General features: G+C 43.5%; 2 protein-coding genes and 2 long non-coding RNA genes across 7 annotated transcripts in view; 3 read left to right on the forward strand and 1 right to left on the reverse strand.

Annotated features, from left to right (window-relative positions):
• The window catches only part of LOC111979614 (aquaporin-4-like), a 13435-nt gene extending 5451 nt beyond the window's left edge, over positions 1-7984 (forward strand). Inside the window, exons 2-5 of the mRNA XM_070449028.1 lie at positions 3556-3933; positions 4175-4339; positions 4977-5057; positions 6636-7984. Of these exons, the coding sequence (XP_070305129.1) occupies positions 3556-3933; positions 4175-4339; positions 4977-5057; positions 6636-7034 (1023 nt within the window). The 3' untranslated portion in view covers positions 7035-7984. The remainder of the gene's footprint in view (positions 1-3555; positions 3934-4174; positions 4340-4976; positions 5058-6635) is intronic.
• A 3358-nt stretch (positions 7985-11342) lies between these two features.
• On the reverse strand, positions 11343-19943 carry LOC139029280 (uncharacterized). Its single transcript, XR_011481581.1, has 3 exons — positions 19726-19943; positions 19369-19455; positions 11343-11910 (listed from the first exon to the last, which is right to left on the reverse strand). It is a non-coding gene; the product is annotated as an uncharacterized lncRNA (long non-coding RNA).
• On the forward strand, positions 16771-33413 carry LOC111979713 (BTB/POZ domain-containing protein KCTD1). Of its 4 annotated transcripts, none has more exons than XM_024010391.2 (6): positions 16771-17212; positions 17817-17968; positions 22906-23084; positions 25612-25756; positions 26707-27012; positions 31451-33413. In XM_024010391.2, exons 2-6 carry the CDS (start codon positions 17939-17941, stop codon positions 31613-31615), a joined length of 825 nt encoding a protein of 274 aa, XP_023866159.1. In that variant the 5' UTR covers positions 16771-17212; positions 17817-17938; the 3' UTR covers positions 31616-33413. The 4 variants fall into 4 exon arrangements, with proteins under 4 accessions (XP_023866159.1, XP_023866162.1, XP_023866161.1 ...); XM_024010393.2 differs by lacking the exon at positions 16771-17212 and adding an exon at positions 17267-17681; XM_024010394.2 differs by lacking the exon at positions 17817-17968 and having other exon boundaries at positions 16772-17212.
• A 6775-nt stretch (positions 33414-40188) lies between these two features.
• LOC111979123 (uncharacterized) lies at positions 40189-51804 on the forward strand. Its single transcript, XR_002879263.2, has 5 exons — positions 40189-40328; positions 40519-40628; positions 41580-41759; positions 44244-44369; positions 51398-51804. It is a non-coding gene; the product is annotated as an uncharacterized lncRNA (long non-coding RNA).
• The last annotated feature ends 4278 nt before the right edge of the window (positions 51805-56082 follow it).

Here is a 56082-nt window from a genome sequence, read left to right on the forward strand (position 1 = left end):
CTTTATTATGTGCAGTCAGAGACATTTCTCTCATTCAATCAGATGTTGCAGAATGAGAGAAGAGAAAGCACAATCAATAGAGGAGAGTGGGAGATCTTGTATTTGTTTATGGTAAGTTCTAAATGGAATTAGGAAAATTATTAAGAAATAAACCTCCATAGATACAATGCAAACCTGCCTTGTTAATGCATGTTGTTTAAATAACACTCAAAGAAATGAAATACTGAATACAAAGATGCTTTTTAACGAATTGATAGATCTTCAGACCATTCATATTTCTGAACCATAAAAACATATCCATAAATACATTTGTTATTTATGAAGTACTGTATGCAACTTGTTCAAATGTTTAATAATGTGAAAAAATGATAACTAAATAAGTAATGAGTTCTGATTAGCATGGGTCACTGGGTTTAGATTGTCTAGGTGTCAGGATGTTGACATATGCATCTTTCAACAGTCAGTCAGTCAGACACACTCTCTGCAGTCAGCAGCACTCTCTCCCCAGTCAGTCAGTCAGTCAGTCAGACTCTCTCCCCAGTCAGTCAGTCAGACACCTCTCGCAGTCAGTCAGACACTCTCTCTGCAGTCAGTCAGTCAGTCAGTCAGTCAGACACTCTCTCCCCAGACAGTCAGACGCTCTCTCTCCAGTCAGTCAGACGCCTCTCTCTTCCAGCAGTCAGACGCTCTCTCTCCAGTCAGTCAGACGCTCTCTCTCCAGTCAGTCAGACGCTCTCTCTCCAGCAGTAGACGCTCTCTCTCCAGTCAGTCAGACGCTCTGTCTCAGTCGTCAGACGCTCTCTCCGTCAGTCAGACGCTCTCTCTTCAGTCAGTCAGACACACTCTCTCTCCAGTCAGTCCAGTCAGAACACTCTCTCTCCATCAGTCGTCAGACACTCGCTCTCTCCAGTCAGTCAGTCAGACACTCGCTCTCTCCAGTCAGTCAGTCAGACACTCGCTCTCTCCAGTCAGTCAGTCAGACACTCGCTCTCTCCATCAGTCATGTCAGACACTCGCTCTCTCCAGTCAGTCAGTCAGACACTCGCTCTCTCCATCAGTCAGTCAGACACTCGCTCTCTCCAGTCAGTCAGTCAGACACCGCTCTCTCAGTCAGTCAGTCAGACACTCGCTCTCTCCAGTCAGTCAGTTCAGACACTCGCTCTCTCCAGTCAGTCAGTCAGACACTCCGCTCCTCCAGTCAGTCAGTCAGACACCTCTCTCTCTCCAGTCAGTCAGTCAGACACTCGCCTCTCCAGTCAGTCAGTCAGACACTCGCTCTCTTCCAGTCAGTCAGTCAGACACTCCTCTCCTCCAGTCAGTCAGTCAGACACTCTCTCTCTCTCCAGTCAGTCGTCAACACTCTCTCTCTCTCCAGTCAGTCAGTCAGACACTCTCTCTCTTCCAGTCAGTCAGTCAGACACTCTCTTCCTCTCCAGTCAGTCAGTCAGACACTCTCTCTCTCTCCTCAGTCAGTCAGTCAGACACTCTCTCTCCAGTCAGTCAGTCGACACTCTCTCTCCAGTCAGTCAGTAAGACATCTCTCTCCAGTCAGTCTAGACATCTCTCTCCAGTCAGACACTCTCTCTCCAGTCAGTCAGTCAGTCAGTCCAGACACTCTCTCTCCAGTCAGTCAGACAATCTCTTTCCAGTCAGTCAGTCAAGACAATCCTCTCCAGTCAGTCAGTCAGTCAGTCATCAGTCAGACACTCTCTCCCAGACAGTCAGACGCCTCTCTCCAGTCAGTCAGACGCTCCTCTCCAGTCAGTCAGACGCTCTCTCTCCAGTCAGTCAGACGCTCTCTCTCAGTCAGTCAGACGCTCTTCTCCAGTCAGTCAGACGCTCTCTCTCCAGTCAGTCAGACGCTCTCTCTCCAGTCAGTCAGAGGCTCTCTCTCCAGTCAGTCAGACGCTCTGTCTCCAGTCAGTCAGACGCTCTCTCCCGTCAGTCAGACGCTCTCTCTTCAGTCAGTCAGACACTCGCTCTCTCCAGTCAGTCAGTCAGACACTCGCTCTCTCCAGTCAGTCAGTCAGACACTCGCTCTCTCCAGTCAGTCAGTCAGACACTTGCTCTCTCCAGTCAGTCAGTCAGACACTCGCTCTCTCCAGTCAGTCAGTCAGACACTCGCTCTCTCCAGTCAGTCAGTCGACACTCGCTCTCCAGTCAGTCAGTCAGACACTCTCTCTCCAGTCAGTCAGTAGCACTCTCTCTCCAGTCAGTCAGTAGACACTCTCTCTCCAGTCAGTCAGTAAGACACTCTCTCTCCAGTCAGTCAGTAAGACACTCTTCTCTCCAGTCAGTCAGACGCTCTCTCTCCAGTCAATCAGACGCTCTCTCTCCAGTCAGTCAGACGCTCTCCAGTCAGTCACCTCTCTCTCCAGTCAGTCAGTCAGACTCTCTCTCTCCTCCAGTCAGTCAGTCAGACACTCGCTGCTTCTCCAGTCAGTCAGTTAGACACTCGCTCTCTCCAGTCAGTCAGACACTCGCTCTCTCCAGTTAGTCAGTCGACACTCGCTCTCTCAGTAGTCAGTCAGACACTCGCTCTCTCCAGTTAGTCAGTCAGACACCGCTCTCTCCAGTCAGTCAGTCAGCACTCTCTCTCCAGTCAGTCAGTAAACACTCTCTCTCCAGTCAGTCAGTAAGACACTCTCTCTCCAGTCAGTCAGTAAGACACTCTCTCTCAGTCAGTCAGTAAGACACTCTCTCTCCGTCAGTCATAAGACACTCTCTCTCCAGTCAGTCAGTCAGTCAGTCAGCAGACACTCTCTCTCCAGTCAGTCAGTCAGTCACACACTCTCTCTCCAGTCAGTTAGTCAGACATCTCTCTCAGTCAGTTAGTCAGACAATCTCTCTCCAGTCAGTCAGACACTCTCTCTCCCAGTCAGTCAGACACTCTTCTCTCCCCAGTCATCAGTAAGACACTCTCTCTCTCCCCAGTCAGTCAGTAAGACACTCTCTCTCCTCAGTCATCAGTCAGACACTCTCTCTCCAGTCATCAGTCAGACACTCTTCTCCAGTCAGTAGTCAGACACTCTCTCTCCAGTCAGTTAGTCAGACAATCTCTCTCCAGTCAGTCAGACACTCTCTCTCTCCCCAGTCAGTCAGGACACTCTCTCTCTCCCAGTCAGTCAGACAGACGCTCTCTTCAGTCAGTCAGACGCTCTCTCTCCAGTCAGTCAGACGCTCTCTCTCAGTCAGTCAACGCTCTCTCTCCAGTCAGTCAGACGCTCTCTTCTCCAGTCATCAGACGCTCTCTCTCAGTCAGTCAGACGCTCTCCAGTCAGTCACACTCTCTCTCCAGTCAGTCAGTCAGACACTCTCTCTCTCTCCAGTCAGTCAGACACTCGCTCTCTCCAGTTCAGTCAGACACTCGCTCTCTCCAGTCAGTCAGGCAGACACTCGCTCTCTCCAGTTAGTCAGTCAGACACTCGCTCCTCCAGTTAGTCAGTCAGACACTCGCTCTCTCCAGTCAGTCAGTCAACACTCTCTCTCCAGTCATTCAGTCAGTCAGTCAGTAGACATCTCTCTCCGTCAGTCAGTCAGACACTCTCTCTCCAGTCAGTCAGGTCAGTCAACACCCTGGGCTCCACCATCAACTGGTCAGCCGAGTACCTAGCCTCCCTGATCTTCATCCTCCTCAGCCTGGGCTCCACCATCAACTGGGCAGCCGAGTCGGACAACCCTCCCCCCGCAGACCTGGTCCTCATCTCGCTGTGCTTTGGCCTGGCCATCGCCACCATGGTGCAATGCTTCGGACACATCAGTGGCAGTCACATCAACCCGGCGGTCACTGCGGCCATGGTGGTGACCAGGAAGCTGAGCCTGGCCAAGGGTGTCTTCTACCTGGCTGCCCAGTGCCTGGGGACGATCACTGGGGCAGGGCTCCTCTACCTGGTGACACCAGTGTCTGTCAGAGGGGGCCTTGGAGTGACTATGGTAAGACATATAGTTTAGCCTTAAAAATCTGAGAATCTAGCTAGCAACAGTCAGAGTTGACACCTATGGACAATTTTGGGACTATTCCATCAGGCAAGCTCAATCAAGCACAGCTAAAGTATTTGAAAATATTTTAAATACTATTTGAACCCAGGTCTGGTATGGATTGATGCCATAAAGTGTTGTTCATTCATAGACGAAGACATACTGACTGTTGCTGACTCTTACTCTTGTTTCCCAGGTGAACCCTAAGCTCAACGTGGGCCAAGCCCTGTTGGTGGAGCTCCTGATCACCTTCGAGCTGGTCTTCACCGTGTTCGCCACCTGCGACCCCAAACGCTCTGACCTTAACGGCTCGGCTGGCCTCGCCATTGGAGTCGCTGTAGCCATCGGCCATCTGTTCGCGGTGAGTGGGATTCTATCTCTAACTTGAGTTAGGTAAATTAGAGGACAGGCCACATGTTGTAGTGGTTAGAGCTCTGGGATTATAGCGAACCTGAAGGCCTCAAGAGTCAGACATTATATTTAATTCAATACCACCTATGGAAGAAAATGTAAACAGTACATTGATGTAGATTGGTGATGTAGTTTGTTCTTTAAATCATCATAATGGTAGAATAGTACAATATAGTACATTAGTTCAGTTAGTTCATATCTCACGTGTGCATCCTCATTGGGTACTGCTGTTCCTCCTCCATGCCAAACAATCATCAGGGACCTACCTAAACCCCACTGTGTAAATGAATTATCCTGCAAACGACATGCTACCTACCTCTAGTCATAGCAAAGCTTGACTTCAATATGCTGCCTACATGCCACTAGATGCCAATCAATGCTAACTAGTACCATGTACTGTATATCTATGGAATGCCAGCATACATTTCCCATGATGATATATACTTTCATTGTATCATTATCTACTTCATGTATTCAAGTGGAACAATACACTACTGTAGGTGTTGTGTCAGCTCTGGCTAGGTCTTGCTCCATCTCTCTCTCAGTGCCCTCATGTTAACATCTCTATTCCATGCTTTGTGTTCTAGATCCCATACACAGGAGCCAGTATGAACCCCGCTCGCTCCTTTGGGCCTGCAGTCGCCACCATGAATTTTGAAAACCACTGGGTAAGATAGAAACTGCTGCCGCCTTCTCACCCTCAAAGGGCTATACTCCTACACAGTTGTCGCTGAAGGGGGAATGTCTAAGCCATGTAGTCCATATCTAAGACATTGGTGGCTATTTGCCAATATAAGGGACACATCTGTTTTATGTGTTGAAACCATATCTCAAATGGTTAAAGCTGACCTGCCATGTTGTGAAGCATTGTTGATCATACACTGAGTGTACCAAACACTCGTTGACAGACTGACCAGGTGAATCCAGATGAAAGCTATGATCCCTTATTGATGTCACATGTTGAATCCACTTCAAATCAGTGTAGATGAAGGGGAGGAGACGGGTGAAAGAAGGATTTTTGTGTATGTGTGCCATTCAGAGGGGGAAGGGGCAAGACAAAATATTTAAGTGCCTTTGAAGGGGGTACGGTAGTAGGTGCCAGACGCACCAGTTTGAGTGTGTCAAGAACTGCAACGCTGCTGGTGTTCACATGCTCAACAGTTTCCCATGTGTATCAAGAATGGTCCACCAGCCAAAGGACATCCAGCCAACTTGACACAAGTGTGGGAAGTATTGGCGTCAACATGGGCCAGCGTCCCTGTGGAACGCTTCTGACACCTTGTAGTCCATGCCCCAGTGAATTGAGGCTCTTCTGAGGACAAAAGGGGGTGCAACTCAATATTAGGAAGATGTTCCTTATGTTTTGTACACTCAGTGTATATCATTCATTATACAGTTGAAAGGTAAACTCTTTGCTTAAAATATAGGGTCAGAATATGTGTTTAGATGTGATTTTGTGATACGTGTTCAGGTTGTCTCTGTTCTCCAGGAGCAAGGGGGGCTAAAGTAGTATGGGGGGGGGCACTGGGGGAAAGGGGGCTACAGCTACAGGACTATAGACATTTTGAAACCCAGTAAGGTCACAGTGCAATGATGGCATATCAACATGCCAGAGCAGCTGAAGGATGCTATCTAGTGCCGTTCAACGACGTCTTCACCCACAACAGTGGACGGGAGTTCTACAAAGGTTAAAATGGAAAGGAAATACTCACCTAAAGCATGCCTAATTAATAGTTTATATATAACCCCCGCTACTAGGTAGATGCATGCCTTGTAGCTTGCTAATGCAGAATAAAAGGAACAGCACAGACCAGTCATAGACAGGTGTTATGGACTATACAAAGCATGTGCTTCTTTAATTCTGTATCCAGGGCAATCATTCTCACGGAGCTGTTCATAGTCTTTACTGACTCAGCAAGGCACAGTGGTACTGCATGGTGTGTGTGTGTGTAGGGGAGGAGGGTCTGGGTCTTGGATATAATTAGGATAGGTCTTCTCACTGAGAGTGGTGTCATTATCTGACGGGTGTTTGCTGTCTTTTGATAACAACATGGTTGACTTGGCAGAACCCAAAAAAGGTACCCAAAAAAGGTACATGCCCATAAACAACGACTGTTGCACCTTTACAGACATGACAAGACAACAAGTCTAATAATGCATGGCAGCTCTGTCAGAATGGGGTAGCCTCTGCTGTGGTAATGGGTTCATAACTGTCTGAACTGGGTTTTACTTTACCTGTCTTGCAGGTGTACTGGGTTGGTCCAATCCTGGGTGGCATAATGGCGGCTGCCCTCTATGAATACCTGTTCTGCCCGGACCCCGAGCTGAAGAGGATGCTCCGGGACGTCTTCGAGAAGAATCCAGCATCGAGGAAGTACAGGGAGGTGGAGGGCAACGGCGTGTACCTGAGGGAACCAGATGACCTGATCACCAAGCCACCGTCCATCCACCACATCGACCTGGAGAAGGGGGGAAAAGAAGGATATTTTCCGGGACTTGACAGGCGAGGTGCTGTCATCCATATGACTACCACGGGCACTGAAGAGGGAGACCAATCTGTAGAGCAGGGGGAGATCCAGAGAGAGACACTTTCAGTCAGGGTCCTCCACCACTGCAGCCCCCTACTCCAAGCCCCCATGCCTTAACCCACACAACTCACTTCTCAGACAGAATATGATTTCTGCATGTCCTCGCAATGTAGGTGTGTTCATGTACATGGAGGGGAGCCTTCCTCAACATTTGTGAGGTAATTGGATAATATAAAACTTTGCACACTACTCCAACCAATTACCCATATCATATGAAATCTATTGATCTCTGCAATCTTGTCCCATCATCTTCTGGCCCAGATGTGTTTTCTTGTGGCACTCTACTACACTGCAGGATGATAACAATAGACTATACTTCAGGGATTTCTGTCAGGGCAAAGTGTCCAGGTCAACCATTCACAATGAGTCATCACACTGAATTTGGTAACTGGAGACAAAACGGCAGGCTTATTTTGGGGGGAGATTAGTGTCACAAATTGTATTTGTATATGAGGGCATAAGAGATATTATTTACATATGGTCGTTAAGCACATTATAAAACCAATGCTATGATGGACAAGTTCTATCGGACATCTTCAGCCCGCTCCTGTATTGTTTGTACTTATTTTACATTCTCAGTGCACATTGGTCAGGGAAGAAAACAATGAAGCTTTGCCTATAACATATCTATCTTAACACACAGAGTTTAAGTGTGTAGCAACAGATCATAAACAAACCATCAAATAGCAGTTATAGATCGTAAAGGCTGGTGGGAGGAGCTATAGGAGGACGAGCTCATTGTAATGGCTGGAACGTTTTATAAATGAAACAGAGTCAAACGTGGTTTCCATATGTTTGGCACAGTTCCAAACATTCCATTCCAGCCATTACAATGAGTCCGTACTCCTATAACCTATCATAAGCTTCTAAAGCCATGACATKATTTTCTGGAATTTTCCAAGCTGTTTAAAGGCACAGTCAATTTAGTGTATGTAAACATCTGACCCACTGGAATTGGGATACAGTGAATTATAAGTGAAATAATCTGTCTGTAAACAATTGTTGGTAAAATGACTTGTGTCATGCACAAAGTAGATGTCCTAACRGACTTGCCAAAACTATAGTTTGTTAACAAGAAATTTGTGGAGTGGTTGAAAAACAAGTTTTAATGACTCCAAACCTAAGTGTATGTAAACTTCCGACAACTGTATTTGAATGTTGGACTTTCATACTTGACAACTGCACCTTAATGCAGTTTCTGTGTTGATTTAGAATTTCATGAAATAAATTGTAATTTCCAAGTCTTCAGTGGGAACAATTTTGTGATTATAATGTACACATGCATGCCTTTGTTTGGCTTCTGTTGTTACCTCACAAAACACAAACCATAACCGTATTATATACCAAATAGATGCAACAGTGTTTTTCCGTCTGACAAAGCACTTCTCATAATACAGCTTTTAATAAATGTTGGAGTTTAAGGCCAGAACCTGAGCAGAGAATTGCTTCTGAAGAGATGTATCATTTCACTGTAGGGCAGAAGGAGTTTACAGCAGCAGTGTGACAGAAGCACAGTCCCCGCCATGATGGATAGCCTCATCTCCCTCTAGAAAGTGTCTCCTCATAGCCAGACGTATGGGGATGATGTGTGTTCTTTCTGAGACTATAGGTTCATATAATTCAATCAGTGGAACACCACTGGAAATGTTGGGGCACTTTGTCATATAGAATAGAGGTGATCTGTCACAATGTCACTTTATTTCCTTTGAAAAAACAGGGACAATTTCATGTGGAGAGAAGCCAAGCTGACTGCATATGCCGCTAGGTGATAAAAAACTAACTGGTTGACTTAGGATGACATTGTGCCACTGTTAATAAAAAAGGTGAAGCTAGGGAGTTAAACTCTCACATTTACAGTGCAATAGAACTCATATTACACTGAAGATTAAATCACATACCAGTTAGTCTTTTACTCCCCAGTTAGTTTTTTACCTCCCTCCCCAACTCAGTTTAAGGTACGTACACATGCCAACAGCGTCACCGTCTGGGCACCATAGTTTTGTGAGAAAAATAAGGTATGGTCTCATGAATATCTGCCATTAGACTGTTGACCAGAGGAGGGCAGTCACGAGCCTTACAATAAACTTTGAGGCCTGAGGAGGTGAGGGAGACAAGGCAGCTTGAGTCCTATTCCCTGATCATGAACTGATTCCTGTTGAAAACAACCAAAAATCCCAACCTAACATTTACACAACTACCATAAGTGGCCTCATGACATTACAGAAGGTAATTTACTCTAACTGATTTGCAAGGGATATGAAAGCTGTGCTCAGATCGATATTGGCCTGAGTCCCCAAGCAGGCTGGACAGTAGGTCATAGTACTATAAGCCCCATTCCCTATCTGCTCCTCGCTCCCCAGCCTATGGGCATCCCTCCAGGGCCTGAGTAAAGTCCACAGGTCAACAGTCTCTCAGCTCGCCCTATATCATCTTCATAGCCCAAATAGATTAGCACTTAAATCTGAGTGCGACCATCGACTATTTCCTCATGGAATAGGGTAGAAGGAGAACTCTGTCTGCCACAAGTACTAATTTACAGAGCTGGCTCATCATCGGACAAGGTTGAAGGAAGGGGAGGGAACAGCATAGGTAGATAGCCGCCAAAATTGTGAAGCGGATGTGTAGTGGCTTCCTTTCCTCTTGACCATAGCCACTGCCCTAGCCTGAAAGCGGGGTTGTTTCATACGCATACAGTCCACATTCAAGGTTTCCAAACGGCCAAAACATTCAATGAGATCCAGGGATATGGTGCAACAAAAAGGTTTATTCTTKTTATATCTAACAAAAAAAATATTCTCCAATCAACTTAAAGCATAGATTACTTGACGTGAAAAATACATAATATGGCCTGTCTGTATGGTCAAAAGACTATACCGCTCCCGCGTCTAGCTAGGACTCCCCCACCCCCGAAGGCCCAACTTCCTGCCTTTAGCCTAACACACATACCACAGTACAATGAATGGGCAAGAGGGGGGGCCAAAAACTAACTTACACTAATCACAAAGGAATATATCTCAAATCAGGTAAATATAAATCATTAAGGTACGTACCTAATATTTCATCATATACATTCATAATTAATATATTTACACAAATGTACATGGAGCTCTGTATGTTCTGTCTTTTATACAAATATGTCCAAATCGGCTCMAACAGGATGCTTGTGTAATTTATTGATTAGATTTTTTTTTGTGTTCAACCTTAACTGATATGAATAGATTCCATTGCAAGGTTTGTATTCTGTCACCTTTCCACATATGTGAATACCTAGAAATATCTTGAGTATTCCTTCTCCTTCCTCTGCTGCAGTATTACATACAGTACATTTGACGTTCCAGACGGACACCAACAGTTGCGACACATATCRTTCACATAGAGTTGATCAGGCTGTTGATTGTGGCCTGTGGAATGTTGTCCCACTCCTCTTCAATGGCTGTGCGAAGTTGCTGGATATTGGCGGGAACTGGAACACTGTCGTACACGTCAATCCAGAGTATCCCAAGCATGCTCAATGGGTGGTGACATGTCTGGTTAGTATGGGGGCCATGGAAGAACTGGGACATTTTCACTTCCAGGAATTGTGTACAGATCCTTGCAACATGGGGCTGTGCATTATCTTGCTGACCCATGAGGTGATGGCAGCAGATGGATGGCATGACATAAAATTGCACATTTTAGAGTGGCCTTTTATTGTCCCCAGCACAAGCTGCACTTGTGTAATAATCATGTTTAATCAGCTTCTTGATATGCCACACCTGTCAGGTGGATGGATTATCTTGGCAAAGGAGAAATGCTCACTAACCGGCATGTAAACAAATTTATGCACACATTTTGAGAGAAAGCTTTTTATGCGTACGGAACATTTCTGGGATCTTTTACTTCAGCTCATGAAACATGGGACCAACACTTTACATGTTGAGTTTATATTTTTGTTCAGTATAAATATAAAGTGACATTGAATAATGGGTTTGTGCAACTTCTACTCAGCTGCTCAGGTAATGAAATGCCTAATGAGCCACCAGCAAGATTTCATTTAAGATGATGGTTCTTCCAAAAAAACTGAAGTCTTATGTTAGGCAAAATGTATTTTAATTGATTTTATGTTGACGCCTATTTGAGGTGGCAAAGGTGGCCTGGATAAGGCTTTTATCAACGTTATTTGATTATAAGGCTGATGGGCATTGTATTTTAACAATCAACAACAATGTCCGAAAAATAGCGTAATAATTGAACAAAAGCACATTTGTGAAAATACACAAAAACATATTTGTCCTACAGTACACCAAACTGAAAGAGGTGTATTTGTGCTATACAGAACCAATAAAGCACATCATGCATATTATACAAAAAGGAAAGGCATTATCTCAGGCATTATCTTTAATTAATTTCCTAATCTAACATTCTTCACATTTACTGTATGTAGAATCTTCAAAACTTAAAGCTTCTGATGCAAAATGCCTCTCAGCAGCCGATACAACTTAGGGGGCCACAAAGATAAAACACACACCTTAAAGATCATTATCAATTCATATTTGGGGATTCATGAAGAAAAACAGCGTAAAACACTTGTTTCATAATTCATACTATAAACAAGAAAGTCTCCCACTTCCTTAATAATTTAGAAGTAAGCTAATGTTGATTTATTCAGGAAGGTCTCTGCCACCAGCGCTGCCTGGAGTTCCCAAATTTGAATTAAAGTAGGACAGTAGCAGGCGAGTCTGTAATAACATTTGTATAATTGTATTATTGCTCTGGGCTCAGTTCATTTCCTCCTCCAGTAGCTGCGTGAAATTGTTTGATTCTCGAAACCGCCTTGAGTCTGCGGCTCTGGGGTTGGAGGGTGGTACAGGAACAGGAAGGAATGCGACACACTCTTCTTCTCTCCATCTTTCTCTCCATCTCTTTCTTTCCCCCTCTCTGTCTGATTCTCTGTCTGACATATACACATATACACACACATGCACACAAACACACACAGCAACACAGATAAATAACCCTCTGTTATTCTGAGTTTCATAATACTGCTACACTGGCTCACTTAATAACTCAATCTGTCTGGAGAATATGATTGATATCCTCACTCACCTTGTCGCGTCAGATAAATATTTTGCTGCATTTGCATGATAATGCTGGGAGACTGAGTGCATTTGGCATTTATCACATTCATCAAATAATGCCAAAATTAGGTTTTGAACACACAATTTGCCATTTTTTGTTAACATTGGCTGCAGAATTGACCAAGTTCTACCAGTGTCAGCCATTCTAGGATACAGCTTTCTAGGACAAAGAGTACACCTCACATATCTAGGATAGAGAGTACACCTCATGTTTATCCTGTAGCTCATACAGCAAGTACAGAATGATCATAACGAGAGTTGCCATCTTCATCAATGGACTGTTATGCCTGCTGTTGCGCATTGCAATTTTGTTTGTCATTGATTTGGATTTACATTTTTTTCTAAGCGCTAATTTACAAAACCAAGACTACACCATAAGACAAACAATCAAGTTTAAGCGCTATTAGCCTGTGTAGTGCACACCTGAGACCCCAGTGGCTTAGCGACAGGAAGAGGGTGGAGAATCTTTGATTGGTTTCCTCAGGGCTCAGTTTCTCTCAGTTCCCAACCCCACATTCCCTCACTCCCTATCCCTCCCTCCTTCCTTCATCCCTCCCTCCTCCTATGCAGAACAACCCAAACTCTAGTTTGATGAAACACATTTGTTTGGCTTAACTCTTCCATTGCCATCACGACAGCCATATCTCGGAGGCCTCGGAGGTGTAACGTGGCCCATCAGCCATGTAGCTAATGAAAGGATATATGTAGGACTATGGGACTTCACCGGAGGACCTGTTTCCATTTGGGTCTGGCCTGCACTGCCATGTTATTAGGAAAACCTTTATTATTGTTGCCCTCTAGTGGGAACCATGTAATAGGATTACATTTTATTAGAGCCTCCCAGCATTACCCAACCAAACCCCCTCCTCCTCTTGTCTCTCCTCTCTTCCTCTTACTGCATTGTCATTACCTCTTCTGTCCACTGTGGGTGGGCTGGCTGTATGGCTGGGTTTGGGATGGGAAGAACTGTATGGATGTATGTCGCTGTGATCAGAGTATTAGTGAAGATAGGTGCTCAAACAGGATAGGACCACTCCTGTCTAACCATCTGAGAGCTACCTCATTGTGTGAGGGCATCCTGCTATGTGTAATCCTTTACTAGGATATTTCTGCTATATTCCACCATCGAAACCCTCATGGAGGGCTAAACAAAAGAGAACATTTTCATGCAGATGCAAGTCATGAAGTCGTATCAAAAAGGTTCTTCATTTTAGGTACAGTACCTTGATGGTACCAAACCCAACATACGACAACTCCACAGTACACTTTACCAAAACAAGCTAGTTGCAACAGAGCCTTCCTTAAAAAGTTATATGTCCCAGTGCCAAAAATACTATTTCATGATAAACTGCAGGCAGCCTCAAACTATACATGGCCGTAGGGCAGATTGAGTCAGATTCAGGAACAATTGCAACCCTCTCCCTATCTAACCCACTCCCTTACATAACCACGGGCCATTACAGGGGTGTGGTGTGCACAGCAAGAGTCATTAACGTGGTCCGYGGCTACATCACAGCAAGATCTCTCAGTATGTTCTGAATGAGGATAACTGTGGCCACTGTTTGATTYAGTTCATTAGAACTATGGGGAGAGCTGGCGAAATCAAATCAAAGTGTATTGTCATAGAAGAAAAGAGCCATGGGCATACTGACTGAGGGAAATGGAGATCAAGCCACCAGTACGCACTAGTCTGACCTAAGGATTCAAGAAGAACAAATGAACTTCTCACTGATGACACATTCAGAAACTATGAGTAATTCAGCAAGTGAAAACTCAAAGTTTAGACAGGAGGATAAARATATTTTGGAAAGAACAAGACTAATAAAAAGAGAGTGCCATCTGCCTCAAAAAGGGAACAAGTGATATAGTATTTGTGAGATAAAATGAATACAGACGAAGAAACCATGGCTTTGTATAACTGTGGCTCAGTTGACTGTTTTCCAGAGAGTTGGAAAGTAACTCAAGCCTCCATACAGTGTATGCATGTATAACCTTAGGCATGATGTCATCAGACACTGTTGCCAGGCTAGGTTTGTTTGGGGCGAAATAACATCTGCAAGCTATTTCACTAATTTGTCCACCAAAATATAGCTCTGACAGGGATCTCCCGCTGTTGCAGCAGCTACGTTCTTTTCCAAGTAAAACATACCCCACAACCAGAGTATTAGAACAATGGAATTGTTTTTGGCCCCCGAACACCAAGCAAGAGTATTCAAAAATCACCACTGGCTAGCTGGTTTTTGTTTCTACAACATCTAATGCATATCTTTAATACTGAATCGGGAGGGCCGCATTAAGACTTGGCTCCATTTGTGTGGAAAATGGGGAACGTATGAGATTGAGGCCTTGGGTGCTCTCAGTTTTGCTACAGTTTGTCAGCCTGATTGCAAAGATAAAAAATAATATATATTTTAAAAAGTGCAGGAGGATGGGGAAAATAGAAAATGCAATGCTTGGTGTTTGTGCGCCAGCCGGCAACCTCCGGGGCAAATAACTCCATTGTAACACTTTAATCCTATGTTTGTTTTCCCCTGGGACACATTGGTCAAACAGTGGAAAGCTTAAAAAGGCCCCTGTGCTCTGGATGTGTTAAGAATGGCTGGCCCTGGCCGTTCCTCGAAAGCAATCTCTGGTGATCATCTCTTTAGGATGCAATGGGCAGACGAACACTCTTTAGATCTTGGACTTTCAGAGTTGGTCAGTGGCCAATTTGCTACAGTTGGTCATTTGCCTGATACAGCCTCAGCCAGAGGGAATGGTTACGAGGGGCCAAACTATGAGTGACATGGAGTATATCAAATTATCTGCACAGGCCTACTCCATCCTGGATAATGTGGTTCTCTTGTTTCCTAAATTCTTTGTTTGTTCACACAGACCATGGTATGATGATTACATCTAGCATGTTTGAGTATATGGAAAACTGAAAAGGTAACTGCCTAAACCGCTATCTTCAAACAATCACTATTCATATGATTTGTATTCATGAGTCACTCACTTGTTACACAAATGCAACCATCTTCTCTGTAGTGTTAGTGTTTTGAATGGCTTAGTTCAGGAAGGACATACACAGCAGTTGACATTATGTATCAATTAATGCATATTATTTGAAACCTATGAAGGTAAATAGAGCCCCATAGTAAAGGTGTCATAATACCCATAAAACCTAGCGGTCAAACAGGGAAATGGTTCCAATAATTTTTCCACCATTCATTTTTCCCATAGTGGATTTTAGGAACACTTCAAATAAGGGCTGTGTTTCATGTAGGCTTACCCTGGCGTGATGTTTTGATAACCATGTAAATCTCTCTAGGACAAGGTGACTTATCAATATTCGCCTGTGCTAATTAGCTGCTAACGTGCCTATCATAATGAACTAAAAATGCCATGATGATCTGGACAAGACTGCCGAATCGAGGCAAAGGTAATAATCTCTGGATTAACTATCTGTTAGCTAAATGTAGTAATGAATAAATTGGCTTTTTTTTTTTAAATGGACAATTCTGTTACCTGTATTGTGCAGGTTTTACATTGGCACAATACCTGTCAGCAAAGTTGTCAGCTAGGAATGACATGCAGGGATTTGTAGTTTTGCATGATGTCTACTTTGCTGCTAATTAACATTTTCAAATCTGAAAGTAAATAGAGCCAAATATATTAATAAATGACATTGTCTGAGAGAGATTTACATGGTTATCAAAACGTCATGCCAGGATAAGCCTACACGAAACACAGGCCTTATTTGAAGTGTTTCTAAAATTCCCTGTGGGAAAAGGATTGGAACCATTTCCGTTTGACCGCTAGGTTTTATGGGTATTATGACTCATACTGTGGTACTCTATAGATTTGCATTGATGTAAGCGCTTTTTATTCCCCATTCAGAGCAACTAGTGCTTTTAACAGCAGGTGGCGGAAGAGAGGATGGAAGAATTTCTAAATGTTATTCTTGTGCTTATTTGTAACAGGAGGGTTTGTGTGTTCAACAGCAGTACATGGGAGACAAATGAACAGGTCCACTGTTGAACATATCAGGCATGTGGCTCTGTTAGAGTGAAAAGCCATGTAAAAGATATTGGCATAATTTAAATGACTGTACAACCAGGTAACAAAAATATGATGTATATTTTGCATTATGTATAAATCAATGAAAGGAAGAATTTAGAACTTAATCTCAGCTGTCAGTATGCCACAGTTTGAAATGAAAAGCTTAAATATTCCAGGGCCCGGTTTCTCAAAAGCATTTTAAGACCAAATTCATCAGGATATATGGTTCTAAGATTAACTTAGCCTTAAAATTATTTTTGGGAAACAGGGCCCTGAAATGATGCATGGTTGAACATTTGAAATGAGCTCGTGCATAAGCCCCAGGCGCTGATTCAGACTTGATTGGGGCAAGGCAGGCTGCAAGTGCTTATTTATATAACTATGTCAGTTGGGAAGTTGGCCAAAGGGAATTGGGGGGGGGGGTCGATTTACAATTAGAATTCATCCATTGATTAAAGTTGATTGTAAATCAAGTTGTTTGACGCTGTGACCATTTATGTTCGAACTACAGAACATTAAAAAAAATACACGTTAAAAAATAAAATTTTCAGAAGACAACCAACAATCTATATAATTATCACCATCTGCTGCTTTTCCTTCCTGGCAAAGAAACACTCCGTCCATTTGCAGAAATCGCCTGCGGGAACGTTACATCAAAACTAATCATAACGATTAAAATCAGCTTTGCTGTGCGAGAGGAAGCCAATAGGGAAGTTGGTGACAGGCGTGAGGATGTTGTATGCAAAAAAAATTGCATGATATTTTTTTGTTGTTGCGATTTTATGAAGAAATATAAAATAAATGTTCCATAAAGGCCGACGCACTGTTGTAGTGATGTTTTTTGCTATTCGTTTTATTCTGCAGATTGGTTTAGACTGGGGTAGAGACATGAGCTAATTGTATCCTGATCTTTGCCTTGAGGGGTTTGGAGCCCTGGAGCAAGTATTCTCTGTATTTTGTTCTGTCTACCTTAGCCAAGCTATTGCATTTCTCACTGGTGTAGGAAGGGAAGCAGATCGCAGGCGAAATCTGAGGGAAAGGGTTCTCAAATATACTTTATGCCCATCCATGTTTCAGGTAAGCGGATATTTATTTGGTTTCCTATTATTTCCGAGGCTGGTTTGACTGGGACTTTCAAGGCGCAGCCGCTTTTACGCATGTGCCAGGCGATGAGCGCCACAGTCTAACACATTTAACCACTTCCTGGATATTGTTAGGTGTAAAACAACTATTTTTCTATACGTGCCGACGAATGACTTAGTTTCTATTTGTATTTTCACCGAATTTTACGACCTTTGTTCAGAAAACACCATAGCTATCGGTCCGTGTGAATTCGCTCCTGGCGCATTGTTTCAGCCCGAACACATCGTCGCCGTTTTCCCCGTCGGACTTCGTCACACACAAACCGAGTTTAGGCATTTCGATAGAAAAAGCCTCTTCGTTTGTCCTAAACCAGTTTCATTTCCTGAGTGCCCCAGATCTGGCTAATGAAAGACGCCATTGTGGAGTAATTTTGCCGGAGGGTTTTTATTTTGTAAGACAGGAGGTATTTATTTTACACACGTCAATGCAAATTCTGTGAATAATGCATTTGTATTTGGCGTCGCTTTGTAACGAGAACCATATCTATGTAAACCAAGAGACAATGCAGGCTACAGTATCTTCCTTTTGCTTCCCATAGATCTCTTGCGGGGCTGACCTATACCCGTGCGCAGGGAATTCCACCGTACAGAGGTGCCACTGCAAATATTTAGATACTCCCTGGCGGAAGTCTGGATCTATGTTTGCATCTTTGTAGCTGTGATGTTATGGAGACAAAACATGATATATATGGTTAGTATGAGTTTACAAATTCGAATTTTAGTAATGATATTCATCCACAATGGTTAACACATTACTAGCGAGATCTATGGTTGCGCATCAGGATGTGACCACAATGGCTATGAACACTATGCAACTTTTAGAACTTATACTTGCCATTTCTCAATCAAAATCTAACTGTTTACAGGCCGGTGGTGGTATATTCCCACCATTTTAATGTCAAAAAGTAAAACGCGCACATGTTCTAACATTATTCCTTACTTTAGAGTGAAATGCGTGGCTCTAGGAGCATTCACTGGAGGGCGCTGTTATGACGAGCAACATTCGCATCTGTGCGTAAAAGGGCACCATTGCTCAATGTGCTTCTCATATATATATATATATATATGAGATTAGTCATTAGTCACACATTATAGGATCTCCAAATGTACAATGTGGGCACCTTTAACAATTTTTGCATGATTAAACAGTGGAAACAACAGCAGGATATGTCCAGATGAAAAGATTCCTAACATAATGCTTACTTGTGCATGCAACTTTATTTTTGTTCACACAGACAAACAATGTAAAATATTTGTTGAAAACTAAACACAAACTGAGTGCAGTCCGACAACTAATCTTTGATTCATTGTGCCATCTCAACATTTGTTTGAAAATGCTGCGGTGTGGATTCGGTCAACACAATTACACCAGACTAGGATAAACAAGAAAGTCACTTGAGACAGAACTATTTGTTTAGCGTGTTTTTGCATATTTAAGTCTAAACTTGAGTAGCAAGGGAACACAACCACTAACAAATGGTAGAGCATTTGGTTTGTATACACACAGCCATATGGTTGGCCTACATTATTCAAAATGGCAACAGGTGGGAAGACTGACTGCAGCAGTTCTGAAATGAAAAGCGATGAATGGGATGTAGTATATCAGTCCACACATACAGGTAACTGCCAAAATAATGGGAACACTTGAGTAAATGAGAGAGTATTGAATACAGGTGTGGTTCCTGAGTTAATTAACATCCCATCATGTTTAGGGTCATGTATAAAAATGCTGGGCAGGCCATTGTTTTGGCTACGCCCCCATCCACAGGGCATGAGTAGTCACTGAATGGTTTGATCAGCACTAAAACGATGTAAACCATATGCCATTGTCATCTGTCACCAGATCTCAACCCAATTGAACACTTATGGGAGATTCTGGAGAGGTGCCTGAGACAGCGTTTTCAATGAACAAAACACCAACTGATCAAATGTCCTGGAATAATGGTGTCGCATCCCTACAATAGAGTTGGACACATGTAGACTCAGTGCATTAAAGCTGTTGTGGTCCAACACCCTATTTTAAGACCCTTTATGTTGGCGTTCTTGCGATGTCTTGCAGTGTTACTTGTCAGGTTCTATTGATGATCTTACCACCTGCGTATCCTGGTCCGTGCTGTTCAGATGTGTACTGTAAGAGTTGAAGTGTTCTCCTGCTGTTTGAAAGCAGGAGTCTTCAACCTGAAAAAGAATCCACAGGAAATTGTTTTAATTTGAGTTGGGATGAAATGGTTGTGCTACATGTACTCAATCCCATTCTCTTTTTCTCCTCTCTCGCTCCATGACATGCGCGCACACACACACACATTTTTCATGATTCTTCTAAGCAGATTCTCCACTCCATCCACCTTCATGATGGCAAGGCTTTGAGGACAGCCAATTCCAGCGAGCTGGTTTTTCTGAACTTTCTACACATACCATCTTCCACAAATTAGTCAGGGAACAAATTACCTGCATTCTGAGTATGATCCCACGCACTTTGCCGYCTGCTGTACACAGGTTTCCCTTTTGAAGAGCAGCCGTGTGATTTCTCCCTCTCTGTTCGCCCCGCGGGCCCCTCTGCGAGAGGGATTCTGGAGTTGAATTTTAAAACTATGTATGGCTGCCTGCGCTTATCAGCGTGTGCACAAACGAACCGCATGCAAATCAGGGCAGGATCACACACCACAGTCTAGGCCTGCACTCAAAGGCAGGCTTAATTGCTAATTGGGTATCTAGGTGTGAAACCCACACTGCCAAAACTGAGAAGTAAAAACATMGATGTTTTAAGGCTAGTTGTGGTTGTTTTTAATTAAATTATGAAAAATGTACTGATTTTTAAAATTAGTGGATTGGATTTCCTGAACGTTATAGGAAAATAACCCAGGAGAGTGTAGTGTGTCAATACTTCATGTAGTTTGGATTCTGTTTAGTAAACACCTACAATGAGGGGTCAGATGTTGTGGATATAATGTTACCATCGTAAGGGATGGTCTTAAGGGAGAATATATTATGATCGTAGTATAGTAGTATAGTATTATGATCTTTTCGCAGTGCTGTTATGGAAAATGTTAGATAGGAATATATTCTCCCTTTCTACTTTTTGAAAGATAAAAAAGAATTGCCTGTGGATCTCTGATATGCCATTAGATTAGATCTAGAAGGGACTTTGAAGTCTGCATATTTCTGGTATGAGCCAAGACCATACTGCTTTATAGAGGGAGGAATTTTTTGGACTGTTTGTGGATGGTAGGTACCTGTAGGGACTAGGAAGGGCACCTGCATAACTGTTAATAAGAAAAGAGATTAGGCTAAATAAATAACCACAACAGACACATTGCGGAAAACAAAGTGGAAATGTGTCCATAACATTGACCAACATTATCCAGCTAGTGTATGAAAAATGGGTGGGTGTCACTGTTTTTAATTTGCTCATCAAATCTACACTACAATCTTAACAGCCCTCCTGAATACAGCCCATTGTTCTGGGAGAATAATAATAATTTATTCTACTTTTATAGCGCTATTCATMACGTAAATAAATATCAAAGCGTTAAGCAACAACAAAAACGCCATTTAAAAACAAACTTATCATCATGAGTAGATCGACGGTTAAGAGGCTGAAGGTTGAGAGAGTTCATGGCTTGATTGAGGTCAGCGGAGGGCGTACGTACGCTATCAATACTATCAGTGTCTGCTTTATGTGCGTAAACTGCTCTATGGACAGTGTGCTGTGGAGACTAAAAGGGTCGGYGAAAGGTTAAGCGTTCATCCAGGGTCGCCAATGCCCTGGGGGCTAGTGTGTGTGTGTTTAATCTAGAACCGAAACACGAGGTCTATGTTGCATTTTGATTATGTACTTTGGTTAATCACGGAATACTCTGCACTGTTATAGTGTTACAATAGTTACTGAGCTTTGTTTTTACCAAGGACCTGTTGCCAGACATCTGGACAAGGTTTAGTTTCAGATGCAGGCTAAATGGAAAAGTAATGTTCAGGCTACATGGTAGTGTTTGAGAGGCAGCTGGAACAAAGGATGGCGAAGAATAGAAAGGGAAAAGGCCAGGGCGCAAATCCAGATCTGCGTCATTATTGGGATATGCTGCGCTTTTGGGGTGGTCCAAAGATCAACCTGTTGTCCACTTTATAGAATACACCTTAGCAGACGCGAAATTCTGCGGTAAATGTGACAATACCTTCCTTTATAACAGCGACAACTCTAAAAACCCAGGGGCAACAGGATGAAAATGCTGTCGGGGGGCTTTGACTTATCCCAACAACCATTGCAAAAGCGGCACAGTTGACTGTCTGCCACAGAAGCATCGCTCTTGTTTATGGTGTGCTGCAGCCCGCAATTCACACCTCTCCGGAGTCTGTAGGTGGAAACCGACAGCATCTCCAGCTTGAAGCCTGTTTTTAGTGCGCCAGGTTCGATAATGGAAGCAACAGATATCATGGATTTAACACCTCAGAAACCGAGAAAGCACCCGCGTCCAATCAATTCCGTGGATGAGTCCGTAGTACACGCGTCCCTGAAACGAATCTCAATGCGAACAGGAGCGGAGTGCGGGGACGCTCCGTTCATGTACTCAAGAAGCAACCCCTTACCTGCAGTATCACTAAAGCAGAATGACAATTCTGTGTCTTCGTCGTCAGCGCAGGTAACAGACATTTTTTTTGTCCAATTCGTTTCCACTTGTGCATACTCTCTGTAGATGCTTTATTTTATGTCGGTTGCCTAGCCATCAACAGTGGAAGTTGTTGGATTTATTTGGTGTGAATCAATGCAAATGTTTTGTATCCATTTCCCCACGTTGATAAAATCAGATAAGCAGAGCTAATGTCATTTAAAACTTAATCTAAAGTTTGAATTTAAGGTGTCCTACATCTCTTTGTCATTACTACTTAATTCAAATTAGAACATCTACGTTTCTCCCTCCAATGACAATGTTTGCATGTTGTGCAGAGATAGACGTTCTGTATTTTTTTTCTTATTGGCTCAGAGGAGGGTCTTGAACTTGTGATTGGGAAACTCAATTTGTTCTGTGTGCCATTAGAGATATTGCCAGCTAATTGTGTTTTTGGGTTAGCAGGGAACATTTCTAAATCTTATTACATTATTCAAATCTAGACTGATTATTGCTCATTTACAGTCTGTGTGAGATTGCTGCTCCAAATTGATTTGATTTTGGAAGATGATTATGCCCAACAGATATGGAAGGTTGTGCTTGGTAACATTCAGGTCAAGGTCAGGAAATACTAGGCTAGTGTAACACAGAGCGATACGTATATTATCCCAGTCCTGACTAAACAGAGGGAGTTGTACCTTGGCCAACTATTTGACCATAACTTTTTTTCAGAATGATGACAAGAATATTGTCTGGCCAATCAAAGTCCTGCAATGTTGCTATGATGAATTCTTCATTTCAGGTTTAGTTTAAATGTATCCTTTTTAACCGGTGTGTACTAACACACTTCCTGTTTGGTGTAAATGTAACCGTTTTAACTGGAGTTTGTGCTGTTCAGTCAACATTTATCAATGGAAAAATATACATTTACATATTATGAACAAATAATTTGAATGTGTATTCAATCTGTGCTGTCCACCATATTGATAATCATTAACATGATTTGTCTACTTGTTTGTGACAGGATAACCGTTCCAGCATGTCCAGGCCAATGATCACAAGATCACCAGCGTCCCCCCTGAGTAACCAGGGCATCCCGACACCCGCCCAGCTCACCAAGTCCAACGCCCCTGTGCACATCGACGTGGGCGGACACATGTACACCAGCAGTCTGGCCACGTTAACCAAGTACCCAGAGTCCAGGCATGTGACCTCTCTGCTATTGATACAGTTCCTCAATTACAATTGAGTAAAGCTATGTCTTTGTTTTAGCACTTTTGGTACACAGTGCCACAGAGTGTTTTAAATCTGTGTTGTTCGTATGTGGTTCTAGAGGGTGTTTGGGATGATTCAGGGGTTGAAAGGGAAATGATGATGTAGATGGTAGCCTAGCCCATCATTTCAGCCGTGTTCATCTGCATTAGCTCTCTTACTTCTTAAAGATGCAGTCCGGGATCTTAAGCACAACAAATTCCTAAAGTATCATACGAATTGCAATTAAAATAATAATAATAATTTTGGGACGTAACATAMCATACAAAATGGATGACGTAGTACACAAACTTTGGCTCGTGAACACCACTTTCAAAACTGCTGGCTGAAACTATACAAAAGTTGTGCAGAATTACTTAAATSCCAACCTCTGACAGCTCAGCCCGGACAAATGTCAAAGTTCATCCAATCACAAAGATGCAGCACTCAAATGGATGAGTGAGGTGGGAAAGACTGGATGTAAACACAGGGCTTGATATTACTGAATGTTACAATGTAGTGATTACAATCCATCATATCAATATTTCCCCACTATACCAAATACAAAATGGCCTCCTCTTTTCAAACCTGGCCCAGAGATATTTTGAGAGGTAAACATTTGCATGGCTCAAAAGTCCAAACTGCAGACAAAAGCAGCTCAGTAATTCTGACAGATGTCCCAGCAGCAGTAAAGGGCACGGAACCATCTGGAGGCAAGAGGGCCACGCTGCAGCCCAGGGCACCACCCCGCCTCAGGCACCTCTCTACCAGCTGGCCCTGACCCCTCCATCAGACCACAGGACAGCTCTTTCCTCTCATCCATACCGCTTCATTTCTCTTTCCCTCTGATTCTATCACTCTCGTCCTGTCTTTGTCTGTTTCTCTCTTTCGTTCTCTCTCTCGCACGGTCTCTTGCTCTCTCACATTCTCTTGCACTGTCTCCGTCTGTGTGCATGGAGCAGAGTAATGTCGGCATCACTCAACAAAGGTGTGAAAGAAATCAAACGCTGAGCTCACCCACATCAAGTGAGTCACAGCACATGATGCACAGAGTCGCTGTCCTCAGTACTGTCATCTGCTCAACAACTCAACTCAAGAATAGAAGCAGTTTGTTGGGTCCTATAACATATGATATATTGAACATGCATGGAAGGGAAAAAAATATCATACTCTACACATTGGCTAGATTAGCAACTGAGAATTGAATCATCAAGCATTTTGTTCCAAGTCGCATGTATATTGATCTGTCTCTCTCTCATTTCAATTTCAATTGAAGGGCTTTATTGGCATGGGAAACATACGTTTACATTGCCAATGCAAGTGAAATAGATAATAAAKCAAAATTMACAGTAAACAATACAATCCCAAAAGTTCCAAAATAAAATACATTTCAAACGTCATATTATGTCTATATACAGTGTTGTAATGATGTGCAAATAGTTAAAGTACAAAAGGGAAAATAAATGCCCTTTTCTTGTGGCAACAGGTCACAAATCTTGCTGCTGTGATGGCACACTGTGGTATTTCACCCAGTAGATATGGGCGTTTATCCAAATTTAATTTGTGGGTCTGTGTAATCTGAGGGAAATATGTGTCTCTAAATGGTTGTACATTTGGCAGGAGGTTAGGAAGTGCAGCTCAGTTTCCACCTCATTTTGTGGGCAGTGTYCACATAGCCTGTCTTCTCTTGAGAGCCAGGTCTGCCTTGGGCGGCCTTTCATAATAGCAAGGCTATGCTTACTGAGTCTGTACATAGTCAAAGCTTTCCTTAATTTGGGGTCAGTCACAGTGGTCAAGCATTCTGTTTAACTCTCTGTTTAAGCCAAATAGCATTTAGTTTGCTCTGTTTTTTTTGTCAATTCTTTCCAATGTGTCAAGTAATTATCTTTTTGTTTTCTCAGGATTTGGTTGGGTCTAATTGTGTTGCTGTCCTGGAGCTCTGTGGGGTCTGTTTGTGTTTGTGAACAGAGCCCCAGTACCAGCTTGCTTAGCATTTCTCTGTAGGTGATGGATTTGTTATGGACGGTTTGGGAATCGCTTCCTTTTAGGTGGTTGTAGAATTTTTAACGGCTCTTTTCTGGATTTTGATCATTAGCGGCCTAATTCTGCTCTGCATGCATTATTTGGTGTTTTAGTTTGTTCACCGAGCATATTTTTGCAGACATTTTTGCAGAATTCTGCATGCAGAGTCTCGGTTTGGTGTTTGTCCCATATTGTGAATTCTTGGTTGGTGAGCGGACCCTAGACCTCACAACCTTACAGGGCAATGGGTTCTATAACTGATTCAAGTATTTTTAGSCAGATCCTAATTGGTATGTCCAATTGTATGTTCCTTTTGATGGCATAGAAGGCCCTTCTCTCTCGCTCTCTTTCTCAATTTCAATTTAAGGGATTTATTGGCTTGGGAAACATATGTTAACATATCTCTCTCTCTCTCTCTCTCTCTCTCTCTCTGTGTTTTCTTTGTGCCTCTCTCTAGAATCGGCCGTCTCTTCGATGGCACAGAGCCCATAGTATTGGACAGTCTGAAGCAGCACTACTTCATTGACAGGGACGGACACATGTTTCGCTACATCCTCAACTTCCTCAGGACTTCCAAGCTCCTCATCCCAGACGACTTCAAAGTGAGTGTCTGACTGTCCCCTCCACTGTAGCGGCCAATCATCGGGTCAAACCCCAGAGCACTAGTATATAGAGAGTGTATGGCTCTAGTCAGCATTGGTGCGAAAAGCGGATATTTTTTTTTTTTTGCGTGGCCAAGCCTGAACACCGGGGGAATTATATTGTGTACTCTCCATTGACGCTTCCAGGATGTTAGTGAAGTAAAATAAAAACCAGCAAACATGCTGGCCACATCACAGGGTCTGTAGACTTTAAGACAGTGCTTACCCCTATAGTTGTGTGTGCCGTGCAACTGACGAGCCGTGTGTCCAAAAGAGTGCAGCTGATCCTCACTGTATGTGACACGTTTGCATTCCGTTTGCTTGTTTTTTATGTGTCGTTTAGCCCTTAATTACAAACTTGGCCCGAGAGAAAACAAATGACATTATCTGATGGACTGTCCAAACACAGTGGGACTCAATCAGAGGGGAAGTACGTCAGCTAATATAAGCAAAGACAAAAGACAGGCCCAAGTTCAGACCCAGGCTAAATTCACCTTGACAGACATGCAGATGTGAGACTGAGTCTGAGAAAATTAGAAAGTGTGATTAAGCCCCGCTGCCTTTTGGGAAAGATACACCCCCCCTTGTTGGGGTTTCCTTGTTGGGGTTTCTGGTAGACCTAGATGTTGAATAGGGATTCGTCTTGCTCTGCATTTGTATTGTAATGCAGTGAATTGTTGTGGTGGATGGGACTCACCCAGAATCCCCGTGGTTTGAGTGATCACACTTTGGCTGGGTCTCAGGAGATTTAACCAGCTTCCTTTCCTCATGAATAGTCATCTATCGGGATTTAGAAGTAGAGGTGTTGAGAGCCCATCCACTTTCACCCAGACAGGGAAATTCTATTGAGATGCTGCGCTTGTGTCAACTTGCCCTATTACAGACCTGGTCTCTTTGCTGTCCCCATGTAGGACTATAGCCTGCTGTACGAGGAGGCCCGGTACTTCCAGCTGCAGCCCTTGCTGGCCGAGCTGGAGCACTGGCGCCAGGATCGCGACCTGGCCAGGGTGTCACGCCCCTGCGAGTGCCTGGTGGTACGCGTGGCGCCCGACCTGGGAGAGAGGATAACGCTGAGCGGAGATAAGGCCCTCATCGAGGACGTGTTCCCGGAGATCGGAGACGTCATGTGCAACTCGGTCAACGCCGGCTGGAACCACGACTCCACACACGTAATCCGCTTCCCGCTCAATGGATACTGCCATCTCAACTCTGTCCAGGTGAGGACACACACACTGTGGTTAGTCTCTGGGGGCACTGTATGTTCACCAGATATGAATGTTCTATAGAAGGCTAGATGCAAATGTTCCTCGGTTATGATGAAACCATTGCCTCAGTCAGAGAGGCATCCATAAATGAAAGCACAGAACCATTATTATTAAAAATGTTGGACGTTTATCCATTCTTACTGTATATTGCAGAAAGCCTTTCTCACATACATGCACACCAACAAACCACTCTCAAGTGTATGTGGGGGGAGAGAGCTACACTGCATTCCCTGGCAGGTTGTCCTGAGGCAGGGCCCATAATCCTGTTTGGTTATTAAAGCACGCCGGAGGAGGGTGCTGTATCTGGGCCTAATGGAGGCAGGGTGGGGTGGCGGGGGAGACTGCCAGCATTGGGGGGACCTTTGTAGTACTGGCAGGGGCTTCGGCCCGGGGCTGGGGGGAGAGGGGGGCTTGCTGAGCTAAGTGGCAAATAGCGGGAGAGAAAGGCCCTACTACCCCCTGGGGTCTCTGATGGAATGTGATCCTGCTGCCCTCCGGGCACGTCTGTAGATGTCTGCAAGGCTGTGGGATCAGGGACAAATCCACACACAGCGAGAGACACAGACACACACAGAGAGAGATACAGACACGCACGCACACAGAGCGAGAGACACACACACAGAGTGACACACACACACATACAGACACACACTCAGAGAGGGAGACACTCAGAGAGAGACACACACACAGAGACAGAGAGACACACACACACACACACACAGAGTGACACACACACACACATACAGACCACACACACAAGAGAGCGAGACACACGCAGGCCCACAGCCACACGCAGTACACACGCGCGCACATCCCACACACACACATACAGACAACCTCGAGAGCACTAGAAGACAGCACACAGAGACGAGACACACACATCACACACGACAGAGTGACACACACTACACACAGAGAGAGACAGCACACCACACAGGGCCGCAGACACACGCCGCAGCACAACACACACACACCACACACACACACAAATAGAACACACAGAGAGAGAACACACACACACACCACAGAGACCCAAAGCACAGAGACGAGAGACACAGCCACACACGAGAGGAGGACCAACACACACCACACACAGAGAACACACACGCACACACAGAGAGAGACACAGAGGAGCCACACACAGAGAGAGAGACACACAGCACACACAGAGAGAGAGACACACGCACACAACAGGAGAGAGACGACACACAGACACACCACACAGAGAGAGAGCACACACACTACAACCGCACACACAGAGAGAGAGAAGCACACGCACGACACAGAGAGAGAGAGACACACGCACACACAGAGACACACCACACACAGAGACCACGCCACACACAGAGACACACGCACACGACAGAGACACACGCACACACAGAAGACACAACGCAACACACAGAGACACACGCACACACAGAGCACACGCACACACAGACGACACCAGCACACACAGAGACACACGCACACACAGAGACACACGCACAACACAGAGACACAGACACCACACCACACACACACACAGAGACACACAGAAGACACACCACACACACCACACACAAACACACACACACACACAGAGACCACACACAGAGACCTCATACACTGACAGAGAGACACACTCACACACAGAGACACACGCACACACAGAGAGAGAGAGAGAGAGAGAGAGAGACACACGCACACAGAGAGGAGAAGAGAGAACACACACACACACACAGAGACAGACACACACACACAGACAGACAGCAGACACACAGAGAGACACACACACACACCGAGAGACCAGAGACACACACACAACAGAGACACACCACACAAGAGAGAGAGAGACACACACGCACACAAAGAGGAGACACACACCGCAACCACACAGACAGAGACACACAGAGAGACACCACACACACCACACCCACAAGAGACAGACACACTCTCACACACAGAAGAGAGATACAGACGCACGCACACAGAGCGAGAGACACACACACAGAGTGACACACACACACATACAGACACACACACAGAGACAGAGAGACACACAACACACACACACAGAGAGCGAGACACACGCAGGCACACACGCACACCGCAGACACACGCGCGCACACACACACACACACACACAACCCAGACACACAGAGAGATACACACACCACGCACACACACACAGAGAGACACGCACACACCACACCGAGACACACACACACACACACCGAGACACACACACCGAGACACACACACACAGAGAGACACACAGAGAGACACACACACACACACGCACAGAGACTCATACACACGAGAGAGACGACACACGACACACAGAGAGAGAGACAGACACGCACACACAGAGACACACGCACACACAGAGACACACGCCACACACAGAGACACACCGCACACACAGAGACAGACACACACGCCACACACAGAGACACACACACCACACACACACACAACACACACACACAGAGACACACACACACACACTCCCACAGACAGACACACACACACACACACACACACCAGAGAGACACACACAGAGACCTCATACACTGACAGAGAGACACACACACACAGAGAGAGAGAGAGAGAGACACACGCACACAGAGAGAGAGAGAGAGAGAGAGAGAGACACTACACACACAGAGACAGACACACACACACAGACAGACGAGACACACAGAGAGACACACACACAACAGAGAGACAGAGACACACACACACACAGAGAGACACACAGACACACACACAGAGAGAGAGAGACACACGCACACACAAGAGAGAGGACACACACGCACACACAGACAGAGACACACAGAGAGACACACACACACACACACCCACAGAGAGACAGACACACACACACACACACAGAGAGAGACAGACACACCCACACACAGAGAGAGAGAGACAGACACACTCGCACACAAGAGAGAGAACAGACACACACTCAACAGACAGAAGAGAAGAGAGACAAGACACACACCTACACACAGAGAGAGAGAGAGACAGACACACACTCACACACAGAGAGAGAGAGAGACAGACACACACTCACACACAGAGAGAGAGAGAGACAGACACACACTACAACACAGAGACAGACACACACTCACACACAGAGAGAGAAAGACAGACACACACTCACACACACAGAGAGAGAGAGAGACACAGACACACCACGCACAGAAAACACACACACACAGAGAGAGACAGACACACGCACCACAGAAGAAACAGACACACGCACACACAGAGAGAAACAGACACACGCCCACACAGAGAGAGACAGCACACGCACACACGACAGAGAGAGACAGACACAGTCACACACACCGAGAGAGACAGACACAGTCACACACACACCGAGAGAGACAGACACAGTCACACACACACCGAGAGAGACAGACACAGTCACACACACTCGAGAGAGACAGATACAGTCACACATCACACCGATGAGGAGACAAACCACAGTCACGGCACCATACAGCAGAGAGAGACAGACACAGAGAAGAGACAGGACACGTCACACACACACAGAGAGAGACAGACACAGTCACACACAACACAAGAGAGAGCAGACACAGTCACCACACACACAGAGAGAGACAGACACACGCACACACACAGAGAGAGACAGACACACGCACACACACAGAGAGAGACAGACACAACGCACACACACGAGAGACAGACAACACACACGCACACACACAGAAGAGACGACCACAGACACCACACGAGAAGAGACAGACCACACACACGCACACACACAGAGAGAGACAGACACACACCACGCACACACACAGAGAGAGACAGACACACCCACGCACACACACAGAGAGAGACAGACACACACACGCACACACACAGAGAGAGACAGACACACACACGCACACACACAGAGAGCAGACAGACACAACGCACACACCACAGAGAGAGACAGACACACTCACCACACAGAGAGAGAACACACTCACAGCATGTAAGCAGTCAAAGATAATAAGTCAGGTAGTGAGAATGAGAGGCTCTTGGTTTTGGGTAAGAAGGGATGGATGTCTCCTTTCTTCCTATTTATTCCCCTTAATTCATCTGTGTATTTTGTCATTATTTTACTATATAATCTGTTCTTCTCTGTTCATTCAACCCTGATGCCACTTTTTCTTGTGCTCGACAAAGGCGCATGTTGTCATTGAGTTTGTTTCTAGCTACGTTCTACTTCCTACTGTGATTGATCTGCTAAGAGCATTGCGCCTCTGTGAACACTGATTTTCAAAATCTCCTCCCTCGCTTCAGGATAGCTAAACGTCCTCTGTGTGTAACATCTAAAAACCGTATTAACAACGTTACCTCAACACTCCTTCTCTCTCCGTGTGTCCACCAGGTGTTGGAGCGTCTGCAGCAGCGTGGCTTTGAGATCGCCGGCTCCTGCGGTGGAGGCGTCGACTCTTCCCAGTTCAGCGAGTACGTCCTGAGGAGGGAACTGAGGAGGGCGGGCCAGCGAGGAGGGCCTAACTCAAACAGGATAAAACAGGAGCAGCTGGAATAGAGACCTCCCAGAAACTGGGGGGCGCTAGACTCTTTTTCGGTGGCAGCCAAGCCCTCAACGGGACGCAGCAGAGCTCTGTGGACTCTGTGAGGCCATTCTTGCGAACATTAGAATAAGTTTAAGTTTACACTTTTTCTCAGTCTCATAATGCGCATCAGCTAATTAGAATCATTGACGAAGTTGCACATGTTCAAATGCTACATATTAGCTTTTCCCATCAGAGAACCTGACCTATGCTAACCTAGCCCGGCTGGCAGGGATTGTTTCTTATAACAAATTCTGCATCAGCCTATCAAAGAGCTTACTATCCACCAACCAATGGCACCAAGGGGGCTCCCGAGTGGCGCAGTGGTCTAAGACACTGCATCTCAGTACAAGAGGCGTCACTGCGGTTTGAATCGGGTTTGAATCCAGGCTGCATCACATCCGGCCGTGATTGGGAGTTCCATAGAGCGGCGCACATTTGGCCCAGCATCGTCCGGGGTAGGCCGTCATTGTAAATAAAACATTTGTTCTTAACTGACTTGTCTAGTTAAATAAAGGTAAATACTTCAAATATGTCAACTTGGACACCAGAGGGATATTTTTAAAACTATTTTTACTTTTGTTCCTCTTGGTCTGTCAAGTGTGGAGTGGCAATATTACATGATAGGCTACTAGCTAGGTTATCTGATGGGAACAGGTAACATATAGTGTTTGATCACGTGCAACTATGTCAATGATTTGAATTTGCTGATGCGCATTTTGAGACCGAGGGGAAAAATGTAAACTTAAAAATATTCTAATGTTCGCAAGTATGGCACCGTGAAGCGCGTAATCTTTTTGTTTCTTTGTCGGTATGTTTTTTACAACTTGAGAAGAACCACTGAGAAAGAGAGAAAATAAGGTGCGACGGGAGATGTTGTTGTTGCCGTAAGAGATGCAGAACATTTGATGAGTTTCTATCTCAAGGACATTTGTGAATGTTCAAGCCCCCCCCCCCCCCCCATTGAGAGAGATCATATTTTCGCAGGGTCCCCAAGTAAAGTTTGTTTTAAAACTTTGAACCTACGGTTAGATATGATCAAGACCACACAAAATGTTAATGGTTTGGCTGCACATGTAGTGCAAGGCCTCTCACCAGAGATATGTCGTTTTTCATTTACCCGCCTCCATGCAGTCACATTTTTCTGCCAAACTGTAAAAAGCTCACTGTAATATGTTGCAGGATCTCAGTTCACATAAACACCATTATTTTGAACTGAATATGATACATTTTTCTCCACACTCTTATTCACACAGGATGTTAAGTATTGTGATACATGCAAATTAAGTGTTTTTTATCGAAGTTAGCTTATTGGATTTAATGCTATGAAATATAGTTCACAGTATTATCAAGATTTTATGTCATAGACCATTTTATACTCACTACATGAAAATGATTAAGTCAATTCTAAGAAATGGCACGGAATTGCCTCTTTGTTAGGGGACTAAGACTAGAGAACAGAGGTGATTTAATTTAGAGGGTCACAAGATCCCCTTGTGACATACTGTTAATGAGATTTGCCATTGTATGTGTTTTGAGMTTTTTTTTATGTTGAAATGGTCACCTTTTTAAACTGAATAATGTTGCCTCATTAATGACTGAATAGGTGAGGCTATTATTATAAGACCCACATTTAAGAATTACTCTTAGGATATATTAATGATATGAAGTTTATCATAAACTATTTCTAACGCGATCTACCTACGCTCCCTAGATTTGAGTAAAGAGGAATGTAGCACTAAAATGTGAAATAAATCTTCAACCAAAGTTGCACCGATGACTGACCATTGACTGTTCTTGTTCTGGTGCTGGGGAGTTGCTGGTTATCACTGCACATCATATCATGCAATATGCTGGTGTTGATTCTTGTTGTGTGCAATCTTTAATGTATGTTCAACACCAGCAGGTGAACAAAAATCTATTTTCGCTTTGTATTACATACATTTTACACGGAATGTTTAGTTGTAGATATACAGTATTAAGTCAATTTCACCCTTCCATTCTCCAATGCTTTCTCTCGGTCCTCCTCTGCCATCTCTCCCTTTCACTACTGTGTCATTTTCTGTGTACTTGGTGCTGGCTATAGGCACATAGACAGACCACGTTTTACATCCGTCATGGTATTGTAAGAGTTAGAAAGTTAAAACTTTTGCTTTGCGTCAGACTCTGAAGCAGCACCTCCAAGAATGTGTTTCGGGTAGATTGGTTCTATTGTGCATTTTTTACTTGGTTATATTGACTAGAGCCGACTGCTTCACACAAGTCCTGTCAGTTGTGTTTCCACATATCCCTCCAGGACCACAACACAAAGTGAAATCRCACACAGAGTGCTGTCGCACGGTGCTGTCGTACTTCATCCCTCTTGGGAAAATCTCCACTTAATTCTCTTTTCTAGCCCTGTTGGTCCAGATTCTCTTCTGACTGACTGTTATAGGTTAGAGGCAATTCTGTGACTTGCTCCTATTGTGCAACGCATGCTGCTCACAGGCTTTCAACTCTTGTTAGTATTTTGCAGGTTTGTTTAATAAATTGCAATTGTAGTATTTAGGGAAATTGCCAGTATCACATAAATACCACCATACATCCCAAGTTTACTTCACAAATTCAGTTTTGCTCCATAAGTAACCATTGACAATGAGGGTACTTGTATCTAAACCATGTTAAGTCTACCAAAAGTGTTGTGGTGGAAGCTGAATGAATGCTGCAATTTCTGATGCAAAATTACAGTTTGTGAAATTCCACTTCAGAAGTCTATTCTAAGCTAGCAGGGGTACTTTTTCTGCACCCCTATGTGATTTTTAAGTTTGCAACTGTAGGGCATTGGCATCAGTAATGATACCCTGTCCAGCCTTATCTCTTCATTTCCTGAATTCACTCAGAGTTGAAAAGGAATCGCAGATTGCCTCCTCTCAGGACACTGCCTGTTGGAGGAAGAAGATGAATGGTACTAAGAAGCAAGACTGGTGTCTCCTCTCTCTGTGATCATGTCTCTCTCTCTCTAGTGATTACTCCCAGTCATCAAAAGAAGGGCAGTGTGGCTAGTAGACACTCCTCGAAGGGCTCTGGTCCTCCCTAGGCCTTGCTTACTCACCACTAGTAAAAGTCAGTGTAAGGACTCTCGCCTTGCTTACAGTAGCCGTTAATACAAGCCACTGTGACGGGCTGCTAATGAGTGCCCTGGCATACTGTATCGAACTAATGAGAAACTGTATGTTTGTCTAACTAACTTCTTCTCTCATAGGTGCCTTAAACCTGTATTGGGGAAGGAAAAAATCTTGGGGGCTTTTTAAGCCGGTGCGATGATAATTACAAACGTTACACTTAGTCCTCACTTAAACGACAGAAAAACACATTGAATAGTATTGAAAGGAGACATCACTACATCTGAAATATTGAATACGAGACCCATACATGTCCCTTAATTTTCAAGATAAAGTTTAAAGTATTTTGTTATATTTTAAATCCCTTTGATGTGACCAGCCTTTGTACATCCATCGGGACGCCAATGCCTTGGTTCAGTTCGGTAATAACTTGTCTTATGGTGTTCTGGTAACAACCACCTTGCCAAACCTCAACCCCAGAGCCATCAGTCCCCCAGTTGAGCGTCTACTAATACAGTATCTGTGACAGCACTCCAAGTGGAGGCCGAGGAGTACTACTACTGATCACGAACACGCTGAGCTCTTTATTGTTTTATTTATCAGTRTAGCCTTGAGTTATGGTGCGCTTGCAGTGAGGAATTTTAGGCTGGACTGTGATCGCTGCGGGCCCCTTGGCATCCACTGTACACTGAGAGGGAATCGGTTCTATTCCACACAAAATGTAAAAGAGGAACATGAGATTGGGAAACAGCTCCAAATTCAACTCTTGCCGGTGTGTGGCTCAGGGCATAGAAAAGCTGTGAAGATTCAAGGTTGCGGGAGCATATTCGAGTAGTTTTTTTTGTCTTCATTTTTATGGTTTTTTAAATCTACCCATATGTATGCTACATGTTATACTCACTCACCTCTCATTCTGACACACACTAAATTGCAGGTGTATTGCTGGATTATAATGGATTGGAATGTTCACTTTGGATGTCTCTTCCCAGTAGTGAAATCCGACCACCAGAGAGCTTGACTATAGATATTATAGGTGCCTCTCTCTTTTCTCTCAAACCAGTATTGAAAAAGCCTRGAGGCCTTTTAAGCCACTGAGATAATGACAAACATATCCTTTGGCAAAAAACACCAGCAAGCCTTTCTCTCTTTCTCTCAAACACACTCACGCATGCACATGGTCTTGTTTTTATAACCTTGTGGGGACACAATTGATTCCCATTCAAAATCCTATTTTCCCAAACCCTAACTCCTAACCTTTAACCCTGATTCTAACCCTAACCCTAAACCCCCTAAWAATAGCCTTTTTCCATGTGGGAAATAATTGTTTTGCTTGTTTATTCTTGTGGGGACTTCTGGTCCCCACAAGTATAGTTAAACCTGTCCACACACGCACACCTTCACTCACTCTCTCACACTCATTTACTCACTCCATTTCCTCTCTGTTGAGAGTTAATAAGAGCTATACCCTGCCATTGATTAAAAGGTCTAAACCGAACTTCATTGCTCACCAGCCCTCTACTCCTCACCCCTACCTTCCTGTCATCCACATGGGCAGACCTGCATGTTAGGAGTAGTGTTGTAATGATTCGGGAAAGCTTGCCATTCGGGGGCCTCCCATCCATCATTGTGGTAAGGCCAGGGGCTTTATTATAATACAGAGGACAGACGTGCTCTGGGGCTATGTGGGACACAATAGAGGTCTTTCAACAGACCTATAAATACATGATCTGTCAGAGCCGCTGTCCTGGGGGCACTCTCAGCCAGGCTCCAGCCCTCCGGTCGGCCATCACTTATGCTAAGATATGCGCTATCCCCCGGGGCTGAGGCTAAGGCTCAGTTCATTTCAGCCCCTCATCAACCATAAAGTGCATTCTACCTCCAGCCATGAGAATAAATAAGAACAAGATGGAAAAAAGTGATTCATTATGATGGAGGAGAGTAGTGAAACCTTAACAAAACAAACAAATGGAGGAGTAGGAACTGAAAACAGAAATGGAATTGAGCCTTTTCAAGTAGCGTCCAAAGAGTATTATAGTATGTTGAGTTTCCTAACCAATAAAGTGGTTTGCTTACGGAAGACTGAGAATGTGAAGACTAAGACACCAGATAGGAAGACATGACTTGTAGACCTTACCGTTAGCTTATCATTGAAAGATGTGTTCAAGACTGAAGACATATTTCTGCACCTGCTACTGTGTATCACCTGGGGGGCAGTCACGTGTTAGAATAATGAACAGGTGTACATTTTAACCCTATTTGCTATCTATCTGTTCCTAATATATTAAAATGTTATTCCCACTCATGGGTGGCAGATTATGATTATGTCCAGCATGTGGTGAGTGGACAGAAACTCACACTGCTTAACACAACAACAGTGATAGCCTGACTGACCAGGTATGGGGTGTATTCACAATCTCATCTCTAACGTTGTTAATTAGCCCAGGAACTGTGTTGGTTTTGAACTGTCAACCACGCTGATGTGACCCAACCATGTGACACTAACCTCACACCATATCTGCAGCTCATGCCTTACCCACTTCACTCTGTAGTCTGTGCCTCGACATTTAAACCCCCAAATCTTACCCGTTCCCCTCCAAACACCACACCCACTCCTCTCCATACACTTGACAGCAGAGCCAGGTAGAGGGATGACATTGGCTGGCATTGGACGGATGTTGGTTTACCCCCACATCTCCTCCACCCCCTTACCCTCTCTTCCTTCTCTCACATCTCCCTCCCTCTTCTCCTTCCCCCAGATTTCTCCCCGCCCCAGCTGCTTCCCCCTGGCCTAGCCTCCAGCCTCCAGGAGGCTTTCCTGCCTCCCTCTCTGTCCCCCTGTAGCCAAGAAGGAAAAGCAGGCAGAGGAAGAAAATAAAACTTCAGGCACACCATGCAAGGCCATCTGGGTAATCTTGTTTAAAAGTCTTGAGGTGATCGTTGAAATTTACAGCAAAAAAATACATCAGACCTCATTTCCATACATACCAGCCTCAAGGAGACTAAATTTAATAAACCAAGAATTTAAAAAATAATTACACTAAAACCAATACAGAATATTCAACATTAGTTGCATTTTGTTCCTTGTAATCCTCCCTGCATGCTCCCCAAACCTTGTGTATACTTTCTGATTTATTAAAGAAGAGAAGAACAGTTGGACAAACATGGAAGCTATTTGGACAAACTAACATACACYTGCAAACACACACACACCGAAATTCCGCCATGGGGGCTGAATGAAAGCAAATCAAACCGAAATCCAACACGTTAAAGTCAAATTGATTAGTAGAAAAATGCAAAACCGTCTTCAACTGGCATATCCCACAGTCATAAAATGTTAATTTGCCACTTTATAGCTGAAAGCTAAATTCTGCTTATATAAACCTTTAAACACTCTGCATTTCTAAAATGTGCCTTAATTTAATGAAGTAAACACCGGCACAAAACAATAAATGCCCCAATTAAAGAACAGGCATGAAGAGAAGTGTCTATTTCCTGTTACGCCCCTGCGGTCATAATGTACCCAAGCGTGTCAGTGCATTTACTCACATGCAGGAGCATATGCATCATATGTAGCTCGTAAACATCATGCCTCCTGTTTCACATTAGCATATGTGCCTTGTTTGCAATGTAGGTTATCTGGTGCTAGATCCAGGTTATATGTTTGTGAGAATATGGTGTGTGTGTGTGTGTGTGTGTGTGTGTGTGTGTGTGTGTGCGTGCGTGTGCGTGTGCGTGTGCGTGCGTGTGTGGATGTGTTTAACAAACAAAAATTTGAGGAACTGGAGACATTTTGTTGTCCCCACAATGCTATTTGTAGGGGGTTTAGGGTTAAGGTTATAGTTAGTGTTAGAATTAGGTTTAGGAGCTAGGATTAGTTTTAGGGTTAAGGTTAGGTTTTTGGGTTAGGGTTGGGGTTAGGGAAAATAGTATTTTGAATGGGACTGAATTGTGTGTGGCATTGTGGTTTTGCTGTTGATCTATAAGTGTGTAACTAAAATAGAAATATTCTACGCATCTACACATTTATGTATGTGTACGAATCTACATAGCATGTGTACTGCACATGTCCATTATGAGTGTGTATGGGTACGATCTGCCTTCCTCTKTTCCTTCGTTCTCCCTGCTCCTCCGTCTGTATGTCATCTTTAGGCCTGCCTGCCTGCCTCCGTGCCTCGCACCCCTGGGGGGCATCTCCCATCAGGCTTGATGTGTTCCAAAGTATCCCAAAAGACCTAATGTGATCTGAGTGGCTGACGGGTCTGTCCCTGCTGCCTGCTGTCTTTTCTCCTCCCCGCATTGCACTGCGCTACGGAACACACACACATACCAAGAAACACACAGATGCACACACACATGCACAAATGCATGAAGGCACACACACACACGCATGTAGAAACACACACGCACGTAGAAACACTGACGTCTACACATCCTGTTGAGAGCCCAATCAAAATATTAGCATTTTATCTGCTTTGATATTAATTGATTTGCACTAAGGAGCCATACATCTCACTGCTGTAATGAAGTGAGGCATGATACTGTAACTCTACTTCATCCCTTAGTTCTATGAATCAATCTAATACTTTTGTCTTGGGCATTGGAATTGGACCTCCAGAGTTTTGAATGCATATGATTATGGCTGCTTTTGTGCGCACTGGTGTATCAGTGAAAGAGTCTAAATGTATGTGTGTATGTGAACACTGAGTGGAGAAAAACAATGCCTTCCTGGTTCAGTAGCCCTGTCACACACAGAGAGGAGCCTGAGGGAATACACAGAGACAGAGGGAGTGGGGGTTGGATACCATGAGACGAGGGCATCAAAATGGGGCTTAGCAACACAGAGATATACCAACTGGAAGCGTGTGTGTTTGTGTTGCGCGTGTGTGCGGATAATCTATTGCATCCAGTGGAAGAAACACTGCCTGCAGGTCTAACTATGGGCTGTGCCGATTAGGACTGGTCTGATATCTCAATCACCAATCAGAGATGCTGGGACACTCCTGTTGCATCTAACAGGGATAGTCTTTGGACCAAAAATATACGACTCAAAGCTTATATGGTCACAATTGGTCCAACCATCATCAATAGCTGAAAGACAAAGATAGTCAAGCTTTCAAATACAAGATCAACGTCAGTGAAAAGGCTTGGAACTTTAAAATATGGTCTAAATATGGTCCAACCATCATCAATAGCTGAAAGACAAAGATAGTCAAGCTTTCAAATACAAGATCAACGTCAGTGAAAAGGCTTGGCACTTTAATTAAAAGACAGAGGGGATTTTTATTGATATTTGGCCACATACTTTAGGCGCCAGTCTATAACGCCTAAAGTACACAGGAATGTTTTCTTGATCAATGATTAACTCTCCTAGTTCAGATCTTAGATCACTCTGGCAACATATCTGCCGGTGGTCTTCAGTTAGCTGCGTTTCTATAGGTCATAATGAAGCTCAGCAGGGAGGAATGACTGCTGAAATGGTTTTGTGGAGGAGGAGAGGGAGGAGTGGGATCTAGAGGTGACAGGTATTACCCAGTTTTATCCTGCCCATTCAAGCAGAAAGAGAACATCTACTTCAGCTCAGTAAAAGGTACAAACTGTAGTTGTTTTCGTTCGGCAATTTGGTCCCTGTGACAAGCCTTAAAGTGGTGGCTGTGTGAATAATGTTGTGTTTATTCCACTTAAGTTTATCTACGATGTTGGATTATGATGATGATGACTCTACATAAGCTCAGGGTTGATCATTTCTGACATAGTGTTCTGACACATTGTCCACCCAGCCGCAAACCCTTCCCTCTGTGACCCAAGSACGTGGGTGCCATTTTGGAACGCAAAGGTGACCCTGAAGTTGTTCCTGACTCTACAGACCGGTCTCCTGTCCAACTGAGAGGTAGGGGAGGGAGGTGGGGTGGAAGGGTTCTGAGGAAGGGGGGCAGAAAGGTCAGGGGAGGTCAGGAATCACATGACCACCCTAGGGGCTTGAGAAGGGGGTAGTGACGAGAGTGAGAGAGTGTAATATTTACTGTTAATTTTGATTGTTTATTTCACTTTTGTTTTATCTATTTCACTTGTTTTGGCAATGTAAACATACAGTATGTTTCCCATGCCAATAAAGCCCTTTGAATTGAAGAGAACGAGAGAGAGACAGAGAGGCTGTCAGGCCCAGGGGTGAAAAGTAGGTCAGTGCCACAGGAAGTGGTGGAACGGAGAAGAGCCAGAGGCCTTAATGAAAACCGATTGCCTGAGGCTGTCCCCTCCCTGCAGCCCAACAGCCACGAAAGGCAGGCTAACTCTTCACAGTCCATAAAGGGTAGCGACTGCTGGAAGGGAAAGTAGCGGTCATTTTRACAATGGCCCATTCCGAAGCCTAGCCAGGGGCTATCTTAGTTATGAGGTAAACAAGTCTAACAAGTAAAAACATGTACAGTATATCTTTTAAAAAATAAACTACCTTTCAAAAATACAAATTAAGTCATCTTTAGAGATTCCTCACTCAAAAGGACACCGACTGCATACACTGGGCATTATTAAAAGACTATTGAATTGTTTAAATTATTGTCTACCTATTGTCTACCTTTTTCAGTTGAATTAACTGAATGAATCTTGATCTTGAATTCAAAAAACCATGTAACCCACCAATGCATCCTAAATCGATTTATTAATAAAGTTTGTTAAAAAATWGAATCTAATTGAGGCGTGAGGCGGGAAACACGTTTCAAAATAAACATTGAGTAACTCATTAAATTAACAAAATTATAAGAATAATGAGCCGGAGCGCTGCCTGGGTAGAGAAATCTCATTAACAGGTTTTTCAATTCCCCTCTTTCAATACATTTGTTAGAAGTGCCAGAGAGCGCTCAATTATCACCCACCCTTTCACCTCRGAGACATGTGGGTGACGAGAGGCCCCAGAGGACCCTGGCTGCAGGCTGCAGCCAGCCAGGCCCCCATTCACAGCTCACAGGGCAGGGCGGCTCCAGACTGCAGTGGAGGACACACTGACTGTTCACTCCCCTCTGAGGTATGGACATACTGACCATGTGTTTAATACTGTCAACACCCTGGTCTAGAGCTGCCGGGCTGCTTAGTCAATAACATGAACATTAACACTCACACCAACGTGTTTCCCACCTCGCGCCTCGATTAGATAAAACATTTTTACGAACTTTATTAATAAACCGATTTAGGATGCATTGGTGGGTAGAGAAATGGTGCCGGAGGGGATGGCTGCCGTTTTATGGGCTCTTAACCAACCGTACTATTTTGTTTGTTTTTTCCCGCATTGTTTGTAACTTATTTTGTACATAATGTTTCTGCTACCGTCTCTTATGACCGAAAAGAGCTTCTGGACATTAGAACAGCGATTACTCACCTTGAATTGGACGAATAATTTTTCTTTAATGAAACCCGAACAGACACACGAACATGCCCTCATCCACATCATTCGCAGGAGAAAGAGACAGAGGTTTTTACGGAAGTAGATCAGGGTGCCTTGTAAGGATCCGGCGACGAGTGGCTAATCAGCTTTTAACATCGGTACTATTGGCATACAATCGCTGGATAATAAAGTGGACGAACTACAAGCACGTATATCCTACCAACGGGACATTAAAAACTGTCATATCTTAAGTTTTACTGAGACGTGGCTGAACGACAACATAAATAGCATACAGCTGGCGGGTTATACACTGTATCGGCAGGATAGAACAGCAGCCTCTGGTAAGTCAAGGGGTAGCGGTCTATGTATATTTGTAAACAACAGCTGGTGCACGATATCTAAGGAAGTGTCGAGGTTTTGCTCCCCTGAGGTAGAGTATCTCATGATAAGCTGTAGAACACACTATCTACCTAGAGAGTTTTCATCTATATTCTTCGTAGCTGTCTATTTACCACCACAAACCGATGGTGGCACTAAGACCGCACTCAATGAGCTGTATACGGCCATAAGCAAACAGGAAAACTCTCCTCCAGAGGCGGCGCTCCTAGTGGCTGGGGGCTTTAATGCAGGGAAACTTAAATCCGTTTTACCTCATTTCTACCAGGATGTTAAATGTGCAACCAGAGGGAAAAAAACTCTAGACCACCTTTACTCCACACACAGAGATGCATACAAAGCTCTCCCTCGCCCTCCATTTGTCAAATCTGACCATAATTCTATCCTCCTGATTCCTGCTTACAAGCAAAAATTTAAGCAGGAAGCACCAGTGACTTGCTCAATAAAAAAGTGGTCAGATAAAGCGGATGCTCAGCTACAGGATTGTTTTGCTAGCACAGACTGGAATATGTTCCGGGATTCTTCCGATGACATTGAGGAGTACACCACATCAGTTACTGTCTTCATCAGGAAGTGCATCGATGACGTTGTCCCCACAGTGACCGTATGTACATACCTCAACCAGAAGCCATGGATTACAGGCAACATCCACACTGAGCTAAAGGGTAGAGCTGTTGCTTTTAAGGAGTGGGACTCTAACCCGGAAGCTTATAAGAAATCCTGCTATGCACTCCGACGAACCATCAAATAGGAAAAGCATCAATACAGGACTAAGATCGAATCSTACTACACCGGCTACAACGCTCGTCGGATGTGTCAGGGCTTGCAAATTAGTATAGACTACAAAGGGAAACACAGCCGAGAGCTGCCCAGTGACACGAGCCTACCAGACGAGCTAAATTACTTCTATGCTCGCTTCGAGGCAAGTAACACTGAAACATGCATGAGAGCATCAGCTGTTCTGGACAACTGTGTGATCATGCTCTCCGCAGCCAATGTGAGTAAGACCTTTAAACAGGTCAACATTCACAAGGCCGCAGGGCCAGACGGAATACCAGGACGTGTACTCCGAGCATGCGCTGACCAACTGGCAACTAGCCCCATAGGAATATCCAAAGTCAATTCAAATTTACCACGGGCATTACTATTGGGTTGCGTGCAACTGCACTCCAAATTGATGATTACTTGTGTGCTGCCAGTTGTGGGCAGGATTGAAACAAACCCAACATTTATTTAGTGATGTCACGACCACAAATCTCACAAAACTCTGTTTTGGACAAGACTGACTTCATGACCAAAAGTATCCTATTTACACTTTGTAGTCAATTTTTACAGTAGAATAAATGTTTGACTCATATTGATTTTCTAAATGAGAAGTTGTTTTTTAGGGGCAGTTGCTTTTTAAGGGGGTGGCACTCCCATAGGCACCATTGCATTAGCAGCTGGGTCTGGTCTGCTTAGTTTGACTGTATATGAAACAGAAATAGCGAGTGGGATGTCTTGCTTCCTCTTTTGTCTCTGGTTTGATTACCGAATCACCTCTGTAACATAAGCACCTCTAAAAGTGTTTCCACCAGGGAAGTGTAATATGTGTGTGTAAGACCACACTGTGGCTGAATTGTGTTACATTCTTGAAAAATAACCAGTAAGTCAAAACAGGCATTGTAATGTACATAACTGATCACCTTTACCCTGACCAAGCAATGTTTGTTTCTTTGTTTTGTTTTCCAGACTAATTATGAAAACAGGATATACAGTCTGAAAGTGGAATGTGGTCCAAAATATCCTGAATCACCACCGATCGTTAGATTTGTAACAAAAATTTGCATGAATGGGATAAATAATTCCAATGGGATGGTAAGTTACATTACATTGACTTCACTGACATTTTCAACCTCTCCCTGTCTGAGTCTGTATTACCAACATGTTTCAAGCAGACCACCATAGTCCCTGTGCCCAAGAATACTAAGGTAACCTGCCTAAATGACTACCGACCCGTAGCACTCATGTCCATAGCCATGAAGTGCTTTGAAAGGCTGGTCATGGGTCACATCAACACCATTATTCCAGAAACCCTAGTGCCACTCCAATTTGTATACTACCCCAACAGATCCACAGATGATGCAATCTCTATCACACTGCCCTTTCACACCTGGACAAAAGGAACACCTACATGAGAATGCTATTCATTGACTACAGCTCAACGTTCAACACCATAGTGGCCTCAAAGATCATCACTAAGCTATGTACCCTGGGACTAAACACCTCCCTCTGCAACTGGATCCTGGACTTCCTGACAGGCTGCCCCCAGGTGGTAAAGATAGGTAACAACACATCCGCCACGCTGATCCTCAACATGGGGGCATCTCAGGGGTGCGTGCTTAGTCCCCTACTGTATTCCCTGTATTCGCATGACTCCACGGCCAGGCACAACTCCAACACCATCATTAAGTTTGCCAATGACACAACAGTGGTAGGCCTGATCACCGACAACGACGAGACAGCATATAGGGAGGAGGTCAGAGACCTGACCGTGTGGTGCAAGGACAACAACCTCTCCCTCAATGTGATCAAGACAACAGAGATGATTGTGGACTACAGAAAAAGGAGGACTGAGCACATCCTCATTCTCATTGACGGGAATGCAGTGGAGCAGGTTGAGAGCTTCAAATTCCTTGGCGTCCACATCACCAACAAACTAACATGGTCCAAGCACACCAAGACAGTAGTGAAGAGGGCACAACAAAACCTATTCCCCCTCAGGAGACTGAAAAGATTTGGCATGGGTCCTCAGATCCTCAAAAGGTTCTATAGCTGCACCATCGAGAACATTCTGATGGGTTGTATCACTGCCTGGTATGGCAACTGCTCGGCCTCCGACCACAAGGCACTACAGACGGTAGTGCGTACAGCACAGTACACCACTGGGGCCAAGCTTCCTGCCATCCAGGACCTCTATATGAGGCGGTGTCAGAGGAAGGCCCTAAAAATTGTCAACGACTCCAGCCACCCTAGTCATAGACTYTTCTCTCTTCTACCACATGGCAAGTGATACTGAAGTGCCAAATCTAGGTCCAAGAGGCTTCTAAACAGCTTCTACCCCCAAGCCGTAAGACTCCTGAACATCTTATCAAATGGCTACCCAGACTATTTGCCATGCCCCCTCTTTTACGCTGCTGCTACTCTCTGTTATTATCTATGCATAGTCACTTTAATAACGCTACCTCAATTACAATTATTATAATTACCTCAATTACCTCGACTAACCGGTGCCGTTGACTCTGTACCGGTACCTCCTGTATATTGCCTCGCTATTGTTATTTTATTGCTGCTCTTTAATTATTTGTTACTTTTATTTCTTTTTTATATATATATTTCTTTATACCACATGGTTGGTTAAGGGCTTGTAAGTAAGCATTTCACTGTAAGGTTGTATTCAGCGCATGTGACAAATACAATTTGATTTGATTCGATACAGTGCCTTAAGAAWATATTTACACCCCTTTCCACATTGTCTTGTGTTACCGCCTGAATTTTGAAATTGTTTAATTTAATGAATCTACACACAATACCACATCATATCAAAGTGGAATTATGTTTTCGGAATTTTTTACAAATGAATTAAATATGAAAAGCGGGAATGAGTCAATAAGTATTCAACCCATGTGTTATGGCAAGCCTGAATAAATTCAGGAGTGAAAATGTGCTTATCAAGTCACATAATAAGTTGCATGGACTCATTAGTGTTAATAGTGTTAACATGATTTCTGAATGACTACCTCATCTCTGTACACCATACATACAAATATATGTAATGTCCCTCGGTCGAGCAATGAATTTCAAACACAGATTCAACCATAAAGACCAGGGAGGTTTTCCAATGCCTCACAAAGAAGGGCACCTATTGGTAGTAGGGTAAAAGCAGACATTGATATCTAATTGCAAAAGGGTTTTCTAATGATCAATTAGCCTTTTGAAATGATACACTTGGATTAGCTAACACAACGTGCCATTGGAACACAGGAGTGATGGTTGATGATAATGGGCCTCTGTACGCCTATGTAGATATTCCATTAATAATCTGCCGTTTCCAGCTACAATAGTCATTTACAACATTAACAATGTCTACACTGTATTTCTGATCAATTTGATGTTCTTTTAATTTACAAAAAATGTGCTTTTCTTTAAAAAACAAGGACATTTCTAAGTGACCCCAAACTTTTGAACGGTAGTGTATGTAAATGAGATATTCATGTATTTAATTTTCCCACGAATTTGCAAAGATTTCTAAAAACATGTTTTCACTTTTCCATTATAGAGTATTGTGTGTAGATGGGTGAGAATATTTTTTTTAATTCAGGCTGTAACACAACAAAATGTGGAATAAGTCAAGGTGTATGAATACATTCTGAAAGCACTGTACACATACAGGACTGTATTCGGGATAAATCTATCCAATCAAATGTATAAATTAGATAAACTCAACATCATTATCTAACTGAGTTGTAAAAGACAAACCGAGTGCACGTTCTTCTCTTTCACTCTGTTTCTTTCTTTTCCTTCTTTCTTTAATGTGTTTCCAAACCTCCAATCGGGATGAGGCCTTGAGGCTCTATCCTTGGGCCAGAGCTTTGGAAGGCTATGTTTGTTCTGGAAAGGTTCTCAGTGCCCTCCTCCCTCTCAAGACATGACAAAGTGCCTCCGGGAGGGTAGTGTGGGGGGGTGCAGCCCGGCCCACCTGGAGTGTCTCGTCTTCATCCAACCCCCCTGGTGGTGGCCCATGGCGCTGCGCAGAGATGGGTTTGGCTCTGCAGGGCTGCGGCTAAGGCAACTCCTTGGAAAGACATCAACTCTCAACAATCTGGAGTCTCTGTCTTACTGATACCAGGCTCGCTCTCGCCTCTCCTCTTCTAATGGGTCTGTAGCTACAGAGCTGAGAGGTGGTACTGGAACTGTGATGTAGATCGACGACCACAAAGATGGAGGGCAACCATAAAGATGGAGTGCTACCACAAAGATGGAGGGCAACCACAAAGATGGAGGGCGACCACAAAGATGGAGGAAGACCACAAAGATGGAGGGCGACCACAAAGATGGAGGAAGACCACAAAGATGGAGACAGACAACAATGGTGGTGATATCAGTCACCAATCCCCAAATGAGGATGCTTATCATCCTGACTACACAACGCTGTCTGTATGGAGGCCTGTAGGAGCACAGGAAGAGAATTGTGCCCAGAAGGTTGTTAGTTCAACACCAGAGCAGAAATCATCATTGTGCCCTTGGGAAAGACCCTAATCCACAAACATGGGGATACACATGGAATAATAGCCAAAGATCAGAGAGGAATAAAAAAGTAAATCAATAAACAGGGATATAAAGACACAGGGATCAAATAGAGCGTTGTTACTGATGTGGAACCATTGAGTGTATTTAAGCATGCAGCGAAACACATCTTTATTTCCAACCTGAATGAGACAATTCCGCTTTAAAATCGGTATTCACAGATAAACACAGCCTTGTTTTCCAGATCCTAGCTGGGGGGGGGAGAGAGTAGTCATTTCTTSTACGGACCCTCCAGCACAATGAAAGCAGCGCTCCATTTCCATCTCACTTTTGCATCTGCAGCCGACCAAACTGCWGCATCTGCCCTGTTTGTTTCATTTGTTATGCATCGGATTGGCCTTTTGTGTGTTAGATGGGAAAAAAGGGGAAACAAATTTGTTAAAAATCCAGCTGTTGATAAAAAGTATATTCATCCAGTCATTGTTTTTTCTTCTACTGCCTTTTATGAAAAGTTACACTGTAGATCATTGTTGATAATGTAGACTTGTACCTCTGAAGATAACTCACTCTTTTTTTTGCAGTCAATCTTCTGAAATGAATGTGTTCATACCAGTTGAATAGGATTCAAGCCCAGACACTCTCTATTTAAAACATGGATTAGAAACTGAGACAATAAGCTCACAAGCCATGAGTAAACAGTACTGTTTCTTTGAGATGTTTTGTTACAGTAGGAAGAACGCACACACAGACACAGGCACACACACGCACACAAACTACACAAAGTCAAAGTTTTAGTGCTTAGTTTTGATTCTCTTTCTTCATTAGCCGTGGGGCCCAGCTCCGGTTAGCTCCAGTATTAGGCTCAATTAGGACACGATCCAATTAGAGGTCTCCGCTCCCCTTGAGCAAGGAGAGGCAGGAAGAGGGAGACTGGGAGAAATGTATAAGTCGACAACATGCGGACATAGCCAACATAAACAAACTTACTTTGTTGATCTCTGCTGTTGCTGTGCAGTGGGTCCTCTGGGAGTCGAAGCCCTGCTAGTCTAAGCTACGAGATAAAACAAAATAAAAAAAAGCCCTGCGGTGAAACATGAACTCTGTGAACACAAGGGCTCCGACACCATGAAGGGAACGTCTGGGCCCAGAAAATGAAAAGCCCCCAGGCCTTTTCCATTTACAGCAAATCCAGCACTAGCTCCTAGCCAGGGTTAGTATCAGACTCACAAAATGAACACTTACACTACAGGGGAACAAATGAGTAGCTCCTTTATTGTAATGTGTTTGTTAATATAAATATATGTCTGGTAATAGAAATATACCTTACTAGTGACAGGAAATCACTGCTGGAAATATCAAATCTGATGGAGGAAGGGAGAGAGAGAAAGAAAGAAGACAGAGAGTAGCTATTGACAATTCTAGCTGTGCACCCCTCTCTCATTATCCCAGCAGCATTGCCGTCCTGTATGTATGGTTGGAGGTGGTTGGTGGTGGCCATGTTGTGTGAGCTATTTGGGTTTGCCCTTGCCTTGGGCCTCCAGTGTTCCTCCCTCAGGCGGTGTATGGGGGAAATGGTCTGTGATGGTAGGGTAAACCTTGACCTGCCTGCCAGGAGGCTGCAGCACACAGAATGAAATGAGCACAAACAAAGCAGGAAGGGAGGGACGAATAGAGAGAGGGAGGGGTAGAGAGAGAGAGAGAGAGAGAGAGAGAGAGAGAGCTGGTAGGGTCATCCACCTAACTACCAGGTGTGAAACAGGGATGAGACTCAGGGGGTATGTTAATATGGTATAGAACAGACCAAACCCACTCTATAAAATTTATGAAAACAGGAGCATTTTATATTTGGTTATAAATAAAAAAGAAATGTATCTCAACAATGAAAAATGTCCTCATATGTGCTACCTACATCCCCCCAATAGAATCCCCATACTTTAATGATGACAGCTTCTCCATCCTAGAGGGGGAGATCAACCACTTCTAGGCCCAGGGACATGTACAATTGTGTGGTGACCTAAATGCCAGAACTGGACAAGAAACTGACACTCTCAGCACACAGGGGGACCAACACCTACCTGGAGGTGACAGCATTCCCTCCCCAATATGCTCCCATAGACACAATTACGACGACAAAAAAAAAAAATGGGTCACAACTCCTGCAGCTCTGTCGCACGTCGGGTCTGTACAAAGTCAATGGTAGGCTTCAAGGGGACTCATACAGTAGGTACACCTACAGCTCATTACTTAGCAGTAGTACTGTATATTACTTTATCACTGACGTCAACCCAGTCCCTCAGAGAGTAATAGTCAGCACACTGACACCCCTATCAGATCACAGAAAAACCACACTTGAACAGAGCAATACTGCATTATGAAATATCAAAGCCAAACAAGCTGCAAACTATTAAGAAATGCTATAGATGGAAGGAAAGTAGTGTAGAAACCTACCAAAAAACTATTAGGCAACAAATTCTATCCCTTTTAGACAACTTCCTGGACAAAACATTTCACTGCAATAGTGAAGGTGTAAACTTGGCATAAACAGTATATTTGACCTTTCAGCTTCCCTATCAAATCAAAACATTTGAAGCAGGCAACCTAAGAAAATCAACAACAATGACAAATGTTTTGATGAAGAATGCAAAAACCTAAGAAATAAATTGAGAAAACTATTCAACCAAAAACACAGAGACCAAGAAAACCTGAGCCTACAGCTTTACTATGGTAAAACACTAAAACAGTACAGTTATACACTAAGGAAAAAGCAGGAACAAAACATCCGAAATCAACTCAATGTAATTGGAGAATCCATAGAATCTAACCACTTCTGGGAAAATTGGAACACACTAAACAAACAACAACATAACGAGCTATCTATCCAAAATGGAGATGGATAAACCACTTCTCCAACCTTTTTGGCCCGAACAGCAAAAACATTTACATGATCAATTACACATCTTAAAATCAGCTATTAAAGACTACCAGAACCCACTGGATTCTCCAATTACATTGAACTAACTACAGCACAAAATGCAAACCCTCCAACCCAAAAATGCCTGTGGTGTTGATGGTATTCTACATGAAATTATAAAATATACAGACCACAAATTCCAATTGGTTATACTTAAAGTCTTTAACATCATCCTCAGCTCTGGAATCTTCCCCAATATTTGGAACCAAGAACTGATCGCCCCAATTGACGCAAGTTGAGATAAATTCGGCCCCAATAACTACCGTGGGATATGCTTCAACAGCAACCTCTGGAAAATCCTCTGCATTATCACTAACAGCAGACTCCTACACTTCCWCAGTGAAAACAATGTCCTGAACAAAAGGCTTTTTACCAAATTACCACACTACGGACCACGTATTCACCCTGTACACCCTAATTGACAAACAAACAAAACAAAAGCAAAGTCTTCTCATGCCTTGTTGATTTAAAAAAAGCTTTTGACTCTATTAAGCATGATGGTCTGCTATATAAATTGATGGAAAGCAGTGTTGGGGGGGAAAACATAATATTTTAAAATACATGTACACAAACAACAAGTATATGGTTAATATATATCTATTTTTTAAACACACATTTCTTTCCTCAGGGTCGAGGGGTGAGACAGGGACGCAGCTTGAACCCCACCTTCTTCAACATACAGTACCAGTGAAAAGTTTGAACAGACCTATTCATTCAAGGGTTTTTCTTTATTTTTTATTATTTTCTAAATTGTTGAATAATAGTGAAGACATCAAAACTATGAAATAACACATATGGAATCATGTAGTAAATATCCTAAATAAAGTGGTGATCCTAACTGACTTAAGACAGGGAATTTTTACTATGATTAAATGTCAGGAATTGTGAAAAACTGAGTTTAAATGTATTTGGCTAAGGTGTATGTAAACTTCTGAGTTCAACTGTATGAGTGACATTTTGACACACGCTCTTTTGAAGATGGAATGTTGTAGCCGTTTCCCACATGTTCTGCCAAGCCTTATTTATAATAAAGATGGAAATCCCATTATGTCACATCTTGAAATTGGTGGACTTCCACTGGCTCAGGGCCTGTATTCATTCATTTCTATATGCTCTACTCAAAATGAACTTAGCATATGAGTTTGAACCGTAATGAGCAGAAAATTGGTTTGATCTTAAAAAAGGGTTACAATAAATATTTGCAAGAACATCACATAATTTGCAAGAACAGTGAGAGTTGTCTTGCATCATTCACTTACACAAACTTAGTCTCGTGCTGCCAGACCTCACACTGCGATTCTCGTTTCTGCAGAAACCTTCTGCAAAGATCAACTAAAAACATGCTCCCACATTCCAACATCTAAAAAAGGGTTTGTTTCTAGCTTCTTCATTGCTAGTTTATAGGAGCCAGATATAGTAACAGCAAACAGATGCATATAAAAAACAACCTCATTAAGACCTTTAGTGAAATAGTGATATGTACTTCCTGTTCCCTCAACACAATGTGGATAGGGAACTAGGCATATTCATTAGGCACCAAATGGAAGAAAACTGACAGAAAAGGGAGGAACTACCCAAACAACGCTTTGTTACGTTTTGCTACAGTTTACCTTTGTGAATACAACCCTGAATGGAGTAAGATGCATCCAATAAGGCAGATTCCTATTTGTCAGTGTCAGGGGCAAGGCAGGCATAGAATCTCTCTGAGACGTGTCTCTCTCTCTATGCTCTCCCACACTGCTTTACCTGTGAGAGGCCCAGTGAAATCCATTACGCACTTTAGAGTCGACTCATGAATGGAATAATTAGCACAGTGTGGTCTCCGCTCAGTTGGAAGTCAGTCCCGATAATGAACAAAGGGAAGGAAATTAGCTTTTGTCTCATAAAGTCACAACTTCAAAGATCCCCGGCATTGCATTAATACAGCCATAGCCCCCAGCAGCACAAGAGAGAATAAAGTAACCACTCTCCTCTCACTGAGACCCCATTCCACACAAGGTCTTTCTGCAGGACAAATACCAGTGCTAGCATTACACACAAATGCATGCACATACACAGGTTACACACTAATACAGCACAGGTCAATCCAACAATAACTAAATAACTGCATGCGTGGACAGGCCTACCATACTTTTCTCTGTGTATGTTTTAAAAAGAGAGAATATATCTTAAAGGGTTGCATTACTTGAGCCCCATGTCAAGGTATTACTCTTCCCTACATTATCCATCCATTCAGCTGCATGTGTAGATACTCAATCATGTCAGGTCGACAGACAGCATGGTCTGGGGCCCTGAGGAGCCCCAGCTGGGGCCTACTCTACCCTACCCTGGGCTGGGCTGGTTGACCCACCAGGGCTGAGGGTCATCCATCTCCCCCTAACTGCTGTTCCACTCTGCTGCCCTGGGAGCATGGAGGAGCAGGGGCCTGACTGGGTGGCTCAGCCTAGTATTCCTGCTCCTCACTGGTACAAACCATCATACTGTACAAACCTAAACAAACACACGTTTGTGGTTTGATTGATTGTACACACTAAAGCAGTGTTGTAGTAAGACTACATATTGAGTGTCTCAGTATTGTCTGGTGTCAGATACATTTGTAGTAGGTCTTCACTCGGTCAGACAGCGAGGACTCACCAGCTGAGAAAAAAAAACTCAGCAGCTTCCATTCACTCAGTGCATAAAGCTGCTTCGTCAGGCCAAATATATACACTCCTTTCTGGAAAAATGCATATCTTAACAGCCTGTATATATATTATAGACATGTTTGCTCAGTGACAAACCTATAGGCCTTCAGTGTGTGACAGGTTGGTGATTCTGAAAGGACAGCAACTGTAATACCAGCGCACTGATGTAGGAGAGTGCACCTTTTATAAAACACAAAGGTGTAATGGAGGGTATGTAGGTAAGCAATATACACAATGTTTTATCAGTGGGCATTGCTTATATTCACTTTTTAATCCCTTGTGATGCGTAGTGAAGCAGTGTAATGCAGGTATACGACTTATCAATTATGTAGTATAATATAGAAATCATGCACAAAGTAGCCTACACAATCACAAAGCACGTGAAATATATTCACATGCGCGCCACACACAGCCTAGTTTCAGCTGAATATCATCTGCAGGCAGAAAGAGTTTGCAGCTCTCAGTTGGTTTTGGCATGGAGAACTTCACAGAAGAATGACATCAGTAGCAGTTGTAGCAGGTAGGGTAGGAAAGACGTTTCAACTTATGACATCTACCAGCAAATGCTAACTAAGGCACCAATGGGTATGCAAACCAGTTATTGAAAAAGCTTAGTAGGAAGTGTTGGTTAGTAAGATATTTGTGACGCGCTACTTTCGTCATGCGCTGTTTCCATCAGGGGCATGGGCCTGGGTGGACGGAGGCCCACCCACTCAGACTGATGTGGTGTAAGTATTGTTGTGGACTTAGGCCATCACATTTTTTTTATGTCAATAAGAAATGGGGTGATTTTGAGAGAGAACATCTGAAAAATCTATAGGAATTATTTATTTTTTTAAATAGGAAAACATCAGATTTTTCACACAGGGTGCCTTTCCTTCATTGGGCGGGCAGTTTGGGAACTCTTCTGCAAAATTAGAGTATGCCCACTTATCCAGGCACCACTACACTACTGCATAGGGCCGATAGAAAGACAGCAGTCACACACAGCATTATGTTATAGGATAAGCAGTCCATTAACTCGGACATAATAAGCCAGTAGGTCCCAATCCTACTTGATTCCAACCTCTCTTTTAACAAGCAGGTAAAAAAAGGTAACACAAATAACCAAATTCAAGTTAGCTAATTTCCGATTCATACGAAATTGTTTGACTACAGAGGTAGCAAAAATGTACTTCAAATCTATGATATTCCACCACTTAACATACTGCTTGACTAGTTGGGCCCAAGCTTGCTGTACAACATTAAAGCCCAGTCAGTCTGTCTACCAATAGGCTCTCAAAGTGCTTGATAGGAAGCCCAATAGCCATCATCACTGTTACATCCTCAGAAAGTATGAGCTCTTGAGTTGGAAAAATCTTGTGCAATACACAACACATGACAACACAATACACATGTCTTGTATTCAAGATCCTAAATGGCATGCCTCCCCCCCTCCCACTTAGTACTTTTGTTAAACAGAAAACGCAAACACATGGCAGCAGATCCACAAGGTCTGCCGTGAGAGGTGACTGTATAGTTCCCTTAAGGAAAAGCACCTTCAGTCAAAATGCTTTTTCTGTGAGAGCTTCCCATGCCTAGAACACACTGCTATCAGACACACACAACTGCACCACCTATCACACCTTCACAAAAAAACATGAAAACATGGCTAAAGGCCAATCAGACTTGTGAACATAATCCCTAGCTGTGTATTGCCCCTTTACATGTTGTATTTAGCTTGTGAGGTGTGGAAACACTTCATTGCTTTTATGTATTTTGTTATGTTGCTTTTTGTGCTATTGCTCTGTCTGCATGCTACGTATTGCTTGTCCTATGTTGCTCTGCATGTGCTCACTGCTCAATGATTGTCTGTATTGTTGTAGGAATTTGTTTTTAATAACCTGCACAGGGACTGTGGTTGAATATTAGCCGGCTGGCTAAAACCAGTACTTTTACTGAAACGTTGATTAATGTGCACTGTCCCTGTAAAAAATAAAATAAAGAACTCAAACTCAAACCATTAAGCATTTCCCAATCAAAATGTACTTCTATTACTTCACATTGGAAAAAAAACGTTGATGTTTAGCACACAAAGTAACCGGTGACCTAAAGTTTAAAGTGGAACTGACAGCATTTTAACTACTTTGCAGATATGAAACAGACAATCATAATATCAGTAAAAAATATACAATTCCCAGTTTATGCTGCAAAACCAATTTTATAATCGGTTTTAAAAATAGTTGTTTTTACTTAACATTCCATAACGTACACTAAGGCATTAATTCACCAATACATTTCTTGGTAGTCCAAAAAATATTGCTATCAGGTTGTAAATCACAGCTGGCCTGGAACATTGTTTGCTGCCTCCAGGATGCACTGTTTCAGTTTCAATGACTCAATATTCTGGACAAAAACGCACAAATGTAACTAAGGCTGGGAATGTCAATACAATCAAACTAGCAAGGGCAATGTTCACAAGTTAGTCATAACGTAAGGAGGATGTCATTGGAGGAGTGAGTGAGTAATGAGTTTTTCCCCTCATATCGTTTTTCGGTGGCTATACACAGCTAGAGATGCAGGTGTCATTTGGTTAGCCAGCAAGAACTTGAAGGACAGTAATACAGTTAGCATATCTCTTGCATTAGCA

Source organism: Salvelinus sp. IW2-2015, linkage group LG19, assembly GCF_002910315.2.
Source record: "Salvelinus sp. IW2-2015 linkage group LG19, ASM291031v2, whole genome shotgun sequence".
Taxonomy (NCBI): Eukaryota; Metazoa; Chordata; class Actinopteri; order Salmoniformes; family Salmonidae; genus Salvelinus; species Salvelinus sp. IW2-2015.

Coding starts and splice junctions, on each gene's coding strand:
- LOC111979713 (XM_024010390.2), top strand. CDS start 21,690: ATGGAAGCAACAGATATCATGGATTTAACACCTCAGAAACCGAGAAAG. Junction 21,915..22,905: donor TGTCTTCGTCGTCAGCGCAG/GTAACAGACATT, acceptor TGTTTGTGACAG/GATAACCGTTCCAGCATGTC. Junction 23,085..25,611: donor ACCAAGTACCCAGAGTCCAG/GCATGTGACCTC, acceptor GCCTCTCTCTAG/AATCGGCCGTCTCTTCGATG.